This window comes from Cyclopterus lumpus, chromosome 9, assembly GCF_009769545.1.
Source record: "Cyclopterus lumpus isolate fCycLum1 chromosome 9, fCycLum1.pri, whole genome shotgun sequence".
NCBI classification, from domain to species: Eukaryota; Metazoa; Chordata; class Actinopteri; order Perciformes; family Cyclopteridae; genus Cyclopterus; species Cyclopterus lumpus.
The window spans coordinates 23,485,406-23,557,494 of NC_046974.1; the positions used below are offsets into that span (position 1 = coordinate 23,485,406).

A 72,089-nucleotide genomic window follows, 5' to 3' on the forward strand; every position below is an offset into this window, starting at 1 on the left:
TTCAATCGGAGGATTGACGGTTCAATCCCCGCCGCCTCCAGCCCATGTCGACCTGTCCTTGGACTAGACACTTAACCCTAAATTCCTCCAGAAGTCTGTGCGTACGCTGTGTGAATGTTTCGGGAATGTTTTAAGTGAGTCCTGATAGGCAGGTGGCACCTTGCATGGTAGCCCCTGTCATCACTTTATGAATGGGTGTAAATGGTTATGCTGGCAAGATTGAAACAAGACTAGCTCTCTATCCCGCCAAAATCTTTATTAGCTTAACACTAGCTAAGAGACTAATATATATAATGAATGGACACCCTGCAGCCTATCATAATAGATTATTCCCCACCAGTTCATGGTATAATGCAGGTGGAACAAAGAGTTCAGTAAAATGTGATATATGTGAGTCTTCTGTATAAGCTTTATTGGTTTTGGCAACGACACTTTTTGGATCTCGGCATTTGGCTTGAACTGCTGGTTAGAAACCCAGATGGGTCGCAGTTTTCTGGGCGTGTCCCCACATAACCAGAGCCAAAGATTATTTTTCAACAACCTCGATTTAGATTCGTCTTTTGGGTTATTTGACAAATTGTTTTTCATAAATACACCTTGCTGTGGTCAGATTTCCCCATAAAATGAACACTGGTCACAGAAACGATAAACCGCTAATCAACCGCAGCTTCAAATCCAACTCTGAATTCATGTTATGGAAATATTCCAATCATTTTAGAAAGGCAGCGAAAGACAGGAAGCCAGCAGGCCCGGGAAGAGGTGGAAACCGCGCTGACAACAGAGGGGATTTAAGTGAAAACAGAGGGCAGATCAGCACCGGCCTCCTCAAGCCTGATGCACCACAGAAATATTCTCGCCACAGGAAGTAGTCGTTAGGCCCTCAGTCTGACCGGCGCATGGCTCTATGTTCCAATCTCCGAGCCTTGCCACTGACGGAGACGGGAAACATCGAAATGATTGTTACACACTGCACACCGAACACACCAGACAAAAAGGATTTACACCCCCGCTGAAGGGAGAGACAGTTACATGCTCTCGCCAAGGCAAACCCACACTGTTTATGGACAGTATTTCTCTCGCAGACCGCAGGCGGCTTTGGATTAGTCCATGAGACTAAGGGTCTGTGTGTGTCTGTGTGTGTGTGAAGCAATTTGAAGCAATCCACAAACAAATGCAGTGCGATTGACAAATAAATACATACAAATCCACAAACAAATAGAAGAACCTACATAGAAATGCAGAAATGTATTTGTGATTTTTCTTTTACATTTATATAAATCGTAATTTATTTATGTGTACATTGGAAGGTATTTGTGAATCGTTCTGCGTGCATTTGTGAGTCTAATTTATTTGTAAATCCTTCTGTGTGCATTTGTAAATCGAACGTATTTGTAAATTGTTCTGTGCGCATTTGTGAATCTTTGTGTTTGCATTTGCGAGTCTCTCTGTGTGCATTTGCAATTATTGAGACTGATGGTCTGAAACGTATGGTTTTGATTTAAAATAAATATATAATTTGGTAATTCATTTCGTTTTCTTTTTTCCAAATTGTGTTGGCTATAAATAATTTCAATTTTATATTACAGGAAGCATTTGCTTATCTGTGTGTGTTTTGGAATTTTACAGTTGTAAACTGCAGTGACAGCAAGCAGGAAACACAACGTGTGGATGCACTGGGCTTCTGTTAAAATACACATTTCTTTCGAGAATGATATTAATAAGTATGTTTTCTTGTGTATAATCCCTTTAAAAAGATTTTTTTGTCTTTTGTTAGTTAAGAATTAACTGTTTATATCTACATATGGAGCCGATCCTCTTTACAGAGCCGGCCGCCATGTTTCTAGAGGCGCCCAGGATGGACAATATATATTATATTAATAAAATATAGATATTATTTTTTTACAATACCTACGTGCTCCCATTTGGCGTGCTCCCATTTGGCCCTTGGAGACAAGGGCCAAATGTAAAAAGTACCTTTTCTTGTCGCCTCTATAATGTTGCCTCTTTTAATGTTGCACTCAGCGCTCCCCCAGAGGCCTGGAGAATTCAGACTTTGCATGATTTCTGTAATTGCAGCCTGGTTGCTGTTATGTATTTGTTTTTGTCGTACCGAACCACTTTTTCTTTCTTCCATTTTCGGGCACGCTTCGGTTGCTGTATTTGTTTTTGGATGTGTTTCTTTCATTCGTCGTTCCTGAAGGCTGCAGCACGTTTCTCCTGAGCGTAAAAACTCACCCCCGGTTGGTCCATCGTAGCCTTTCTCCCCCCTGTAAAAATCGGTCGAAAAACTAAAACTGTGAGTGGTGCGGTCTTTTCAGTGGTAGGAAATCATTTTTCCAAATAAAGACAAAGAAGGGGTTGCGACTGAAAAAGCTGTAATTTCAGCTCAAACCCACAACAGCTCCGCGCTGTTCCATTCAGCCCAAAGCCGTAATATCAAAACAATGCAAAGGAAGTTAAAATTGGGAATCTGATCCCGATGATGGCCTCAGCTTGTAGTTTTATATTTTCGCTTTAAAACGGCCAGCTGCTAGTGGTTATGCAATCGCCTCATGTGACTTGGGAGTTTAATATCAGACTAATGACATGCGAACGAAGACTTGAACTTGACTGCTGAGAGACGAGCTGAAACATTGAAAGCAAAAAGTAATTCGAGGTCTTGACGCTCGAGAGCAGATTCTAAACAGATTCTAAAGCGCCTCGCAAAATAGCCAATTATTGGCACAATTCCAAGAACGTATTTGTCCAAAAGGTCTTCAGTCATTCCAAGAGCTGTTTCTGCCCGCTGTCATCTTTGCCTGGGCACGTTTCCAGTGTGCTTTACGTACACATGCTTTACGCAAGCTTGCAACTTTGTTAACTGTGCTTGACATTGAGATTCTGAAATGGCTGGAGGCAATATGTTTTTGGGGTTATCCGTCTCCTCCGTCCGTCCATCTCCACGTCTGTCCGGTCCAATGCTCGTGAATTTTCACTCTGGATAAAATGATTCGGTTATGGTGGTCGAAGGTCATTGTGACCTCACAAAGACATGTGAGCCAAGGCCATGAGTCAATAATTCATATGCGAATTATGCTAATCGCACACAAACGTTGAAATGGATGCCAACATGGATGCCAACTGCAACTCGACTGGTTGGCGGAGACGAACAACCGCTAGTTTTTACCAGTTTGTCAGCGAGCTGGCTACTTTAGATTGCAGCTAGCGATGTAAAACCAGTATAAGGTTACTCGAACATGATCAAGAATTCTTTTCATGTTCTCATAGGGTGTTTAAATTTCCTAGAAAATATGTGTTGATGCCCCCACCTTTAAAACAATGTTTCTGACTTGTCGTTTGTAAACTGCATGAACAACCTGAGACACGGGGGCCGGTTTGAAGTCGTCTCTGTTTCATGTCGGCTCATTTTTCTGCTTGTTTGCTCGCTCAATCAGCCGCCGCCTGCACACCCCGACACAGCAGCAGACATTCTTTTCCACAAGTGGAAGATAGCACCAGCAAGAGATGGGAAGATAAGGAAAGACTGTCATGACACGCATGTTGTCTTCTGAGGGAAAATCAGAGGCACAATATCACCGAAGGGATTCCTGCTCTCTGCATTCACAGAGCTGGGTTCAGAACAAAGACAGTTTGAATCGGAGACAGTGACCGTTTCTTTATGTATCTACACACTGTCCAAAAGACATCAGCAGCGACGTGGAAGTCGTGCAAACTGCAGAACTATTTGGCACACACACTGTATCGTGAAGAAAAACAGAGCGTGATGAGAAACAAGAATGTGGGTTAAAAAAAGAAAACGGTCACTGAGAGTGTCGTCGTGGTCCATTTCAAACATGTTTTGCCGCAGGGCCTGTTTGCCAGCTGCATTTCATACGCTTGACTCTATTATTTTAATTTCCGCCGCTTCGACTCGTGTGAGTAAGTTTTCAATTTCCTACTGTGAGCAATTCTGTGCACTCAGCAGACTGCATGTGACATGGCATGTTAAAGAGGTGGTCAATCCTGAACACATGCAATCAATCAATCAATCAATCAATCAATCAATCAATCTATCTATCTATCTATCTATCTATCTATCTATCTATCTATCTATCTATCTATCTATCTATCTATCTATCTATCTACCTCTTTCTAGTAGCATGAGCAGTGTTGTGTACAGATAATCAAAGGAGATCAGAAACTCTATACCATATTTGGTTCACAGAAGCAGCATCATTTCCAGGAAGTGTGATGCAAAAACGATGAGCACTTATTCCGGTCAGATCAAAGGTATAGCTGGCAGGAGTCTTATTTTTTAAGCATTCAAGTCATCAGCTCAACGTAGTCTCTTCAAAGTTGTCTTTACATACGACTCATTTAAATGAACTAATCTTGAAGGCCAGTGTTTGGGAGCACATCATCTCTGTATTTGGAAAGAAATAATAATTCCTATACCTCTTGGATGTTGTTGGAGGGAAGCCAATGCGAAAGAGTCTTAAACTTGCATCCTTTCTCATGGCCATCAGGGGGCGACTCCACTTGTGGAAAAAGAAAATTCAGGTTGTATAGAAGTCTATGAGAAAATGACTACTTCTCACATGATTTATTCCCTTGTAAACATGAGTTTATGGTCTCGATCTCTAGTTTCAAGTCTTCTTCAGTACAGCATGATGTTCATTTACTAAATGATGGTCCATTTAGAGTCAAATAAACCATAAAGAGGAGTATAGGCAGGGATACCCCCATATATGGCGTCTCTACGCAGCCCAATTATGGTCTGTTTTGTTCACTGGTTTCAAAAAGTCAAGATGGGGATCGCCATAATCCAAACTCAAGGCTAAGGATGGGCAGTCAACAAACCAAAGGGGGACGTCCCGGTGACTACGTCCAATTCATATATAAAGTCCATGACGTTGACATGAACATTACCAAGTCAGAAAGGGGCAATTATGATGACTCCTGTGAATGTAGCATTTTGCACCAGACGTGTTGTCAACAATGAAAGGAAATGGTAATCACATGGATTATCGCTATGATGCACAATCACTAGCCTGGAATCTCATCGCCCCAACTGTATATTATCTCTTCACGTTGCTGTCAACGCTGCACCTCTGGCACACTCAGTGATGTCATTTAAATTCCTCTCGCAGTGTATCATTCGGTGTCAGCTCTTATAATTCAATGGAGTTAACCTGCCAAGCCTGATATCACAAGTGACAACCTGTTTTTTGCTGCACAGCAAGGGAGTTGCTAGGCACTTTTTTTTTGGTCAGCAATTAATTTCAACGCTGGCCAAGGGGTGGGGTGTGACAGTCCAAATGGCTCTAAGGGTTTGACAGCCGGCCAAGAGAGAGAGAGAGAGAGAGAGAGAGAGAGAGAGAGAGAGGGGGGGGAGCAGAGAGATTCCTTCAGCTGACTTTATTTTTATGACCAGCAAACCACAGTAAACAAACAAAAGAGCATGTAAATTGTTCATGGACTAACCGCCAAAACCCAAAACCCGAGAAGCAGCTCTGCAGCAAGAAACAAGTCTCTTGCATGGCAAACACGCAATGTGTGTTTTGAGTTTAATCTTCTTTTTTATTAAACCACTGGAGATTTGTAGATTATGCAATGAGAGCATTTATAAACTCTGCTCCCTGAGCACATCTCTCACTCGGGTCTTGACTATATCCAGACTTTCTGCAGGAGTCATTACACAACTCAATGCCTCGATGTGAAACGTGTCTCTTCATTCCAAATGATGATGAAAATGTCGACTGCACGGGGCAGAATGAATGTGTCTGCAGCAGTGTTGCCTTCTAAATGTTAAAATATACAAACTTGAAGAAGTAATGTTTGTTTAGACAGGAACAAGACAAACTGTCCCGTGTTCCCATTTCTCTTTCTATTAAGCTGGAAAGAAGGTGTTTTGACAGAGTGAAACGTACTCCCACCAAGCTCTCGCACCCAACAACCCACCCTGCGCGTGGGGAAGATGTCACTGTTAAACATGGGTGGTACAGCGTGTTCTTTTTAAAGGTTGGATTCTTTGTTTTTTAAATCTGTTTTAATAAAATTAAAATGTCAGCTTTGGAAAGGTTCGCTAAAAACGACTAAAAATATATACCCAGTAGAGTGCAAGTGTGTCTGCAACAACCACAAATGAATACTACCCTACTGGTAACAGTAAGGCCATAAAACACAAAAACAAGCGGTGATGTATGCGGTTGTCGACATATCGCACACACCTGCCTAAGTTAAACTCACCGAGCTGTCTGCGTTCTAAGCAGCGGCTGAGTGGCGGCGATGTACTCAGCAGTGTGTGTGTGTGTGTACTGGTAGTTCCGTTAGCTGGTAGCTGGTTGCCAAACACACCGGCCAAAACAGAGTCAGCAGGCAGTATAAAACTGGCAATCAACGTTTTATTACCTGTTTTATTGCCTGTTTTACACTGCGATGTACTCAGAAGTGTGTGTACTGGCAGTTCCGTTAGCTGTTAGCTGGTCGCCAAACACCCCATCCAAAACAAAAAAAGCACAAAAACCCAACTGACAAAAACTCAGATTTAATAAAATCCTATGTATTACAAAGCCCCAAGAGCAACATTGCATTTTGTCAATATGTAGGAAACAAATGAAAACGCAGTAGATGAAACACATTGCGAGGTTCCAGCCAGACAGTGTTTTTCTTTGTGTTCACTGACCGACTCCAGTATGTTGTGGTCATTAACTCTGTGCTGTGAGTTTAACTAATGGAGGCTAACAGCATCTGGACTCACTAAACCACTATTAGCAGCTTGCTTATAATTGGGCCTGACCCCTTATTCTGAAGGGTCATCGGTCCGAAAAGGTTGGGTAGTTTAGGAACAGGAACATTACCTTCCTGTTATTCAATGATAATGGACGCATGAGGTGCAAAGTTAACTAAGGGTCATTAGAAGGACCGTCGCACACAACCAGCTGCTTAAAGACTTTTTTTTACTGAAATGGAAAACAGCTCTCAGTAAAGAGAAATGTTGATTTAAGGATCAGGAAGTAGAAAAAGCCACCTTCAAACTACAGTATATGTAGTTTTGTCAAGTAATGACAAGCTGCCACCAAATGAAACCTCAATATTAACTTCCATTCACGTTTCGTCGCACTTTAAACGCTTTGGTAGGTAAGAACACCTTCTTCGGGAGTCCTTTCATCATTATCGGATGGCGGCTTTTTTTTTTTTTGTTCTCCTGAAACATAAACTGACTGTAATCTTTGAAGCTTTATGCTGCCCGCAGCAATTGGAAAGCGTCTTGCAGAGGTCCACCGCTGACTGCTGGTCCCCGCGCGGAGCCAGAAGAGGGCCCGAGGCCCGCCGCTCTGCTCCTAAACAAGTCCATATGGTACGGGTCTGGACATCCAACTGACTTCTAAGATTCGCTGCAACGTTAACCTAGCATCTCATCTGAGCGGCGGGGGCCCCCGTGGGCGAACCCCCGCTCCCGTGCTCTAAGGAGAAGCATCTGGCCCCCATCGCACTTAAAATCCACCTCGCCCATTGCCGAAGGCTCTGGCAGTGATGTGGCTTACATTTAAAGAATCAGGTTCTCCGTTTATTTAACTAAATACGGATCAGATTATCACAGGAATGAGAGAGGTTGTACGTTTTTTAAATATGTAATAATTAAAACAAGCAGCACAGAAAGGCTCCCCCTCCCCTCTTTTAGTTTTTTTGTCAAAGTCCAAGACACTTGGATCCCTCTTTCTGTGAGAAGCCTTCTTTGAGAACTCCTCACTGGACGAGACGGTGAAAGGGAGTGCTGGCACCGAGATCGGCTGGTGAATGAGTCGGGTAAGAAAGAGTACAACAGGTAACAAGGACCCACTGCTGAGAGACAGATGGCTGAGCTGTACAATGAGACGGGAAGCTCTGCGTAATGTGTGCTCACAAAAACAGAAGAAAAAGACTGTTATTCGCCGCATATCAATTTGTCCAATGAGGAATCAAAGAATGCCTGAATGACTGTTTCACAGAGCAGACACTGACATTTCTTTTTTTTCCTTTTTTTTTTTACTCGCCTCCTGCTCTCCTAATGAGCAACGTGAATGGGGCTACTTGCAGAGAAGAAACACGGAGCTATATGGTTAAAGGATCGCCACAGTGAAGTAAACCGCAGATATTTTGTGACGTACGAACAATTAAAAAAGCAGAAATCTGATAGGAATTGGAGAATGCATGTTAATAGTCATGTTTATTGTAAGATGGTTGTCATTATTTCACTTAATTGTTGACTCCTATCTTGAGATGGTTGCATAGTAGTTGATGAAAGGTCTGTTGTTTAGATGAAAGACTGTAAATTGAGGCACACATTAACATGTGGATTTGTTTCTATTGATAAGGTATTTCAGGGTGTTTTAATGTGCAGCAATCTCAACAAAATGTCTCCCATCATATGTCGAGATTATGGTCCAGTTAGAGTAAAACAGACCATAAAGCAGGGTATGCTTTAGGGCGGGGCTAAAAGGTGATTGACAGGTTGCAGCCACGGCGTTGTCCAGTCAGTGTTTTTCTCTTTCAACTTTAACCCTTTAGGTCTATCATACACAGTTGATAGTCTAATGTGGAATTCATGACTTTTCGATGTCATACTTTTTTAGATAATATGCATTAATATACTTTTTTTGCATATCAAACAACTTCCTTAATACATTTCCCAGAATTAAGTCAACTTTACTTGCCTTAATTCATGGCCGCTTAGGTGCGAGGATTCACTTCGTTCACTTTAAGGATTCATAGTCACTGACGATGTAGTGGCGGTATGTCTCGTGGACACACTCCATCCGGACTAACTGGTTGCTGATGTTTGTGGAAAATTGGCATCTCTCCTTGTCTCACAACGGTTTTACAACTGTATGTTTGTTGAGCATCACTACAAATAGTGGGTCTGTACATAAACTCTTTCTACTTGTTTTCCGAAGGCTGAATCTGCCACTTAATGCAGATATTATTCAGTTGCTCTACCTTCAAACTCCACCGAACTGGGTTGGAAAAATGCGTCATCTTCTGCATGGGAAAAGCACAAAAGCAGACGGCTCAGAAATGCAAAGTCCATTGCAAACAGCTGCGTTTAAACAATCACAGAAGCAAACGTAACTTTTACTGTGTGCAAGGAATTGGTCCTTGCTTTTGTTAGAAATATATCTGCATCCCCGATGTTTGTCATTCCTAGAATGTTGCAGCTAATCACAGATGTTATTGACAATATGAAACAACTGGCAAAGAGGCAGTGAAATAGCACAAACAGACATGGGACAGAAGTTTTCTTTTTCATCTTTATGGTGATTATTGCAAGAGGACATGAATACCAGTCAAGCGTTCAGGCATAGAATGGATGAATCACAGAGGATCTCAGATTGCAGGGTTCCAACCACTGTAATTGATAGTCAAACCACCACCCCCCACCCCCCCGACAGAAGAGTCAAACCACATCCAACTTGGATCTCTGCCAGCGAATTATTCATTCCTTCAGCTATCTGGGCCAACGCAGAATCATAAGGATTACACAAACACACACACACACGCGCGCGCACACGCACACACACACACACATACACACACACACACACACACTGGTGCCGACTGAGCTACTTTCTGGAAGTGAACTTGTTGGCTGCGGTGGCTCTCCACACTAAATAGCGAGGCTAACCCATGTTTGCTTTGTGGGAATCCCTGTTGGCGTTTGCAGAGCGAGATGGGACGGGCGGCGAACACAAGCCGTGCGTTTCTTCAGTCAAATATGCAATGAGAGTGCTGGAGGGGCAAAAAACAAACACCGCGCCACAGAAGTGGGGAAACTCAGTTGCCCTGTTTATGGTGTAAAAGGGCTGAGCAACGCTGGAGAATAATCGTTTCTTGTAGTGCTAAGAGACAAAGATTTGAATCCAAGCTTGAGCCGCTAGTTTGACGGTGTTGAGCTTGGAAGGAAATATATTAATAAACTCTGTCTGGAGTGGCGAATCCCAGCCAGAGCTTGGACCCCCAGGGGTCAATTCTGCAGTTTCAAGGGGGCACTTTGGAAGATTGTGAAGCAAATCCACTAACCTTTTGCTATTGATAGGACACTAGCGAGCATAGAAGTCGAAATAGTCAAAAGTAAAATAGATATGGTTTAAACAATTGGATGAAATAGTTAAAAGTAGCTTACAGCAAGTAGATAAGTAGCTTACAGCAAGTAGTGCTGGGTGCTAATACAATATCATCATTTATCACCTTTCAAAGGAATCATTTGGTGGTGACATCATACATCAAGATCATGATACATGATTGTATCGTCTAAATTGAAAAAAGAAATCTAAACATTACCCAGTTTTTAATTAACTGAATTAAATGAGAGAATTCTAATTACTATTAATTTTTCAAGTATTTGATTCACACAAAAGTATACAAAACCACGTGGTTATCAACAATTCATCTATTGAATTATCAGAAAGTATATATATATATATATATATAGTGAGAGTGAATGGTTGTATGTCCCTACATGTGCCCTCGATGGTCTGGCGGCCTGTCCAGGGTGTCCCCTGCCTTCGCCCTATGTCAGCTGGGATAGGCTCCAGCGCCCCCGCGACCCTAATGAGGATAAGCGGTATTGAAAATGGATGGATGGATGGATATATATATATATATATATATATATATATATATATATATATATATTGCTATTTGGCCATATCACTGGTTAAAAGTAATGGCTGACCAGGTGATGCAAAGACAACAAAACCAGCCTAAACACAAAAAAAAATCATAAGGTTTTATGTAGTAATACATCCAATCTTCAAATTGATGAGTTGATGAAGGTTTCATTGAGCTCATGTGATCGGGATGCGTCAAACTGGTCTGGAGGTTGTTTTTCTCTCTGCCCCACGATCCAAGCGGGGGGGCTCCCCCCCATCAAGATTCGACCAGGCAACCTGCAGGCCTAAAGTGAAAGCCCAGCCAGGGTTGGGGCCCAGGCCTCGTGTCATCTGGTTTCCATTCTCCCAGCCCTGTCCACTGAAATCGGACCTGCCTTGGAGGAGAACTGAATTATGGGCCCATCAATAAATACCATATTCACCCCTTTGAAGTTGCATACGTGATGGAAAGTGGTAAGCTGTCATGTGTTAAAGTTATTACCCAATCCCCTCGCACTAATCTACTGTGCGCGTTGTTGCAGACTTTTGAAGAGCGTTGTGGCTTCATCTATTCTGACAGCAGCCAGACTGAATGCCTTATTTCACTTCGGCCCGAACGTCTCAACTGTTTTCAATCTCCCTTTCGACTTTATATGACCCCCGCGGAGGTGACCTATAGCGAGGGGGGGGGTGGGGCGTTGCAGGCAGAAGATTGGCTTTGAAATGTTTCGTGACAATGGTGGATAATTTTACCAGCTGCTGAATAGTCTGCTCTTGAGTCATTTTGAAGGTGCCTATAAAGCCTGTGTGTAATCGTCCTGCCTCCCACTCTTTAATTGTGCCTCTCACGGAACAAGTTGCCTTTGTTAAAAGAGGAGATAGCCTTAGGTTCATCTGATCCAACCAGCAAAAAAACTAAACAAGACATGAGTATAAGACGCGCAAGAATGTATCATTGTGCTTTTTTATTGCTTTTGTTTGTGAAGGAAAGATGGGAGAAGCCAGAATCTCCCTAAACCAGTTTCCGATTTTGTTATCACGATGTATTTCAATTCAATTCAGTTTATTTTGTATAGCCCAATATCACAAAATACAAATTTGCCTCAGAGGGCTTTACAATCTGTACACATACGACATCCCTGTCCCAGGACCTCACATCGGATCAGGAAAAACTCCCCAAAAATAACCTTTCACAAGGAAAAAAGGAAAGAAACCTTCAGCAAGGAACAGAGGAGGATCCCTCTCCCCAGATGGACAGATGCAATCGATGTCATGTGTACAGAATGAACAGCATTACAGAGTTACATAAACACATTACATGAATATGACAATGTATGAATGGACCTCCAATCCATGAAACAGAAGAAAGTAGAGAGGACGGGAGGCGGGACGATCAGCAGGGCCAACGCGGGAGGCCGGCTCACCAGGCATCAGACACCTCCAGGTCCAATGGACCCTATGAGACGTGAAGTCACAAAGACTCCGGGGAAGAAGCAGAGTTAGTTAGTATGTATGCGCCTAAAAGGCCAGGGTTGAACCTGTTCATACAACATGTGGTATTTGTAGTGTAGAGAGAGCAGCGAGTCCGATGCCGGCGCCCACTTGGCATCAAGAAGCAGGATGAGCTTCGAGAGCCTCCGTCAAGCACTTTGTTTTGAAGTATACAGAGCAGCCACCTGTCATACATTTTTAACAACTCAATCAACCGTCATTAAAATGTCTAAAAAATATTTTGAGAGGTTTCATTCTTAGGACAAAAAAACCCCGACATATCTAGAAGAACCAAAGGCAAAACAGACCATAAACAAGCCATGTTTGTTTTGTCAAGCAAATTTTGACCGAACTTTTGAAATGTTGCGAGACACAACAATGAAATACACCTAGCAAAAGTCTAAAAAAATAATGCAACATAATTCTGAGATATCCCACAAAAAAATGTGTTTTATGTTATGCACGTAATCATAAACAATGGAGTATAAAGACCGCAAAAGCCTACACAGAGTGGGCGGGAGGGGAAGTGGATGGAACACGACGATCCAATAGGAAACTTCACATGAGTGGAGAAGGAAGAAAGCGGGGAGCCCGATTGCCCGATTGCCCGATTGCTTGATAGCGAGAACAAAGTGAGGTGACTACAACCAACATCCGCAATTTCAAAGAGAATCCAGCAGCGAGGCGGACAGCATGAACATATGTATTCAATCTGAAGAAGAACTGTTTTTTATAGGTTCCAAGAAGAATTGCAGGGATGAAAAGTTATTCGGTTATCTTCTTGTTTTTGCAGAGACATATGCGGCCTCGTTTTTCTCGCCGTCTTAATTGTTTGTGTTTCGACACACTTCTCTCCAGGCTTTCCTTTGTGCGGCGGAGCGTCTGTCGACACAGTCATTGTGTCATTGCAGCGGTGCGTAGGAGGAAGTGTGAAGATGTTGTTGGGTGATATTCATCCCCAGCCGGGTGCATCAGCTCCTCTTTTGTGAAGGGGATCAGGCCAGAGGCAGGTGGCTTTCCGCAGAGAGCGCCCATGGTTCGCTCTTCCTCTTGGTTTCCCTTCTTCCGCGTTCTTGAGCATCTCGTCTGGACGGCTGCACAATCTGAGGCCAAAACGTCTGCCGAACTTAACTTTTCCAATTGCACACGCCCAAAGGATGTTCAGCCAAGTAAATAATCCGTCCGGTCCAGACTCCCTCTATATTACACGGAATTTCGATGCAATAATTGTTTTCAAGACATTCATACCTTTGTGTGAGGATGACTCAAAGTGCATCTCTCAATCATTTGTTTTGCTCAGTTTCACTCAATTCAAAATATACAAAACTCCAAATAAGGGAAATAACATTAGAAATAGCAAAAACTAGAAATAGCTATTTGCAGAATGCACTGAACCAATAAGTAGATTAATTCAAGAGTTAATCAACGGAGAAGGAATCAACAGAGAATTAAAAAAACTATTAAACAAATTGTCTATATAAACTTTGTGTTTTGGATTGTAAGTTTGAATATGCAGTTTGAATATGTCACCTTGGGCTCTGTCTAACTTATTGCATTGAAGAATTATACTCGTCAAAAGAATGTTTCAATAAAGATTTTGCATCAGTAAGTGATTCATCAGAAATGAATGTGCGGCGTTGAAATCCACATGAAAGAAATGAAAGGGCAAGTGGAGGAAGAGATCCCGAGACAGATAGCGTTCAGTCGGACGCGGGAGCCGCTGAGCGACTTAGAGCCCGCGGGGGTCTTTCCTGTCCAGCGCAGGTTGTGACCCCCGGAGGACGGAGCCGCTGCCGCCGCAGAATGATCCGTCTGTCGGGAGGAACCGCTGATCCATCAGAGCTGAGGACCACAAGAAGACCTTTGACGGGCTCAGATCACTCAGCCGTCAGCAGCGCTGCCTCGAGGCCCGCCGACCACTGAGATCATTCCACCTTGACCAGCAAAGGTCACCGCTTGAGTTGGAGCTCTCCTCGCTAAATTGAACGCCTTGTCTTTCACACAGAGAAGGAATTGGTCGTAAGTCGAATCCCACATGGCTGTTTGATGAATGACCTTTCACTCGCTTTGGTTAAAAAAATGGTCTGTGACCCCAGAGGGCTGTCCTCTTTGTGCTGGATTACTTCACTTTAACCTCAGCTGCCAAAAAACACTAGCGTTCAGTTCATTTTTTAAATGTACTTTTTTTGATGTCCTAACCTATCACAGCAAGCCTCAGCTAATGCTAAAATATACTGTAGTTTGTAACTACTGCACATTAAAAAGAAATCTTCTTTGTAATTCAGTCCTTTCTTACATATTACAAATGGAAGAAGAGGCCAAATCCAATCATTGTGGAGAAAAAAGATCCAATAAACATCTGCAAAGCTAAGTAGCTTAGCAGAATGTCAGTGACGGCCACCTCAGCTTTTGACTGAAATTCATACAATGATATAAGTATAGTGTAATAAATCCATCTTTAATTCACATTGTAATCGACATTCTATGATTTCAGCGTCCTCATTAATAGCAGGATAGATGGAGAAGCAGACACCTAGCTTACCAGAGATGCATTGGATGTAAATAATCAAAATGAAGTTAATTTTCTGAAACAAACACTAAAAAGGAGAAATACACATGTTGATACTGTGTCTTAACCTCAAAACCGAAGAGTTCAGTGTTTCGTGGTGGCTTGTTTTCTAGGTTTTGTGGATATATTTTTTTAGCCGTGTTTCCATTTAAATACTTCAAATATAAATGTTTCTGTCGGGCAATACACACTGTGTCAAAGGCAGCTGAGCCTAAGATTACATTGAAATCTGAATGGTTATGGTTTTTTTTTTTAATGTGTGATTCATTTGCATCTCAATATATTAATTTAAACTGTTGTTTTTATCATGAGTACTCTCACACTGAATGGGAATATTACACAACGGAAAAAATTTCATTTTTTTCATTTTTTTCCCTGAGCTTTCAAATTGTGCAACAACTGTAAAACAGCAGGGCGGATCCGGAGTCCAAACCAAAACGGCAAACTTTATTACTCCTTTCAACCTTTGACAAAGGCAGCGCAGACCAAATCCACTTCTTCTGTTATGCCTTTCACTGCGTAACAGTTTACTAGAGGAACACTTACTCGGAGCATTTAGCTCAAAGGAAACTCAATAAAATAGATTACAGTAGCTCAGGGTAGTTCAGAGTCTTCTCTAAATCAAAAGGATCCTGGTGGTTGGTCCCTCTTCCACATTTGCATCGCTGCCGGTATGAATAGTTTGGATGCGGAATATTCTCAGTATTTTGCATTCATGCCGTTTATTTGTCAAGCCCCCGGTGTGTTACAGCCTTAATGGTGCAGAAGAAGCAGGAAACACTGAATGAGTACACTTAAGACACACAGCCTGTACATTCTGGCAGGGGGACAGACAATGGAGATCAGCCTTGCGGTTGTAATTGGGTGCATTTACATTTTAACGAACAAATAAAAACTTGAAACTTGAAACTTGAAACCCTTTAACTCCTCTGGTTTCAGTTCCATAAATGTCCCCGGCAGATGAAAAGTGTGGATATTTAGCAGGAGTTTTGGAACAGGAACGTGACTCCCCCCACCCCCCACCCCTCCATTCCTTCCAGCTCAATTATCGGCCCCCTTTTCTCTCCTCGGGGGCCTCGGCACCGAGCAGCAGGCTTCGACTTGTGCAGGGGTCTCCAATCTCTGGTGGAACCAGAGGAAAGGGGAGTTCCTTTCAGACATGAAGTCTCAAACTCTCCAGCCCTCGCGGCATTCATTCAGCCTGTAGCCGCCAGTTGGTCTTGGTGAGTCATGTCAAGCCAAACATTTCTTTTTGGCAGCCATAAAACACTCCTCCTTGTACAGTAATATTCAGCACCACTGAGCAGTAAGATTGACTATAATATCATATACACTCTTTCCGAATAGTCCAGCCCCAAACTGTGCCTGGAAGCAAACGGAGAGACCAGAAAAGAGGGAATTAAAGAGAGAGACGAAAAAAGAGAAGTGTAGGTATTCATTTCCCTTCAGCATGTCCCCCCCCCCACCCCCCCCCCCCCCCCCCCTCTTGCTCTCTCTCTCCCCCTCTCTCCCTCCCTCTCTCTCTCCCTCCCCATCCATCCATCTCTATCTTTCTCCCTGTCCGCCCTTGCCACTTTCCTTCTGTACTTTGCAGGGAAAGTATTGAACGGCGTGGACAGATTTGTCTTTTACCGACACCTGTCTGGCGCTCATTTAAAACTTGTTTCACGGGCCCATTTCTCCGGGGGGCAAACGCTTGACAGGCAGGGACGTCCGGAGAGGGCTCTCGACTTAACCCCCCGGGATGGGAACAGCGGAGTGCGATCGCAACTGATCCTGTTCAGAAGACACAACCCTAAAACAACCGCTTAAACTAGATGTCCAGAAAACGTAAAGTCCTTCAGCTGCTGTATGGTGACGCTTTCCCCCACTGGAACTGTATTTCAATCAAATCCTTCTCATTTAATTGGACTGCTAAAAAGAGAAGGCGGGCTCATACGCACCTCCTCTTTTGAGCTAAAAGTTGCAGATTGATCGATGGTGATGGTGATGTCATGATATTATTGCTTGTAATCGGTTCATATCAGCTTACGTAAGCACATTTCCTGCTTTGTATGTAGTGGAATAAAAGATGATTGGAGTTTTGCTATACGATTACGATATTAAGAAATTCAATTCAATTCAGTTTATTTTGTATAGCCCAATATCACAAATTACAAATTTGCCTCAGAGGGCTTTACAATCTGTACACATACGACATCCCTGTCCCAGGACCTCACATCGAATCAGGAAAAACTCCCCAAAAATAACCTTTCACAGGGAAAAAAGGGAAGAAACCTTCAGGAGAGCAACAGAGGAGGATCCCTCTCCCCGGATGGACAGAAGCAATAGATGTCATGTGTACAGAATGAACAGCATTACAAAGTTACATAAACACATTACATGAATATGACAATGTATAAATGGAACTCCAATACATGAAAAAGAAGGAGGTAGAGAGGAGGGGGGGCGGGGCGATCAGCACGGCCAACGCGAGAGGCCGGCTCACCAGGCATCAGACACCGCCAGGTCCAATGGACCCTATGAGACGTGAAGTCACAAAGACTCCGGGGAGGAAGCAGAGTTAGTAAGGTGCAATGGAGAGATGTAAATTCATCCATAAGGAGAGAGAGAAGAGGAGATAGGTGCTCAGTGTATCCTAAAACATCCCCCAGCAGCCTATAAGCCTATAGCAGCATATCAAGGGGCTGGACCAGATTCAGCCCTAACTATAAGCTATATTAGAAATAGTTTCACAATATGAGGGGGCCTTTTGCATTTCATCTCAACTTTAGAGACCCTGTGCGTATCTCCCTTTCTCTGTTTTGTGAATTAGCACAGATTATTTTTAATGGAGCCCCACGACATTAACCTCCTGTTGGTCCAAAGGGAGATGAGGCACTGCAGGATTGACCAATCCGCTTTCCACAGAGACCATCTGACTCCTTGAGGACCCATCGCTGCCAAATTGTGCATTATTAGTCTTTAGCGAGACATTATTTTGCCTGAAAGAAAAGCAAATTACTACTAAAACCAAGTTCAGGTGCGTGTAACTCACGTGGACTTGTGTCACCTTTGTCAGAAAACATCCAAAATGACACACTTTTTGATATCTATTATGATTCACATACAGTTCAGATATTACTGTGAATAAATATAAGTAAGCAGGGACAATAAAGCGATGACACAGGGGCACATGCAGGCATCAAAAGCATGCATGCACTCAGGCACTTAAAGAGGATGAAATATAGTAAATCTGTAGAATCAAACCAATAAATACCACAACATGACTTGACAAGTGAGACATGAGGGCCGGGAGGCTGTTTTGCCAAAGGATAATCGGAAACACGCATTCCAGATTCCGTCTTCCTATCGATTGACGTTTGAACCCAAAAGTCAATCGATAGGAAGACGGAATCTGGAATGCGTGTTTCCGTGTTGACACGCTCAATATTTTTGTGGTTTGTCGGTAAAAAGGCAATGAAACATTTGCTGAAAGTTGTTTTTTATTTGGACAAATCAATTGACCGTGTGTGACTTCATGCAAGTGGTGTGTGCGTGTGTGTGCGTGTGTGTGTGTGTGTTTTTGCATTGAAGTGAAACTCCTTAAATAAAACTGAAGCATTTTGTGAGTATGGGGGACCCCTGTTGCACGTTATTACCCTCTTCAAACTTATTTTTTTTTGTAATCTAATCAAAGTTCCCAACTCACCGGGGTTCAGAGGGTGTGAGGGGGGCGAGAGTATGGGGGGGGGGGGGGGGGGGGCGGGGCCTTGTGTTGGACAGCTTACTGCAATTAAAATTTATTTAAGGCTTAAGGAATCCTTTCTCTCGCGAATAAATCAGAGTGAATTCCTGCGACCCTGACGAGGTTTCCCCCTCCCTGTAATTATCCTCCGCTCGACGAGCGCCGAGAGAGCAGTTCTCCTTTAACCCCCCCTGCATTACTTCAGAGCTTTACATTTGTAATTAAATCATAAAACAACGACAACTGCAAATTGAGAGTTTTCAAAACGAGCGCCGCGAGACTGTCATTTGAGGAAACGGGTGCGTGCCAGATGGTTCATTGATGTCATTTTTTTTCTTCATTTTGTGTGTGTGTGAAAACGAGCATTGTATATTAATTAGTTTTTTGTAAAAAAAAAAAGAATTGCGTCGGGCCCTCGACTCCGAGTCACAACTGACACCCTGAGGAGTGTCACTGTGTAATGTGACTCTCCTCAGAAGAGTACACGTTTCAACAGGTACGGACGGATTTAGTGCAGCTTATATCCCACACACTCTTTTTAAATAAAATGTGTGGCCGACCTTGTTGGTCTACGCTGTGGTTGTAATTACACAAACAGCAATCGTACAACACTTGAATAAATACATTTAAATCTGGCTTTTTTAATATTTTGCCCAGTGGGCAAGAGGAAGTGAGGGGAGTGATGTATAAATCCTAAATCCTGCCTCCCTCTCTGATGTGCTGAGAATAATTTAAAGCCTGAGATGCGTGACAAATGCAACTGGCCCTCTCCTCATAGCTGTGTCTTTAGCTTGGAGTTTAGACCAGATTATCAGTTTATCTTCCGTCCCTTTCCACTGTTGCATAATATCACCTTCTTCTTTCTTTTCTTTTTTATCAAGCAAATAGAGTTTCTGTGTTCTGTAGTATTCCGTGGGCTTTTATCTGACTCTTTGCCTCTCCTTGTCCTTCTAATATGTTTTTCCGATTCCCTTCTGATTACTTTGCCCTCGCGACCGAGTGTTGAATTAAATGCCTAATTTGATACGGGGCCTTTTGTCGGCCGCTGTCTTTTGTCGTGGGGCTCTTTCTCAACGTGCGGCGGGGGCCGCGGAGTACTCGACGCCCGGGGGATTGTTCGGCCCTTGGTCATTGTGCTTGAGGTGACATGTGTTGTCCTTGGGCAAGGCAGCGGAGCTGTCAGGTCCTGCTGTCACACATTATCTGCAGGCGGGATGTGGCCAGCCCACGGCACAGCTAGGGGTCCTAAAAGACCTGGGGCAGCGCTGCTAATCTCCAAGGATGCCTACCTCGGTTGTTTAGCAACCGACTCCACCTGACAGCGTTTGTGTATGGCCGACGCGGGGGTTTACGGCGAAACTATCCAAACAACACGATGGGCACTTTTGTTGGCTCACTAAAGAGGAGGAGCTACCAGGAGAGCCCACTGTGTGTCCTTTCAGGCCCCCGAGCCATGGGAAGAACAACTCGTACACCCACGAGCACAAAACGTGTCACCAAAAGGTTACTCGTATTTTCTCAAGTCAATAAATGTTTCATTTGTTGAAATGAACAAAAAAGTTTCTCTGTCCATTTTTTTATTATTGTTTATTACTTTAATAATTTAACAATGAGAATTTGTTGGGTCGACAAAATGTCATGAAAAAAGGGAAATATGCAGATTGCAATTTTCCCGAGATGGTATTTTCCAATTGCTTGTTGAGTTTGTGCAACCAAGTTCGCCTTGAAGTCCTTAAAGGCCATAAAGTTATTAACGCCAAATCATATTTGCCCGGCATCGGTTGGGACCACAGATTGGGAACCACTGTTAAAGACGACGAGGAAAACGAGCAAACATTCACATTTGACAACTCACCAGCGGGGAAATTAATAATGCTGCGTGATTCATAGATTTCCCACACAACTATTTTGTAATCCACGTAATCACAAACAAGGAAGTACAAAGACCTCGAAAGCCCCGACAAGGCGGGCTGGAGGGGAGGTGGATGGGTCCGACAAACATCAATGCATTTCCCAGGAGGCCGATGTTCGCGATTGATTTGTCGCGCAACAAGCGTGCTTCAGTAAGGGCACTATCGTAGATTTTTTAACCCTAAACGCCGATCTTTTCCTCAACCTAACTCAGTGGCTTTGTTACCTGAACCTAACCGAGTTGTTTCCTGACGGAAGCTTATTTTGAAAAGGCCGCATGCATGTCCGATGTGAGGTCCTGGGACAGGGATGTCGTGTGTGTACAGATTGTAAACCCTCTGACTTTAGTAGGAAAACACAGGAATAATGAATGAATGAACTGAATGTCGAAAGAAGAAGCTTTGACATTAACTTGACCTTAGTTGTTCCCACATGTTTATTATTGTAAACATCACGACGAAGCTCCCCTTACCTGAACAAATTATTTTAACCCAACCCGTTGACCTAACCTTAACTAAATGCTTGTTTTCACCTCAACTCTGAACACACTATCATCACATCGTGAAACCGATAAATTTTTCAACAGTGATTAGAAAGGATTGTAGCCATGTCAAAAGAAGGCTTCAGAAAGAGAACTAATCATGTGTTTTGTGTTTTAATTTAGAGGATCTTTCAATATTTAATTTAATAACTAACCATTTCAGATCTTTTCTTTAACTATTGTCATTTTAAATCCTGTAAAAACCAAACGCAACCCCTCCACTCTTCTCTACCACCAAAAAAAAGGCCCATTCATAACAAACTGACATAATGCAGTTCTGTGCTTCCACAACTCTTGAAAACAACACAAAAACTAACCTGTGACAAACTGCTGTATGCTTACTGATCTTGGTAAATACAAGATCAGTAAGCTAAACACTCCATTGGATACAGTTGTAGAAAGCTATAGTCTAATGGCATCTTTCATCTTCGGTGTCATCTGCTGTTTGTCATCAGCTCTCCGTCTTGTCAGGGCAGTTTGTTTAGGTCTTAGGCCCGACATGTCAGGCGGTGCTCCTCCGCCTCGACGCAACATCTGAAAAGATCATCAGCGATAGATTCGCAGGCAGAACCTCGGCCGCAATCCCAAGCTTTGTCTGGAGGATGTTTAAGGGCTGCTTCACCCACAACAGCAGCAAAGAAAACATCTGTGTGCCGTTGAGAGCCTGCCTCACTTTCCCTTTCTTTTCAACACAAAGCAAAGCGAGAGGAAGCTCGTCTGAAAGCTGCACCGCACTCTTTTTCTTTTTTTCCTTCTTTTTTTTTCAGTTCTCAAAATTCACATACACTTTATGGGGCAATATGCTAATTTCCTTTAAAGGTGAATACGCAGCTGGAGCCAGCAGCCGTTTTGCTTGTAGCATAGAGACTGAAAACGGGGAAATAGCCCCAATATAGCAGCCAATATACTGTATTTGTATTGCAGATATATCTGAAATGTGTATATGTTGTACTGTAACCATCCAGGCTGGTCTCATCCAGCAGCCGTAGTTGCACCTACGAAAAATATGAATTGTAGATATCCACGTAATCATGAACGAGGAAGTATGAAGACTGCAAAAAGCACAGGTGGAAGGGTCCATAAAAAACAGCAAACCTTTAGCCTGTTCGATCACGATGAGTAACTTGCGTAATGTAGTTACGGCACTTCTGCAGTCATTTTGTATTTTAACGACGATCTTTTCGTCAACCTAAATAAATCTTGTTGTCTAAACCTAACTAAGTACTGTTGTTGTCTAAACCTAAACCTAAGTAAGTAGTCTTGTTATCTAAACCTAAACCTAACTAAGTAGTCTTGTTGTCTAAACCTAACTAAGTTGTTGTCTAAATCTAAACCTAACTAAGTAGTCTTGTTGTCTAAACCTAACTAAGTTGTTGTCTAAATCTAAACCTAACTAAGTAGTCTTGTTGTCTAAACCTAACTAAGTTGCTGTCTAAATCTAAACCTAACTAAGTAGTCTTGTTGTCTAAACCTAAACCTAACTAAGTACTGTTGTTGTCTAAACCTAAACCTAAGTAAGTAGTCTTGTTGTCTAAACCTAAACCTAACTAAGTAATCTTCTTGTCTAAACCTAACTAAGTAGTCTTGTTGCTAAATATCATACGCTTCGTTAGGATGCGTTGAACCATCACATAGTTCGCCCACCAGAGACCACCGACAATTTATAACAGCGACTGTAAAATGTCCCATTGTGTATATTGGTCGGAGTCTTTGTGACTTCACGTCTCGTAGGGTTGATTGGACCTAGCTGTCTCTCTTTGTATTGGGCTATACAAAATAAACTGAATTGAATTGAATTGGTCAAAACTCTTTAAAATTAACGAATCCAAGGGATCTGTGTTAACAATTAAGAAGAAAGAAAATTTGAATCTAATACATAATATATGTTTTTCCAGTTATGTCCCGGACATCTCATTCTCAGAAACGTCACAAAATCCATTCCCCAAACTGTCTGACTGTCCCTTTCATTTGGCGTTCTGTTGACGTAGTTCGAACAGATGCGGGAACGCACCCCCCCTGAGTACATTTATGTTGGCCTGAGTGTGTGGTTATATCTAGCGAAAGAAGAGAATCGCACACATAGGAAAACATATCCGAGTACTCTGAACGGGCACCAGGAGGACCGCATGCTCAGGTGCCCACTGACCGGCCCTGCAGCTCAGCACGGAGAAAGAGACTGTTGTTCCCCCTCACGGCAGCCGCCAGTCAGTGACTCACGCTGGAAGGTGTTGCCAACAGACAGGGTTTGATAATTATGCCGTCAAATCCAAAAAAACAACCTTGGTAATTAGGAGAGGTGATTCCGGACAGATGTGGGCCGAGAGGGGGGGGGGGGGACAAAGGGCCCTTTTGTTTGGCCATCGTGAATGCAGTCACCTCTCCCATGATAACATTGAAAAAAGAAGAAAAAAAGGCCAGGCCCCCGAAGTCATCGGCGGGCCCCGCCGCGCCATGAGGTCACATGTCATCCGTGGCATGATGTCACCCTCGGGGGGCGGGACGCCGCGTTCAAGCGTCCCGTCAGCAATTAGCGCCGTGTCATCCGTTTTTCGAGGCTGCGGATTACTCAACACTAAACAGAGTTATTTAAGCGTAGCAACTCAATGTTTTGCCAAGCGTGGAAACGTAAACACGAGCAGGTGGGCGGCGGCCACAGAGACGGGTCTGTGAGCGCAGACGTACAGGTGCGATTCTGTCGACAGCAATATACCTGAGTGCAGACAGGACACTGGGCTACTGTGACTGCTGGGCTGCCAGTAAATTAGGTTTTTGGCTACTTTTATCAGTAAAAAAACCCCAACATACACATTACATAGGCCCCTGGATAAGATGTTGTGCTAATTTGCTTCCATAACATAGTGTGAAGAAAAAAATCATATTTATGTTTTTATTTCACTACTTTGTCTATTTGAGCTGTAGATTTCGCCGAAATTCACCAAAAGTCTGCTTTAGAGAATGCCTCCTTTGTATATTTATGCATATGATTTCAGAAGACTTGCAATACAAAAACATAATGATCGTAATCTAATTAAAAACTGGGGAAAGGTTTTTATAAAGGGGTTTCTTCATATATCTTTCATAGCCTGATTTATACAACATATAATTCTTAAAGACATTGTTTAGTTCTCTTGGCTGTTGACAGTATTTTCTCATTTATGGAGTGATACAGAGAGATATCCAACAATTCCCTCAGTAAAACAACTTTGTTTCTCATAAATCAAATGAAACCAGAACTTTGAACCTGGTTTCATCCAATGTTAGATTTATTTTCTTAAAATTCATTCAACCTGGGATATTTTATTGTGGAACTCAAGGCATATTCTCTAAACTTCATTGACCACATCCACACCACCACTGACTGTAAGGCTGACTTCAAAATGACCTTTTTCTCAGTATGACGGAATCAACTTCTTAGATGCAATGAGGTTGACCAATTCATTATGTGCTAATAAAAAGGCTGATTTTTGGAGTTCCCCCAGGAAGAGAGCGGCATCCTTAATCCCTGGAAGTAAACATTTCAAAATTGACTCTAATTCTGTCGCCTTTTCTGTCTGCTTTAGGTTTTCCTTATGAATTCCATACGCATCTCACCAAGTGCAAATTATATCTTCACCAAACTTAAGCCAATAAGTAAATAAGAACAACTTGGTCAGTAAGTGCTGAAATTTAGCAACTGGAGCCAATGGAAAAGACACTTTATGTGATAAAACATGACACTTTAAATGTAAAACCTTGTATAAATATGTAAAATAATAAACTGAATACCCAGATGCAGCCCAGCGGTGGATAGCGGGGCCACACTAACCGCTCTGTAAGCTGTGGTCATCAGAACGGTCTGACCGCCGACTGTAACTCTGTTCACACACCACAAGCTGCCGCTCGTCCACCGCTACGCGTCAGGTATGTGTCCATGTGGCTTATGATGAGTGCAATATGGAAATGACGAAGACAAATACCACTCCAAGGCTCTCCAAATACTGATATGATTTTATTCCATCTGCTTGTCCCTTAAACCATTAAAAACATGTTATTAGCAAACATCTGCACATTGAGTTATTGTGCTAGCTGAAGGCCAATATTTAAATTGTGAAAAAGAAAAAAGATTCTGCGAAACAAAGAACACACACATCGGAGATCAGTATTCATAAAATCCGCCCAAACTGCAAATCCGCCCATAAAAAATTTAAAAAACACTTATTATTCAAGAAAAGCTTTTTTTCTAGTTTACAGCAGCTGGTAGCTTGGCAAATCCATCAACTTCATAGCCAACATTAACCAACTGCATAAAAAGCACAGACGGGGCTTATCCTCCTACAACGTCACAAACACCCACATCATTTATTGACTTTCCCCCCACGCCAGCCTGCCTGGGCGGCGAGCTAGAGTGAAGTACAGGTAGCGGCCATAAACACTCTGCGTTTATCGTCAGGGGGTCGAACGCGACCAGGAGTCTTTCTTTGCCGTTTAATGAGAGATGACCTCGAGCCATTTAAAGGCAGTAAAGGACACCATGTGGCAGCTTAAGTGCATCAGAGCCAGAGGTTGAAGGGTCCGGTCAAGTGTACTGGGCCAAGTGGAGTCCAGGTGGGACTGGTTTGTCCTTCCCTCGGTTTCGTTTGGCAACCTCAAACTTTTCTCCGAATCAAACGAACTGAGGCTGGCTTTAATATTATTTTTTATTATCACCAATTCATTGTTGACTACGGTCTCTGCAGGGAATCTGTTCATGGCATGAAAAAAAAAGAATGTGATACTTTTAAAACATTGATTCTAGAGCTGCAACTCAATCATCATTATAGACTACAGTCTGCCACAGACTCCTCCCAGACATAATCAAGTGTCTTGTTTTGTATATGAATAGTATGAAGTAAGATAAAGACATATTCAGTTTGCGATGATATAAAACAGAAAAAGGGAACATGGAGCGGGAACATGCCCATTTTTGTATTTTTTGCTTGAAAAATTACTCAAACAATGAACTGATTTATGTTCTGTCTAATGGTTTCTAACTTATCTGAAACATTTAACATCTTTAAAGCGGATCAATTTCTCAAATGTGTGGTGGAGGTTTCACTCGTAGCGACGGACCCGCAGAGAATCTCTGACTCCACCGTCCTCCTCAGCTCTGCGGAGCATTTCAGCGTCTTTCAGCTCATTGTTTCTGTTTTATTTACCGCTTTGGTTTTATTCAGCAAAATAAAACCGAAAAAGCAGGCTACCAGCCCAGCACCAAAGCCTAGTAGAGCATTTAGCAGGAGATTTTATAATAAGAAAGATATTCTTGTTGTATGGATTTCGTTTATTATCACAATGTGATCGTCATGGGTCACATGCACGGCCAAGACCGATGGTGGAAGCCCTTCGTCCGAGGTAGAGTTGTGTTGTGCTACACGCCTTGTTATTGAGCAATATGCACAGCTTTGTGTGACGGGGTTCCGCCCCCCTCATGCTCTGCTCGTGTTTTATCTCCCCTCTCACAAAGGAAGAGGCCCCGGCAAACAGCCACCTTCACACCTCTCTCAGCAGCTCCACTGAATGAGCTCAAGCACCCCTCCATTCATACGTGGAAATATACTGCAAATGAAAGATGAGTGTGCAGCCTTTTCTCCACGCTGTGAAGAGGAAAGAAAAAAAAGCTGAAGATATATACCACAACGTACTGAGATCTTCACATGAAAGAGGAAAAATCACGAGCTCCTGTTTGTTTATTGCCATTGAAATGTTTATTAGGGTTTCTTTCCGAAAAAGGGCGATTGAGGAGTGAAACGTTCGACAATGAGGCCTGCTTGAAACACCCCACCCCCCAAAAAAAGCTGCAGCTTTGGAACCTTTATGAAAGTGCCAAATATGAATCACTGCGCTGCTGATGCCAGACGGGCCTTTCCTGTGTTGCTAAGAGAGCCCCTTGAACCGGAGCAGGCCGGTGCGGCCAGAGAAAGGAGGGGGGGGTGGTTGGATGGCTGTACAGTGCTGCGCGGTAGATATGACTTGATGCTCCTTTTTTCTGCCCTGCAGCATGGGTGGTCCTGCGCTTGATTTTATACTGCCACCTATTAGCAACGCAGGCCAGTGATTTATGCAGCTGTCGACTTCAACTTAATCAGCTCTGTCAACCCACCGGTGAATTGTTGGTATGCTGGCAAAGCCTTTTCTGCTCTGCGACGCACACTTTGGGGCGAAAGTAAACCCACCTCTTGAGAGCAGAAAGAAGGAGAAAGAAAAGAAAAAAATTAAATTTGGATAAATAACAACCATACCCGCCTCCTCCGTGGAGAACTTCCAGCCTAAACATCTGGCTGGCTGCATGTAAGGAAAAGATGTGTGTTTGAGTTTAAGCAAGGTGAGCAAAGCACGAACAGCCGAGCCAACCAACAGTTGGGATCAGTCAGAGGCTGCACAGACTTATTAAGGGAGAGTGTTCCTGGGAAACGTGCTGCATAGAGGAACGGGAAAAAATAGCTATATTTATGGCAGCAACATGTATGTAAGCATCTCGCTTAACGGCAGGATACTATGCGTGAGGACAGGATGTGGTGAAACAGGTGAAATGTCTGGTCATAGGGCATAAAGTGATGGAAACTGTGGGTAATAGCTCTCATTTGCCGGTTAATGATGACAAAAGGTGTTATTCCCCGTGGGCAGAGCCAAGTAATTGGCTTTGGCTTGGTTGTAATGAGGCTGCTAGATTCATGTCGGACTGGAGATGCAGGGCCATATTCAACAAACACAGTCATGAAAGGGAGGTGGACTGTGCATATAGGTGATTTACAGTATGTAGTTCTTTACCATAAGGAGCATATTAGGGGCAAAAAAAGAAGAATCACATGGGCTGCTACCGTGATGCCGAGGGCGCTGCACACAAGATTCAAATGTTGATTTGTGGTCGAGACATTGGGGTTTTAAAGTGTCAGGGGCTAATTGCTTTGACTGCAGTTTGCAACCCAATAATATCAAACTTTATTAAACATCTGGTGGAATCATACTTGTCCCTGTGAGTTTGTGGGAAACATCCTGTTGGATGGGACTGAAAAGTAAAAACGACGCAGTGGTCTTGATAAGTGATTCCCAAGTAGCTGAACAAAATGCTGATTTTATTTCAAGAATATACTGTATATGCGTCAGTTACAACATCTTAAAGATACGTGTTGCCATAAGGGATTGCAAGGAGTCAGCAAGCGAGCCTGGTAGGCCAGATTGTTAGCTAAAAATGTATGTAAACATATTTTAAATATTTAGCTAAAATGAATGAACGAGAATGGCTGAACAGTTGAAATAATTAGCGTTAGCTAAAAGTAATGAATACATAATTGAAATAAGCGAAAATGTTTGGATAAAGCTGTAATTAATTTATACATAAATGGAATAATGAGCTAAATACAACAGTTAACCGTGTATTAAATAATAGTAGGCCTACAAGAGTACAAAAAAGTACAAAAAGAAGAGCTAGCTAGGTAGCTTGTCCTTCTCCGGCGCGGTGGGGAATTAGCAAGCTAGCTGGTTTGCTAATTCCTTGCTAATTCCGTTTGCTCTGGCTCTCCACGCCTCACAACGCCACCACCCTCTACAGAGTCACTGCAGAACCTCTGCTCGGTTTGGCCTTCTGTGGAAGTCCAAGTAGTTGTCCTGTTTAATGGGAATGTCCATTCTACGCCTGTTCTTTTACTGGACAGTTTGAGGTTCCGACCACTCAGCGTAGTTATACGAATGCTAACCATACAAAACTGAGCCACGCCTTGACGGTTCAACTGTATGACTTTTGAATTTTTTTATTGTAACAACATCCACTTCCAAAATGTGAGTTGTTGTGAGTCGTCTCAGTGCAGGGTGCGACCGGTGCTGAAGGCCTCTCCTTGGTGTTAAGTGGTTTACTTCATTTATGAGGTCATACTTTAGAGATGAGAAGAAAGAGAAGGAAGAAAACTGTTACAGTCACATGCAAGCTCTCCAGATGCCGGCAGCGTGATCAAACGGTTCCCAATTAGAACCATGTAATTTGGTAACATTATGATATTAAAGATGGCAGCTTGGTTTTCCCAAGCAATACTAACTTCACAACCGGCTGACCATAATTTGGGGTTGTGTTGCATTAATGCAATGCGGTAATGGTGCAGGAGGAGGTTATGTGTGTGTGTGTGTGTGTGTGTGTGTGTGTGTGTGTGTGTGTGTGTTATGGGATTGTTGGGAGTTGCTGCACAGACGGGCGAAAAGAAGAAAATGGTTGGTAAGCATTGAAATATGCATCTCTTTATTCCAGAAGTAACATGACTTAAGGATGAAAGGGTGGAGGGAATAGGCAGCAACATGAGTGTGTCACATCGGAGGCTCTTTAGGAGAAAATATTTTTTTTTAACATACATCGTACAGCAGCGACTACTGTCTGTCGTCATGGTGACAGTGGGAAATAAACACAAAAACAAGAACGACATCCTATTTATTGCTGAGAAAGAAAAAAAGAAAAAAGCAGACGGGATGAGAACTCTCAGCCTGTACGCGATGCGCTTCAAAGAGAAAGTTTGACATTTGGGGAAGTAGATTTCCTTCTCTTTCTTGAGAGTCAGATGAGAAGTTTGACACCCCTCTCATAATTGTTTAAAAAACATAAAGTCCGAAACAGAAGCCGGTTAGCTTAGCAAAAGGACTGTAGGTGGGGGGACATCAAACATAAGGCCAGAGATGTACACCTTGCAGCTAAACCTCATTTATTTATTTGTTGTTCGCCATTTCAATAATCATTCATTTATTTTCAAGTCTTGTGGATAATATTACAATCAGCCGGATTTAAAATCATAATAATTGACTTGCATATATTTTATTTTGTGTCCCTTTATTGTCTTGTTCAGAACACAAATACAATATAAATCATGAATTTTAATAAATTATATCTTTATGTCATACATTTTGTATATATATATATATATATATATATATATATATATATATATATATATATATATATACTGAAGAAAAAGACAGTGAGGCAAAGGAGGTTTGCTCCCTGGTATAACCCTCAGACCCGCGACCTAAAGCAAACTTCACGAAAGCTTGAAAGCATATGGCGTTCCACCAATCTGGAAGAATCACGCTTAGTTTGGCGAGATAGTCTTAAAACATATAAAAAGGCTCTCCGTAATGCCAGAGCAGCCTATTACTCATCAGTAATAGAGAAAAATAAGAACAACCCCAGGGTTCTCTTTAGCACTGTAGCCAGGCTGACAGAGAGTCACAGCTCTGTGGAGCCGTGTATTCCTATAGACCTCAGTAGTAATGACTTCATGAACTTCTTCAATGAAAAGATTTTAACTATTAGAGGCAAGATTGATGCTCTCTTGCCCTTAACTACTACCGATCTGTCATCAAGAGGAGTGGCCTTGGAAACGGCTGTATGCCCTGGTGTATATTTGGATAGCTTTTCTCCCATTAACCTAGACCAATTGTCCTCAATGGTTTCTACTTCTAAACCGTCTACCTGTCTCTTAGACCCCATCCCAACGAGGCTGCTTAAAGACGTGTTGCCTTTAATTGGCACCTCTCTGCTGGATATTGTTAATGTGTCTTTGCTAACAGGCCATGTAACACATTCCTTCAAAGTAGCTGTAATTAAACCTCTCCTGAAAAAGCCCACTCTTAATCCAGAGGTGTTGGCTAACTACAGACCAATCTCTAACCTTCCCTTCCTCTCTAAAATCCTTGAGAAAGTAGTCGCAAATCAGTTGTGCGACTTCCTACATCAGAATAGTTTATTTGAGGAGTTTCAGTCAGGATTTAGAAAACACCACAGCACAGAGACAGCACTGGTGAAAATTACAAATGACCTCCTAATTGCATCAGATAAAGGACTCATCTCCGTACTGGTATTATTAGACCTTAGTGCTGCGTTCGACACCATTGATCATGACATCCTATTACAGAGACTGGATCAGTCGATTGGCATTTCAGGTACCGCACTAAGTTGGTTTAAATCCTATTTATCAGATCGATCTCAATTTGTATTTGTAAACGATGAAGCCTCAATGACCACCAACGTTAATCACGGAGTTCCACAAGGTTCTGTGCTTGGACCAATTTTATTTACCTTATATATGCTTCCTTTGGGCAATATTATCAGGAAACACTGCATAAACTTTCATTACTATGCAGACGATACTCAATTATATCTATCGATCAAACCAGAGGAGACCAACCAGCTCGCTAAAATTCAAGAATGTCTTAAAGACATAAAAACATGGATGACCTGCAACTTCCTGATGTTAAACACCTCAGAGATCAATTATCTGGTGATGTGGTTTCTGTAGATGGCATTTCCCTCGCATCCAACACCACTGTAAAGAATCTAGGCGTTATCTTTGACCGAGACTTGTCCTTTAACTCCCACGTTAAGCAAATCTCAAGGATTGCATTTTACGTAACATTTCAAAAATCAGGCACATCTTGTCTCAAAAAGATGCAGAAAAGCTGGTTCACGCGTTTGTTACTTCCAGACTAGATTACTGCAACTCCTTATTATCAGGCTGCCCTAATAAGTCTCTTAAATCCCTCCAGTTGATCCAGAATGCTGCAGCTCGTGTACTTACAAAAACTAAGAAAAGAGATCACATTACTCCTGTATTAGCTGCGCTGCACTGGCTCCCTGTAAAATCAAGAATCACATTTAAAATTATTCTCCTCACCTACAAAGCCTTGATTGGTGATGCACCATCATATCTTAAGGAGCTTGTAGTACCATATTGCCCCACTAGAGAGCTGCGCTCACTAAATGCGGGGCTACTTGTGGTTCCTAGAGTCCTAAAAAGTAGGATGGGAGCAAGAGCCTTCAGTTATCAAGCTCCTCTTTTATGGAACCAGCTTCCACTTTCAGTCCGGGAGGCAGACACAGTCACCTCATTTAAGAATAGACTTAAGACTTTCCTGTTTGATAGTGCTTATAGTTAGGGCTGAATCAGGTTTGCCCTGGTCGAGCCCCTTGATATGCTGCTATAGGCTTATAGGCTGCTGGGGGATGTTTTAGGATACACTGAGCACCTCTCTCCTCTTCTCTCTCTCCTTATGGATACATTTACATCTCTCCATTGCACCTTATTAACTCTGCTTCCTCCCCGGAGTCGTTGTGACTTCACGTCTCATAGGGTCCATTGGACCTGTCTGATGCCTGGTGAGCCGGCCTCCCACCTTGGCCCTGCTGATGCCCCGCCCCCTCCTCTCTACCTCCTTCTTTTTCATGGATTGGAGTTCCATTCATACATTGTCATATTCATGTAATGTGTTTATGTAACTTTGTAAATGCTGTTCATTCTGTACACATGACATCTATTGCTTCTGTCCATCCGGGGAGAGGGATCCTCCTCTGTTGCTCTCCTGAAGGTTTCTTCCCTTTTTTCCCTGTGAAAGGTTATTTTTGGGGAGTTTTTCCTGATTCGATGTGAGGTCCTGGGACAGGGATGTCGTATGTGTACAGATTGTAAAGCCCTCTGAGGCAAATTTGTAATTTGTGATATTGGGCTATACAAAATAAACTGAATTGAATTGAATTGAATATATATATATATATATATATATATATATATATATATATATATATATATATATATATATATATATATATATAATAAAGCTACAGTATACTATGTTGAACCTGCGTCTGATGCCGTATCGTCAACAAACAAAAAGCCTCACTATGCCCAGACATGTCGTGTAACCCGGTGGTGCGAGAACTAACTTATAGTTTTACCTCAACCAACCCCGAGTGACGGGTTATCTGGACATTCCACTGGTCTAGAAGCTCCTACACCCAAACCACAGGCTCACAATGGTCTCGCCACCAGGGCCCTGCTTGAGGCGACCGACACTGTCATAAGACCTTGAATAAGGAAGGTAGAGCCGTAGTAGCACTTTGGTAGCACTTAAATGGCTCTTACTGATAGCACTTTGTAGTTTAACTTTATTGAAGAAATTGTACTTTCTTGATTCTTGTTGTTCTGAGTTTGGACTCATGGTTTAATGCACTTATTGTAAGTCGCTTTGGATAAAAGTGTCAGCTAAATGACATGTAATGTAATGTAATGTAACTAGCCTTCTATGGAAGTCAAAGGAATAACAACAGACGGTCGAACTAAGAAAACACAAACGGGAAATGCAACCGACAAGAGTCCTACCCCAAGATCACAACTCTCATGCCTTTTTGTTAACACTTTGTTCATGAGCGGAACCAACCGAGGAGGTTTTATTGAACATAAAGAGCTCACAATAAGTGTGTTAAGAGAGTGGCGTGGCGCCTGATGTGGATCTCAAGTGTTCCTTTTCACGACTCTGTGCTTCGTCAGAGCTGTCACCGGATCAGCTGGGCTGGAGGATGTCAAGGCCGGGGAGGAGGGCCAGGCCCTGTTGTAGCCTGTCCAGGCGGACCAATCCTGAGGTGTGTGAGGAACGATAGTGCGTCAACAGAGTCGTGGTGTAATATGTTTAAGAAAGGTCATAGTCTGCTATGTCAAGTCATTGTATAGTATTTCAGAAAGTTATTGAATTGAATGTTGAAAAATACTTATAGTAGAATGTTGAAAAAGGCAGTGTAACATGTCGAAAAAAGACATCTCATAGTATGGCAAAGAAAAGTCATAATAGAACATGTTAAATTAAGTCATGAAAGTAGATATGATTTAGCAAAAAAGGAAAACCCTAACAAGACATCCATCTTCATCCGCTTAACAAGATATATTATATTATATGATATTATATATTATAAAATCTGAACAAAGTCAAAAATACCTCATATGGTAACTTCCCAAGTCTCTTAAGTTTTTCTTTGTTGAAGTTGTTCTTTAAGACCGTCCCCAAGCTCATATTTCTGCTCTGAGGAGTTAGGAAAGGAAAAGATCTCTGAGGAGCCATGAGTAACGTGTCATGAGAACCACCTTCCTCATTTAATGGCCAATTCTCCCCCTCGTCGTTCATCAGTAATTTGATTTGTACGCTGTGATATTATGTGATATTTCTGAACAACACTGAACTTTCACACCAGATGGAAGACAGAAAATAGAACTTAATCTGTGTTCTATTTGTTTCCTGATTGACCATCTTGTTGAAATATTTGTTAATTGTGTTTCTGAACAACAAAAAGACCACAAACGACTCTTTTAATTTTCTATAAAGATTTTTTTTTTTTTTCCCAATCTGCTATTTCACCCAATAACTTTGATTATGGACACAATTAAAATTCGGGAGAGTCTGACTGTTAGTTAGTAACAGCTGATCCAGCATCAGAGGAAAGGACATTCTTTCTCATTTCCTCTCTCCTCGCATGGTTTCCTTGCGTCTCTCCAAGCATCCATTGACTAAGACGAAAGAGCGATGTAAGTAAGAGACAGTATAGTATGTTGAAAAAGTAATTTAAAAAGTCATGGGAAATCATAAGTCAAATCGAAAAAAATTGTCTAAAGAAAAGAAAAGTAGGTTAGTTTAGTAGTTTGACAAGTCAAGAATTATTTGAAACTAATAGTATATACTTAAGACTTTTACAAAAAGTCATAGTATGGTATGTCGAAAATAAAACAAGAAAATTGTATATCAAAAAGTCAAAGTATTGTATTATCTAAAAAGTCATATGTGAAGAAAAGTAAGAATTTCGCAAAAAGTAAAATTAAAAAAAGTATAGCATGTCGAAAAAAAGGCGTAGTATAGTATGTTCAAAATAGGAAAAGATAAGTCAAAGTATATTATTACAAGTCATAGTATATAACATGTACAAAAATATATATATATAGATTAGACCAGATTCATACTCATCCCCCGGTTGTCACGACATGTTGACTCGTCAATCACGAGATAGCCACACCTTTTAACTACCAGAGGAGTCGCCCCCTGCTGGTCATTAGAAAGAACCACATGGACAGGCCCTCCAGCAGTGGCTTCACTTCTCAGACCCGGAGGTTTCCGCCTGGTCAAACATTTACGCCTCATGTTTACATTCAGACACAATTGCATCAATTTGGGGTCGGCTGTAGCTCATGGGTAGAGGTGGTCGTCCCGCAACCACAAGGCAGCCGGTTTGATCCCCGCTCTCCCATAGTTGCATGTTGAAGTGTCCTTGAGCAAGAACCCCCAGTCGCTCCCCGGCTGCCCACTGCTCCTTGATAACTAAGGATGGGTCAAATGCAGAGAAGAATTTCCCCACGGGAATCAATAAGTGTAAATTTCTTTGGAAGTCAGGGATGAAGTTTAATCTCTACGGTCACATTGATATTTTTGAGACAGCTTGCAGCTTTATTAATAATCAACTTTAGAAATGTTTTTTTTTAAAGTCTAAACAGCATAACAATCAAGAATATACTCTCCAAGACTATGTAATAAGCCTTTTCATCAAGAGTTATTCTGGAAAAGAGCCTCAGCAGTGGGACCTTTTTTCTTCTTTTTTTTTAAACATGTTAATCAATACCTAAAGAAAACCCATGTGTGGAGAGAGAGAGAGAAGTTTGCTCAGTTCGCTGAAGCGTTGTGACCCTTCATGCCCAGGTTGTCAGTGGAGTGTGCAGGAAGGATGGGGGGGGGGGGGGGGGGGGATTCACGGGAAGGGAGAGTCAACAGCCAAGCCGATCCCTCCCCCAGAGGGTTCTGGCTGTCTCGCTCTGTCTGTTGACACTCTCCTACTCCATTGACTTTTTCATTAACCTCCTACCAAAATGTTTTTCTCTCCCACACTCCACTGACATTAGCCCCCCTCCCCCCTCCTCCTACCACACAAGATCGTGGTTCAGCTGTTCCACCTTGTGGTCAGAATTGATATGGTGTCCTTCACGCCAACAAAGTTGTGTCATCCAATTTCTCCTAAATATGAAGCATATTTGATCAGAAACTTTACATCCAAGCAATTCCTAACTTTGAATAAGTCTCTTTTGAAGTAGGTCACAGCATTAAATATAGACCGATACGAGAAACCCAAACCTGTGGACGTACTTCACGTTTCAATTGGCCAAAATAACTGATGGCCTCAATCATTTAATTACTCGCTTCTAGCAGCTAAAGAAATTCTAATTATATGGTTTCATTGGCTCGCGTTCAGAACCGGGCACCCCATCTTCTGCGAGCACGAGTGCATGTTTCCCTCCAACTTTAAGTGCCAAAGCTCCTGTGCACAGAAAATCACCGGGGTCATGATAGGTCATATCAAAATAAGACCGGGGAGCCAGCAGTCCGTCTTACAGCCTGCGTCACATACTTAAGAGGGACTAAAAAAAAAAAAAAAAAAAAAGTCAACCGTTTTGTACCTGTTAAAACTGCAGAAACACACTGCTCACTTGTCTGCTTCAGATGTGCAGCTTAAGCACACACACACACACACACACAGGGGGAGAAAGTCAAGAGAATGCAGTGTGTGCATTAATCAGCACTCCGTTTATTGTAAACACTTGCTTTACTTGAAAAGTTTTAAATGTGTGAACCACAGCAGAGTATTAGTATGTAAAATAAATAACTGGTACCCTGGTGTAATGGTGCAGACGGTCTCAGTGTTCAGTAAGCATGTTATTAATGAGAACTGTTGAAGTGTTCTCTCCCATGATGCACTAGTGGAGGAAGGCGATAAGGACACCTCTGACTCCCATCCCTCCAAAGCTCTGCTCTGACTACCAAATGAGGCAAAGTTGGTCTCGTTATGCAAAATCTTAAATTGAACTGTGACTTTAAAAATCACATTTCACTGTTGATGTTGCTTTTTTGCTGTAATGATCTTCTCCATACATCTTTTTTTTCCCTCCTTATTCCGACAGTTGACAGACAGACTTGTTGGCGGCTGCTTAATTAAGAAGACGCTCTCTCGGCGAACGAGAGACGAAAAAAAAAAGGTTGAATCTGAAATAAAAAGCATTACACACAAATTAAGAATAGATTGGTTTAATTATTAAAATCTCATACAATTCCCTGAAGAAAGAATGAATGTCATGATACAAACTGTTCAGACGGCTGTAACAAAACCACTGTTTGAATCCGCCGTTTAAGAGTTCTGCGCCAGCAGGAGGGAGAATTACACAAACAACGAGACTCGAGAACCAGAAACAGAGATGCAGTAAAGAGGCAACCAGGAAGTCACCAGGAAAATATGAAAGATTATCGAATGTGAAAAATGCGATTCCCGGGTGGAGAGACGAGGCCGCGATGTGAAAGTAGTTTGACCCCCTTCACCAAGAAGTCCCCACACCGGAGGTCCCGTTGAGAGGAGGACGGGCTCAGAAGTCCTCCTCGGCGTTGCGACTCCTGCAGCTCTTGAGTTGTTTCAGGCGCTCGACGCACTCCTCCACAGTGCGCTCGCCGTGCACTTTGTTATCCCGGGTGCGCACGTTCACGGTTTCGCTCGTCTTCTCCTTCTCTCCCACCACTGAAACACACGAGGTGAACAGAAGAGTCAATATGGGGATGGACAGTGAGAGCGATGAGGAGTAAAGCAAGGGGGCGAGGCCACTCACCCAGGATGAAGTTGTACTGCGCCAGCTGTGCGTTCCTGATCTTCTTGTTCAGAGTGCAGCCGGGGTCCAGGTCCACGTCAGTCATGAAGCCGCTGCTGTGGAACTCCTGCTGGACCTGCCACGTTAACCGGAGAGACGGTTAGGGTCATGGCAGCACGTTTCAAAAATTCATTTGTTTCCTTTTATTCAAATCTAAATCTCTTTTTGTAAAATTATAAAGCGCCCAGTTGCATCTACTTTACAAAGTCGAGGTCTCCCCTATATTTTTTCACAGCAAAGAGTAAATTATACTAGTATTAACATACTATCAACATTACTGCCGTTTGCATGTCCATCTGTGGAATATGAAAAAAAAAAAGGTTTGTGTTTTAAAATGAAAGCTCTCTGGCCTCTTGCTGTGGAAAGGAATCCTGTCAACACAAGGCTTTTATTCTCAGAGTTCTTTGCTGAGCACAAAGCTATCAAACAACAAAGTAATGTCCTGAGCGGTGAAAACTAAAGTCTTCCTTTTTTATGAAACGTTAACTTCAGATTAAGCAGGTTTTGATCCATCACCAGCGTGTTCAGATCTCTTACTTTACAGATGTGTAATGGTCCTACATCTCTGGATCAGACGTAATCCTCTAATCTGATATTTGAAACGAGGAGATGAACAGGCCGGTGTTTACCTTCCGAGCGTATTCCTCACAGGTCGGCCCCAAGGGAATGACCATCACCTGGCGAGGAGAGAGCCACAGCGGCCTGAAACGGAACGCGACACATCGAGCACGTTAGCAGACCAGGTCGCTGTGCATATGAGGTTTTTTTTCTTTTTCTTCTTAATATCTCTGCTCAGTCGATCATAATCGGTGCTCAAGAGGAGCAATGAAACAGAACGCTCTACTTGACAAATCAAGCATTCACAAACCATTTGCCTCCGTAGTTCTCGGTCAGGATGGCGATCATCCTCTCCACTGATCCCAGGATGGCTCTGTGGATGATCACTGGTCTCTTCTTGTCGTCGCCATCTTGGCTACAACATCATCAGAAGAAAGGGGGAGGAAAGAACAACAGAGATCATCTGGAAGAATTAGTAAACGTTTAATTTTTGGGGGGATTTATTGTAGATTTTTTTCAGTAAAAAAACAACATTTTTTAAACAGATCAACAGCTGGATTAAAACCAAATCTGCAGCCTCTGGGGCAGCTTCAGCTACTTCACATCATATAGTTCCATTCAGTCCTATTTTCTGCTTTCACATCAGCACTTAACAGTAATTTAAACATTGACCGATTTCTCCAGTATTTCCGGAAACTTCTATCTTCTGATAACGTTAACTTTGATTACAATATGTTGATACAAAACATATTCTACTTCTCTTCCGGTTTTCCTTCAACAATGAATGAACACACACGGAGCTACCTGACGAAGGAGAGGTTGAAGCGGATCGGGAGTTGGAAGTCCAGTTGGATGGTGGCACACTGATGGTAGCGGCCGATGGCGTCCTTGATCTCGATGTCGATCTGCGGAGGAAGGACAAAGATGGTCAAACGTTCCCGCCGTCACAGTTCTAAAAAGTACACCGTTGCCGCCGGCTCACCTTCGGCCCGTAGAACGCTCCGTCGCCGGGGTTGAGGACCCACTTCTCCCCGAAGTCATTCAAGCTGCTCTCCAGTTGCTGAAAAAAAAAAGAAAGAAAGAAAGGGAAATAAACAATTAGTGCTTTGTTACTATAAATACACGCCAGTAGACAGCGGCGTGTGCTGAACTAATCGCTTGACTGCGAAACGTTAACGTCTCGATAATATTTAATGGTTGCTTGAGGGAGTTAATGAGGTGAATCACATAGCAACGTCTGTTTTCGTCACGTTCATACAGGGTTTTGTGTGTGTATGTATGTATGTATGTATGTATGTATGTATGTATGTATGTATATATATATATATATATATATATATATAGCATGCAAACATTCATTATAGTTTAATGCACTTACTGTAAGTCGCTTTGGATAAAAGCATCAGCTAAATGACATGTAATGTAATAAGAAATCAGTGATACATTTAGGAAATGTTTTTCCCTCAGAGAAAAGTGCCCAGATTGGTTTGACCTATCAGCTGCACAACTTTTTCTTCCTCAGCTGCAGATAAACACCTGCAGCAGCACGATCTCCCTCTGCTGCAGACGCTGAGTTCTCTGGTCTACTTAATATTTAAACAGTTATTGTGGCCACTGGATTGATTGTTAATAAAAAATGACCCGTCATCAGTAATGTTCCTGCAGAAGACACACTTGAAATAGAGTCACTTAAAAAAGAAAAAAGAAAGGGCTTAACAGCACTGACTGTTTAACATTAAGCGGGAAGGTGACACGTGGTTGGTGACAGTTGGGCATAAAAAGAATCATCTGTTCTGTAAACTTTACAACAGTGTAAAAATAATCAGGGCGTTAGAATCTGTACAGCATCAGACGGCCTCTGGACCTTCACATCTCTTCCCATTTCCTCTTCATATTACTGCTCTGGTGTCAGTCATTACATATTTAATACGTGCTTGTTGTAGTATTTCTATATGCACTTGTGTGTATTTTGCAATTCATCCACTTTGAAGTCAACAGTTTGTTCATTAATTGGCATTCTATCTATTTTATATTCATAAATATTTATTTGCTATATTAGTTGTTAACATGTGATTCTTTCCATCTTACTTTCTTATATTAACCCATTTATTCTATTACCATCTGTTTACCTACAGGGGTGAAATGAGTTTGACTTTAATAATTTAAATCTTTCAATCTGGACAAAAAGATAAAAAAGTTCCATATAAACAAAATGATTATAGTATAGAACAAACTTCTAAACAATCCAGCCAAAAGCTAAACGTGTGGCTCCATGAACACCTACAGTATTCATTCGGTCTGAAGCTCGTCAGACGAATAAAACTGTTGGATGCGCCTCAGACAGACAGACATTCTAACCAATATAGAAAACACACGGCAATAAAGACTCATTATCTCTCTGTTTAACTCGCTCGCTCTTGTTATTACTTTGCTCGAGGTAGTTTTAAACGCTTCCTGCTCTCCAGAGAGAGGAGCTTGGCGCTGAACCCGAGATGGGAAGCGCAGAGCTGGTCCAAAGAGGCGATTTGATTTGGAGCACCATCCATCCATCCAATACATTTTATTTATTTTTTAAAGTACACAAAATAAATGTTCTCAGTCCACAATTCAAATGTTCATTCGCTACGCCCTACAAATCGCTGTAATGTTACAGATCAGCGTCTGTCTCGATTCTCCGGGAGAGACACCACCTTTCTCTCTCACCAGCCACGCGAGAGACAACGAGAGGCCTCGTGGTTACCTTCTCTGCCTGCTCCCAGATGCCCGGGTCCCCTAGAAACTTCTCCGGCCGGGTGGAGAGGTTGAGTTTGAAAGTGAAGCCGAACACCTCGTACACGGCCCGCAGGAAGTCCAGGCAGCCCTTGATCTCCTCCTCGATCTAGGGGGGGGGGGGTTAAAAACAAAAAGAAAGATAATTAGCGGCGGAACTTTCCAGCAGCTGTGTGTGCATGTGCGCTGGATTTTCATCTCAATATTGTTTGAATTGCTTTGAAGTCTTTTGTTTTCTTCTTGGAAACAATTCTGAGGTGGTTTGATTTACTGGATAATAATATGTTGTATATTCGTGCTTATTATAGGTTCGAAAGAATCTGCAAGCCGAAAACTAGAGCTGGGTCAGAAAATATGATTTACAGAGGTTTACAGTAGTATTCCAAGATGTGTAACGATGGTGGTCACCCTTTCAGCAGGGGTGCTACTGTAGACAAAATACACGGTTCAGTACAGATCGAGGTTTTGATCACAGTTCGGTACATTTTTGGCACAATGAGGGAAAATACCCTTAGATTTGGCTGCAAAATATTTACTCAAATCAAGATTTAAAAACCTCGATGGACTGGCGGCCTGTCCAGGGTGTCCCCTGCCTTCGCCCTATGTCAGCTGGGATAGGCTCCAGCGCCCCTGCGACCCTAATGAGGATAAGCGGTATTGAAAATGGATGGATGGAAGATTTAAAATAGTTCTCGGTTATTTAACCGTTGCGTCCTTATAAAGTACGTAATACGTGACCTTTCTTTACAGGGCTTTTACAAAAAAGAAAAAATTAGAATCCCTCTTCGTTATTGTGGAGGTTGGTTTATGGCTTTATTCCGATTACAACTACATGGCATGATGAAATGTATAAATTAATGAATAAATAAAAAAATAAACGGAAATGTCTGATAATATGTTAACATAATAATAATAATAATAATAATAATAATAATAATAATAATAATAATAATATAAAATTCTGCAATGCCTCATAAGACTTTGACCCGTTGACATGTCCTGCACTGAGCTGCAGAGCTTTATATAAAGGCAGCACATCGGACAGCCATAAACCGCTTCGCTTGACACAAGTCCTGGTCCAGTGGGCTCGATGGGCATCGCCGACCCGGCTGCCTTTTAATTCACTGGTGCCATCAGACTAGTGCGACATCAAAATGTGTGAATGAGCCGAATGACGTTGCTCACCTGGTCCATGGTGCAGAAGATGTGAGCGTCGTCCTGCTGGAAGCGGCGGACCCGGGTGAGGCCCGTCAGGGCTCCCGACAGCTCGTTCCTGTGAAGGACGCCGAAATCGGCCATGCGAATAGGCAACTCTCTCCAGGAGCGCGGCCGGTGATCGAACATCAGACTGCAGCCAAACACAAACCAGCATTGTGAAGGAAATGAAAACACTGCCACAATACTACCCACGATACGATAATATCCCGATACTGAAGTCACAATACCTTCTTATAGCACATTTTAAGCATTCTGCAATCCGCCGAGTATTGCGATCATACATATTGCAATAAATTGTGATTTATTTTTTGTATTAAACAGCATATGTTTTGATGCAATACGTTTTCACTCATGTTCATTTGTATTGCTGCACCATGGTTGTCATGAAAGCTCGTCATTAATGTTGTGCACCCAACAACCTGAACAGTTTCAGTCTGCATAGTCTAACCAAAAATGTGTCATGCAGTTAGTGATGTCACGATATGACATGTTGATATTATTGTCAGAGGAAATATTATAGTCTCAGGGTCTTCACGATTATTAGCCAGAATACTTGTAGTAGGCCAAAAGCTAGTGATTTAAGATATTTATGATAATCAACCATTTCCCTTTTAAATTCAAACTGTAGTAGGGGATTTACAAATTGCTGAGAAAACTTCTCCTTTTGAACCACTATTCATGTTTCTCATCTAAACTAAATTTAAGGAAGCAGTAAGTAAAATATCGTTGGATCACATGACCCTCTGGTCTTTTTCCTAAAAAAGATGCTCCCACACTGCCGATTTAAGGCACTTTGTTTTAGCGAATATATGTTGGTTCCCCCATTTTCCCGGCTCTTCTCAGCGATTCAGCGCAACACTTTCCTGCAAATATTCAGAATAAAAGCCTTGTGTTGTGCAAATTAAAAAAAGGTAGAACATCGATAGAAAAAAAGTTCAGAAAGTGTGGCGGAAAATAAATAAAAACTCACCAGTGTCCTGGGCAGTTCATGGGTTTGAGGGCAAAGGTCTCCTTCTCGACCTCGAAGGAGAACATGTTCTCGCTGTAGTGCTGCCAGTGGCCGGAGGTCTGCCACAGCTTGCTGTTGTAGATGTTGGGTGTCACCACCTCCTGGAATCCCCTCTTCCTGTACTCACTCTGCCAGAGGACCAAGAGGATTTCACCAATGAGCATCTCGAGCCACTCGACCTCATAACGCTCACAACGTACAAACAACTGGTTAGAGCCGTGAACCAGACGGAGTGGGTTCACTTCTACCTCTGAGACAGTTTTTAAAAAAATCGCGATATGAAAAAAGGGGATTTTGGGGTAAACTGAAAGGAAAATCTGGTCATGATTAGACGGCTTTGAGTTGGGACCGTTTGTCTGATTTTAAATCCCTACAGTCAGACGCAGGCTTCAAACGTGTTTTGCTGCATGTTCAGGCCGATTTGTTTAATAAACACATCGCATCACAGAAATCCATTTCATCACATCAAAGTGAAATTGATTCCATTGTGACCAAGAGAGCCAGATCGATCTTGTGGCCCAGGTGCGAGGGGGATTTTATTCAACGGTGTCACAATGACGTTTTGATTTACTCCAAATAGCACGATATCTTGAAGTGTTTCTTTTACTTGGCAAAAAGAAGAACCGCTGTACCAAGCAAACATAAATTCCACGCAGCAATATCGGTTGACAGCATTAATGTCGGCGGAAGCGAGGTAGCGATATGAAATTACATTTTATTGCATGCGCATGCACATGTTTTAAAATGTATGTGCAGAGCCCCTGGTTTCTACGATGTGATCATTAGCACACAAAGCTGCATCATCGACATATAACCAATCCATTCCTACTCCTCTGTATCAATCAAAACGGCACTTAAAAGCAGGTTCAAATTGCAGCAATTCATCTTGCGAATATAGAAAAGCCGCTATTATTGAACGAGCCAGGACTAAAAAGGTCCAGGTAAGTTCTCCCCTTCTCCCTAGGTCAATTTAAAACCTCCTTATTTTCCTCTTTTCTCGCCTTTTCCAAGTTCAGCGTGAGATCGCAGCAATTATCCCCCGCGGGTCACTCGGGTCTGGCTTACTCTGATGAACTCAATCAGGGTGTTGTAGATGTAGGCCCCATTAGGCAGGAAGAAGCAGCTCCCTGGACTCAGGTCGTGGAAGAAGAACAGGTCCTGATCCTGAATACAAAAAAGTGTTTGTTAGCATGATGGGTAATGAAAAAGGTCCAACTTTCAGGTCCAACTGGTTTTTACTATTTATGGACAGCACTGTGCCCTCCTGTGAGGAACTCTTTGCCACACCCGTTATTGTTACACAGAATTATTGGCATCAACAACACACACACACACCCTCAACTGCCAATTACCGGTGAACTTTGGAGATAGAATATTTAACTAAAATGCCATGGGTTCATTTTCTATTCTGAAATCTCAAGGGGTAGTATTCTATAATGCCACATTTTGTATTTGACTGAACACCTTTTTAACAATTCAACAATTAGTGATACTTTCTGAAGCATGTATCTAAGAAAATAAATACAAATAAAGCTTTTCTTGTTGGAGGATAACGGTTCTTGTTACTACGCTGCTGCTCATGCTCCAGGAGGGCTGTATTTCCCACACCGTTTAGACAATGGCTTTGACCATCTTGTCTGTTGAGATGGTGCGGCGACTTGGTTACATCAGACACCCATCAAACCCCCCTCTCCTGAATTTAGTAACAAACTAAATAATCTGTAAGCTTCCTTTACAGTTTCAGGATCACTATGGAGACAAACTCTTTTTATGTCTTCTTCTAAAGCCAAAGCTTCTGCACTTCTCCGCTCGTACCCGGCCCAGTTTGCGGTGATCTCGGTTCTTGGCCTCCTCCTGAAACTTCTCCCACTCTTTCAGCATCTTGGGGTCCGGGAAGGAGATTCCGTAGATCCTCTGGAGGGTTTCCATGTCCGCCTTACCCTCCCAGTATGTAGACGAATTCTGAGGAGGAACCAGACACCACAAAAAGGAATGTGTGAGCTTTCGGCAGCCTTTTCGGATTCATCAAATCCCTGGAGAATAAAATGTAGCAGTGCCTGTATTTGCTGCCGCAGAATTATGAGAGCAGCTGTTGAAATTCCACACCATCATTAATCAGTGTTTCTAGCTGTGTTGGTCCGAATAATATTCGGTTAAAAACAAATGGCTGATGCCGTTTTTGGCCCTCGCTGTTCTCCGTGAGGTTCACTGGATGCGATGTAGCCCACCAGACTGTTTAAAATAGGCTGATAGTCTTTTGTGTGCTGCATGGTTCATATGTTAACTCCTGGTGTTCTTCACCACTGTTTAATAAGTACGGTGGATCTATTTTATGCTGATTGTGGATCGGGTGGATTTCAGAAAGTAGCCCAACTGATAAATATTTAGAAAAATGACCTAACTAAATATTCAAATAAACTTTAAAGGGGTAATCTCTAATGGGAAAGAGGATTCCGCCGTGTTGGGAGCTTCGTCCGGCACTTTCTCTAAAATGATTCGCAGGTCTCATCAAGTTAGTGAAGATGTTTTTTTTTTTTTATAAAGCAGCGCAATAGTTGTGAGATTTGTGAATACGTTTTTGTTGTGTTGTACTCTCGGGGCCACCTTTGGGGCAGAGACCCCAGGCCTTGAAATGCTACCTGGTTTAATTAACAATAAATCCTCATACACACCAACAACTGTTTGGACTTTGATGGCATTAGGGTGAAAAACAAAACAGCAAAAACACCTGCTCACCTTGTGGATCTTAAGTGCCTTGATTTTTCCTGTATGTCTCACATGGGGCCCGCGACACAAGTCGATTAAGGGACCACACCTGGAATGCAGAATGTTTAGAAGTGTTGAGCATTATTATTATTTATTTTTTTCAAAAGCTGACAGTGCTTGGGGTTAGGCTAACAATATTTCCGTTTTTAAAATGTTGCTCAGTATTTTCCAACTTCCCGAACCCGTTGTTGACACTACTGAAGATGTAAATCTCTAAAAACAAAGTCACAAATGCACGACTTGGTGCTTTAACGAGGTTCCGTCCTTTTTGACTTACAGCTGGGCTCTAGTTTTTTGCCCAAATAGAAGTAAAATCTGGACTTGCTGTGGGCCATTTTCAGTGTGCTAGTGTGCTTTTATTACATCATGACAGGATTGAATCATAACACATGTTCACCGTAACGGAGGCCTGTCTCATAGTGGAATACGCTGCATCAGGCTTTGGCCGCACAGATAATACTCGTCAGTAGAATCAAAGCATTTGTGGTTTTGGTGATTCAATGGGATTTGTTGTTTGCTGCAAAAGATATTGAATATTATCCCAGAATTGTGACATGAAGATTAAAACTTTTTACATGCACGGAGCCGGGACTCACCTGTAAACAGTGGTGGTGGGAGTGGTAACCTTCTCATTCAGAATGCGGCATTTGAACTTGTTGTACTGTCGAGGAGAAGATGCGTTTTTACAGTTCGGTTTCTCGTTGAACATTTGCTCACTTTAGTTTGTTTTTCAAAAATACCTTGAACATTTCCAACAGAGTTTCCTTCTTGATCTCCAGCCTCTCGAATGGCTGCTTCTCCTTGATGATTTTCTTGCACAAGGTCTCCAGACCCGGAAAGTCATTGCTTGACACGCCCCTGTCCAAAACATCAGAGAGAAAACACATCAGGTCCATTACATCCAATGACAGTCTTAACTAATCCTACATTAATATGCAAAGTGCATTTAACGCTAAATTTAGGCTGCCAGTGGCCAAACAATAAGCCGTGAGGCCGAACCCTTTTGTTCACATATGTAATTCTTTGACTTGCAGAAACTGATAACCTCAGCAGAGCATGGGCTAATGGCTAACAATCCTTGGCTTCTGGGCTTGCGCAAAGTCAAAATATCCTTCGTCTACAGGAATGTCATTAGCATAAAATGACTTCATTAGGGAGACTGTAGAATTAATTAGACAGCACTCCTCGCGCTCTCCTGCAGCCTGAAGCAGGGAGAAACGCATCCGTTTCAGGGAAAGGTCAAGTGGGAAAGTTGTTTACGGAGAGGAAGTGGAAAAGTTTTCTAAAGAGGAGTCTCAACGCGCGCTCAAAGCGTCCTAGCAATAATCTCAGGCTCTGCGTTTAGATTTTAGTTTTCCAATCCCGTGGGCGAATATGGGAAGATATATCTGGAATTATTATTTTTATTGATTTTAAAAATCGGGCTCCAACGGCATTGTTGCAATCGACCCGTTTTGCAACTGGTTTCAGGTGGAGAATCAGAGTGCCAGTTGTTGAGCCTTGGAGCAGACGCCAAAACACAGAGCTAACTGAGTAAACAGACAGATGGAAACCAAAAGGGAACTCACTCGCTGTTCTCCAGGAACATGTCGTAGTAAAAGCCGCTCTCGATGGGGGGCCCGTAGCAGAGGCAGCCTCCGTACACCCTCTCCATGGCTTCACCCAAGATGTGGGCGCTGGAGTGCCAGTAAACCTAAAAACATTAAATAAGTTAAATAGGAATGTTAAATACAGCCACACCGAATAAGAATGCAAAGGATGACTCTGCCGGGGAAATTAGGATGGTTGACCATCAGGTCTGTGCAGACTTTTGATGAAGCATTACAAAATAAATAAACTATGTGACAGAACTTGCTGACAATGGTTATAATGATAGGATTTACTCACTTTTTCTGACCTCTTCTTCTACAGATAATGCAACTGAAATTGGGCTTTTGAATTTAGGAACAAGTCTCGTTATTCTCTCAGACGGGTCGCTGCCACTTTTATGACGGGAAGTGATTTACATTCTCACGTCTCCTCTCCATGTAAATCACAGAGCTTTCAGGTTTATTATTGATTGTAAACGTCTCATTCATCACTTTGACCGTGCCTGCTCCAACGACATACGGATAAGGTTGAATGAACTCTGCAGGGTGCGGTGCACTGTTGAGTGACCACCACGTTTGGTTAAAGTGTATTCAATAGACAATTGCCTCTAAAATAGTACCATCAGAGAGCATTTCAAAGATATTAAATGACATTGCTAGCGCGGCAGAAATATTCTAAAAACAGTGGCAGAGCTATAGCTCTCATATATATATATATATATATATATATATATATATATATATATATATATATATATATATAAAACGTTTATTATACATACCCAAGATGGGTGGATTACTGTCCCATAGCTCTGACATAACCAAATGTAACAGACATTGCTCACATAAGAAAAATCAAAGATCTGACTCTTCAAATCTGTACATGACCTTTTTTTACCTTTCGGCTTTTATAGATGTTTTGCCAAAGAATTTTAATTAAATTCTAAAATTAAGACATGACATTATTTACTGAATACACAAATAAAGCCTGTGACTGCTGAGTATGCAGAGGTCTTTACATGGATTCTTATCCCCAATGTCCCAAAACAAGAAATCCTTCAATAACATTTTTTTTTTTTTTAAAGTAAAACATCCTGGTATTTGTAATACTAATTATATATTAAAATCAGCCAAGAGCTATTGTAAATTAAACGGGTCATAATTCCCTCTATAATATCGGTTTTATTATTGCTGTGGAAACAATTCCCTCAAATCACTGCATTTATTCCAACTCCGTTTCACAAGATTAACTTCACCAATACTCATTTTTAGTGAGTAGCATCATAAGAAGCCGATCGTTGGCCGCACCTCTGGATTTTTCTATGAAACCGAGTGTAGTTGATTGCGTTACTGACGACAAGGACAAAATCAATTTCGCCTGATTTATCAGCTCTATTTATTGGCTTAATTATCCTTATCAAAATAATAGTATGAATACCCCGTTATGTTATCAGACTGATATACATCGTGCATCCCTAACAAGCTCCATTTCAGACAGAAATGAGGTTGACTTACAGCTTGAGCCTCCTCATCATCAAACTTGAGCAACTGAAGGCTGCAGTCTTCCTCCAGTGGTCTGTCCAGGTCCCACACAATGCTGTTCACCTTAGCAATCACCGTGCCGTCGGCGAGGCCTTGACTGTACAGGGAAAAATATTCCACATCAAATGATTGTGCAGATGTACAAAGACATCAGCGATAGTTTGGCATTATACTGGTGAGACCCATTTGAACAGATGCATTGCTCAAAAATGTCTGCCGGGACTTCCCCTGCAGCTGAAATATTAAAACGTGACTTTAAATTGGGTCTGACATAAATAAATATCACAAGAACCATAAGACCTTCTGATGGTCTTTATCCAATCCATTCTCAGACTATCCAAAAGTTTCCATAGCATGTTTTTCCGTCTTAAATGTCTTCGATGGATGGACTAAGGTTGGCGTGTGTTATTTAAAAATCACAGCGTTCATAACTGTGGGTATTGTGAATCCTTTAGGAGGCAGTGGCAATGATTACAGGCTGCGCAAATAAACTTGACAGCTAATCTTTGGGAATTAAATTCATGCAATGCCCTTGAGGTTTTCATAACACTTGCCCTGTGGCACATAAAAGCAAGGTGTCAATTTTGTATTTGTTTTTGTAACGACTACAGCGAACCCATAATTGCACCGACCTGATTCCACAGGCCACCTGGTACGGCGTGGTCTTCCAGGAATCGGCGTCCACCACTTTTCCGTCGGGCAGAGTCACCTTGATGGCTCGGCTGTTCTTCGCAGCCTTCTCTGCCTGCAGCGCGTCGTGCTCCGCTTTCAGCTTAGTGTACAGAGTAAGACGCTCATCTATGTACTGGGGTGCTGGCGTCAGCTAGACGGATACAACAACACCAAAAAGGTGTGAGTAAATGGAGAACAGTGGAACATGCTGTCGTTGTATCCAACTTTCGTTTGGCTTAATCTGCAGAACTCTTAAAGCTAGGGTTTGTAATCTTGAGAAACTAGCAAGAGTAAAATAGATTTATTTTAATTATCCATATCGAAAAACCCTGCCCAGTGTTGCAAACCCTTTTCCAATGAAAGTAGCTAAATATATAAATTAAGTGTTCTCTTTGTCTACCCACTTTCTTCGTAGCTGCTCAGCTTGACTCATCTCCTCGTTCTTTCAGTTTAACCCTTAATGTGTTGCACTTGCAAATCTGTGCAGTGATTTAACGCATTAAATGTTTGACAATACTGGTATTGAATCGAAAACCAACAACCAAAGAAAACATTAGCTTCTACATACTTATAGCAACTCACTTCAGATCTGCTTCCAGACTCCCCAGCAGCACTTTTGGCCTTCTTCTTTCCTCCATCTTTAGGACTTTCGGTTCCCCCCTGTCCAAAAATGGTTTAGTCAACTTTGTTTTGTATCAGGAAGAAAGTTGATGAAAGACACAACTTCATAGTTAAAAAGGTGGGAAAGATGCACACCCTACACGATGCTTGACATAATAGCAGCATAAACTGCTGACAAGAAATGTGTTATTTTAAAGAGCCCTTCCTTTTTGGTAGTTGCATAGCCTACAATACAGAGCAGTTAGATAATGTGCAAGACCTCACACAAAAAGTGCTGGAGGAAAATCCAGCATACAAGTGACCTAAAAATGTACGTTTGAATTGATTCTCGCCACCCTACAGCGCTTTTCCAAATTTTAACGCACAGATTTATTAGTAGAAATGTGTGGGAGTCACTCAACCAGTGTTTAAGAGAAGAGAGCTTTCCACAAAAATAAATACATTACACCATTTGGGTAAGTCCTGATTAAAGGGAACACAGGCGATTTATGCAAGAAACGTGTTGGTGTGTGTGTGCGTGTGCGTGCGTGTGTGCAAACCTAGCGAAAAGCAGGGAAACACTAAATTGCCAGAAAGTTGAATGGGGTTTGGCGTGAGGAGTCTATAAGTTAGCTACATTAGCCAACACCAAAACTCGCCGACTGGGCTCGGTCATTCCAAATGTGGCATATTAAACAGTTTAAAACTAAAATTAAATTAAGCCGTCTGTTATCTTGAGAGTTTCCCTTTTTGGGTAGCGTTAAACACATCGTTATCTAGCTAGCTAACAGGTTAGCACCGCATTGCTAGTGGCTGACGTTAAATGAAAGCATGACACTTGACTAAAGGCTAGCTGCTAGCCGGCTAGCATGACTTAAATGTAGCCAGTTACAAAACGGAAGCGTTACCTTTTTCTTCTCGTCCACCCGCAATTTGCTCATTTTCTCCTCGACAGCCTGGTCCGCCATAACGAGTGAACAAGTTACTTCACTTTGAGAGACAGCGTTAACTTCTGCGAATTCTCGTCAGCGAGCAGGGTCGCCGGGTATGGGCTGATGACGCGACCCGGATGTTGAGATTCTGATGCAACATTGGAGGAGGCGGAGCTTTCTCTGACAGAGGACAACGTTCAGCCTGTTTAAATGACCTCCTAAACTAGTTCTTACGAAGTCAATTAATTAAACCGGCCTTCATTAGGATTTGGACATCAACAAATGTGCCATGAAAACTGTAAAGGCTACTCAGTGTTTATCATCAGGGGCCGCGGGCAAGAATTTAGAAATACTGGGATCACTCCGAAGAATCAGCAAACACCATCTGCTAATAACAAATTTAAATAATTAATAATCTGTAAAATGTAACTGTTCATTCTTATGTCAACTTTATTTGAAGGTCAGTAATATATATATATATATATATATATACTGTAATATATATATATATATATATATATATATATATATACATACTGTAATATACATATATATGTATACATATATACACATGGAATATATATACTGTAATATATATGTGTGTATATATACAGTATATATATGTGTATATATGTATATGTGTATATGTGTATATATATATGTGTATATATGTATGTATGTATATACATATATATGTATACACACATATACACACACATATATATATATATATATATATATATATATATATATATATATATATATATATATATATATATATATATATAACCAGGAGACCGTATTGCAAGCACACACACTTTCTTCAGAAACACACACTTTCTTCAGAAAGTGCACTTTTCCCAAGTTGTCTCTGCGAACTTGTTATATTTTCTGTGTGAAGGGAAACAAGCCGGGGATCTTTTTTCTGTCAATATCTGGATGCCTACCATATGTCTTGGTTTCTCGTGCTCTTGCATGGTCACAGACAGCACAGTTACACTCTGAGTTGGAGAAGTGGAGCCCGTTTTTTTAATTTTTATTAGCCCACAAGAAAACACTTCTCATTTCACTGAAATATGAAGCAGGTTTTACGCTTGTATTATTCTGAGAAATTATTGAATCCAAACTGCTGTGGTTCAAGTCAAACCGAAAACTTTCTATTCAAGAGTGCACTCAAAATCACAATGTCACTCCATGTTTCTGAATTCTTTCTTTCTAAATAAGTATTTTAGATGTGTCGCCCAGCAGGGACATGACAGAGGTGTAGTGACACCATTGGATCAGCGCTGAGTAAAATCCTCTCTTCCATATGTTTTGAAGTATGGCATCCTTCTGTTCGGCTTTAGGTGGTTTTAGTGCATGCATTAGCCAACTGCCTTTGAGGCTCACAGCTACCGTTTTGTCAGCAGGTTTTAGAGTTACAGTCTGAAAGAACTTCTTTTAAATAGCCTATATGATCATTTGTGGAGTGGAAGGAGAAGAAAGGGAATATTTGCAGAATAAAATGGAGCGCTCGACGCCCACCGTACTGCCACAGGCGGATGTTGGGTTGCTAGTGGCAACCACTGCTGGCACTGTTCCATAGCAGTTGCATGTGTGACCATCAAGGCCCCCCCCCACACACACACACACACACACACACACACACACACACGCACACAGGAAGTTTAAATCGTTTAAACCACGTTATGCCATGGGGCCCAAAAATACTACTTACTATACATCGAGAAAGAGACATCTAAACTTTTTTTAGGTAAATCAACGACCACTTGAAAAGCCTTAAAGCCTACGAGTTGTAAAATGCTCTAATAGCCAAATCCAGAGTTACTTTTCATGTAAATGAGCCCGAGAACGAGGCTGGACCGAGGGCTAGGAGGCAGGGCTGAAGGAAAGGAAGTGCAAGTGCACTTGTTCTATGGGCGGATGGATGTGGAAGATTCCCGAAAGATGTACTAGGCTACACTCTTTTGTAATATATATGCAGTCGTGGAATATAATCAGTTGGCAACTGAACAATGTTGCTTATTCATTAATGAGTGTCATACAAACACAGGACTTTCAATCAGGAGACCAGTGTTCAACACCGGTGTTCGTGTCCTAAAGGTACGTTAGTGTTGTTTTCCGCACTACTGCCACATTGTTTGTGTTTTACTTATATCTTTATATCGTGTATATATATATATATATATATATATATATATATATATATTGTTATTTTAAGCCCAACCATGATGTTTTTCCTAAAACCAACTCAGTGTTTTTTCTTGCCTAAAGCAAAGCAAGTGTTTTTGTTTCAATTCACGTTAATCCATGTGTGTTGCTGCGGCCCATTGCTACAGAAAGTGGTGCCAAAAGCATCTGGCCGAGCCTCAGTGGAACGCAACGAGTTGGGATGAGAACGTGTTGAGTTTGTTGGCGTCCAGCACAGACCTGCAGGTTTTTTAATCCGCGCTTGCTGCCTTTCCAAAACTGCTCAGTTCGGCTACTGCTGGCAGACGTCGACTTCTGCTGCGGCTGACAGTCTGATATCGAGTGCTGTGGGTTTCTGGCAGCCGGTCGTTTCTTTCAAAACCTTTTTCATGGTGTTCAGTTCTATTCCAAGGGAGAGCACGTCAAACCACTTTTTTCTCACTCGGGTTGCTGGTTTGCTCTACAGCTGCTGTTGATTTGGTTGTCATTTTTCTTCTCACGCAAAACAAAAGCATATGTTATCATTTTGAAAGTTTGGTCGATGTTCCCAAATTTTCTGTGGCAGCTTTTGAACAAAACGGCCATTTGCTTTCCCATGAAGTCAAGTGTTTTCTGTTTCTTTCTAGACAAAACAGGGGTTAAAAACAACAAACCTGAACACGTGTGTTGGGGGGCTAGATTGTGATGCGGGAAGATGGGAGTGGGAGGAGGAAGATGAAGATCGAAGAGCTTCAATCTAGCTTACTTCCATCCCTGCTTGTAAAAGAGTATTTCTACACTGTAATATTGCAACTTGTTCCTCCGTGTTCCACCCCTGTATGTTACTGTGATCACTGTTGTTCCTGTGTTGTATCTACCTAGTGTTATCCCTTTACTGGTGACTCTTTTTTACACTTCCTTTTGATCTAATAATATTTATTGTACTACCTTATTGTTTCTGATTTGTCGTCATAATTGTTGAATTTGTTGTCCAATACTTTTTTTTTGCTGTTTCTAGTAAAACTACAAATGCCTCCTGATGAGGACGAGAAAGGGCCACATTTTAAAATCTGCTTCACTCGCTGAACTGATGGTGGTTGATGCATTGAAGGGTATGAGGTATATACAGCTAATATGAAGGAAAATAAAATAGTTATTGGTTTGGTTGATTTTGGATTTGGAATTAAAGAGGCGGTCTATTGTTGCCACTGTGAGCATGTGAGCAGGCCTGTTTTGATGCTGCAGTCTGGGCTACAGTTTTGTTTCTCCTCTTGTCAAAATCATTTATCTGCACGTCTCGACTGCTAGGGGTGAGAAGAGATCGGGTTATGGGAGATTGTTACGAATGCGGAATAAAAGATGCTCGAGACATCCGGTGGAGTTTTGCCTGTTTCACATTTGCCCCGATTTCTGTTTTTATTCCAATCCATCTTTTCCGTTTCTTTTTTTAATACAAATAACATATGGATCTTAATCGCTTTTAATTATTTATGTTTCTTTTGAAACTGTTACCATGAATTCTAATTGCTGTGTTGTTGTGCACATGTCCAACACGTTCATTATAGAGTCCGGGATATGTTTTCTAATCTCGAATCAGACGAAGCAACTAATAATCAATAATAATTCACACGCACAGTGCATGCATAATCAAAAGGAGGAAGGGCAGATTAGCGCCGTCGCTGATTAGAACCACGTGGCCGACGCTCTCCGAGAGAGAGAGGTCATGTCTGTGCCGCGTGCTTTTGCTGTCTTCCTGTTTTGCTTGAAGGCGCCAGACTTCAAGACAACGTGTGCATTTCAATTACGGTTTAAACTTCTGACACCCACCGAGGGAATAAAGGAGACGCTGCAGCGCACTGCGCCATCCTTCTTGAGAGAGAAGAGGGGAATTGAATAATTAACCTTCGAGGACTTGAAAAGTCAGGCGCCATGTCCTATTTGTTTTTTTTGGGGGGGGGGGGGGGGGCTCAGACTCACAGTGTTGTTGGTGTGCGAGGTGACAGGACATGCATTAGAACTGCAGCAGTATATTTAAGAATGTATTTTGCGTGCTTAAATGTGGGATTAGACATTTAATATATCAAATGTCTTTATTTTTAATTTCACGTTCTATAAGTATCACGATTAAAGGCGCAAAGCAAATCCATTTTGACAAGTTACTGATTAAATAATGAGCACGAGCAACTGTTAAAATAAAACCACTCTGTCCCCCCCCCCCCCCCCCGATAAATAAAGCAGTGCGCGAAAGGTGTGAGAAAATAAAAAGCGAAAAGGGAGCTTCTTGTTATTTATAGCGAGGAGGTGAAAAAAGAAATGTGGCAGAGGCGAAGGCGAAGGCCCTGTAAAAGTGGATTCATCGGGCCGCACTTGATGTTGTGAGGATTGAGACGTACAGTATGTGCCATGTCTAGATATGTTTGAATACCTCACATCGTTACAACCTCTAGGTGTCAGTAGAGAAACCGGTCTCTCCAACACAGATTGCACGTCCCCACCGCTCATGCTGTCACCTCCCTCTCTGAAGTTTTGACGGGATTCGTTCTTAACGCATCATGAATATTTTATTCCTCTGTGGTGAATTCTTTTTTTTTTGTTTCTCTCTTCCTCTCACTGCGGGGCGTGTGGAACATCCGTCTGCGCCGTACTGCCCGTGTCCCGTGAATAATGCTGCTCTGAAACGATATCTGAGAATACCTTGTGATTAAAGAATGTTATAGGGTCGGGCCTGATTGAAAAATAGCCTCACTAAGGCCAACATCCGCGAAAACAAAGCCTTGAATCTGGTATGCGGCGAAATGATGCAAAATCTGGAGAATGAATTAGGACAAGACCGACTGTGCGAGCAGGGAGCGCGCTTCTCGAGCTCAGAGCTCATAATAGATGTTGAGAGCACTGAATGGAATCTGAAGGCTGCGAGGACGAGCTCCAGAGTGAAAAAACTCACTGGCCTTCAGCGGCCCACCATACAAGGAGGAGGGGTGACACCAGGTCAGGGACGAGGGCAGGGAGAACCACCACCCCCCGCCCCTCACCCCCTCCACCGTGCAGATAACCAGCTGCAAAATCCTTTGTGAGGTGGTCCCATCATCCCAAGGCTCTTCCTGAGAGCCATCACATTACACCCATCGGCAGTCCTAACACCGTGCGCACACACACACATACACACACACACACACGCACACACACACACACGTATGAAATCTCCCTTGAATCTTTATAATTATGATTTTTTCAGGCTGCACATTTTGTCAAAGGTTTTTCATTATTATTCATTTCCTTTGTCTCGATCAACTTTGTACTGATTGAAAGGTGCAGTTTTGTCCTTTTCGGCACTTTAGAGGTAGCATTGAGTCAGATGCTCTATGTGGTTCTTATTTGTCTGGAACTTCTCAAAAGAAAAATGAGTCCTTAACATTTTTTAGTCAAATGGGAATTGCACTCAGCCGTAGGGCCTTGTTAAGTGACATGTATGAAACAGGAAATGAAAAGTGTTTTGACAAAGCATGACTCACCGCAACCACGAGAGGTCTTTAAACGCGCAGCCATAACCAGGCACCCAAAAATATTATGCAGTTTGCTGCGGCAGAACGCCAGATTAGCCGTGGACAGACACATAGAAGCACACTCACAAATAAACGCACACACGATCGATCGTCCTCCCGGCGGAGATAATAATAATGCATACAAAAAGTTATCTTTTACATAATCTTGATAATACAGTTGATAGTGTGTAGTTAAGTAATCTGAGATATGAGAGTAGGAAGCAAAGCATCATGGCATCCATACGTTAAAATATACCTAATTAGTAAAGAAGGACATTGTGAAAAGTGTCATGATAATTTAGTGACTTCATGTTTCCAAAGTAGGGATGGGGATTAATGTAGCAGCCAACTGTTTAACACATTGTTGGAGTTCTACATTATTTCGATTCATTATCATTACATTTACATTCTCTAATATGCTGCTATGGAACATTTACTTAATCTACATTCAAAACATCCAAACAATGGTGCATTGTTCTCAACAAACACATTGTAACGTCTGGGACTCTCCCACTTTCCTCAAGAATAATTCACCTCACTCAACGTACTGTATGAATACAAATAACGCACACGTAAATGTCTCTTCTGATCGACATCAACCCATTGTCTCCCACTCCATCTCCACAGCACACACATAAGCACACACACATGCGCGCACACGCGCTCGAGCAAGCAATGTCTGTTTCTGGGTCGTTTGCCTTCCTCTGCCAAGCTTCCTGCAGAGTTTCTGGTTCAGACAGAGGTGCTCCCTTTGAGTCAAAAATTCAAAACGCTGATGCGCACATGAAACAGCCTTGACAGCAGTCAAATGAATTGCAATAAACAGGGGAAAAAAACAAAAAAATATGTTGTTTAGCACTGAGCTGCACTTGTTTTCATTCAAGGTGAATCACTCACATAAAAATAAGTGGCACAGAGTTCTGTAGCAGACTGCTGCATTAAAGTAAAGCGCACCCAATCTGTTGCATGTGTTTATGCACCAACACAATAAGGGGAAATAAGGTGTGCCAGTCTGCATATGACAACACAAAAAATACAACAACAAAAAGAAACGTATAAATAAATCATACGCTCTGGCATTGGAATTGCAGTAACATTTCTGTGTGCTATATTTCCTCAAACCGTATAAGCATGGGTCACATCCCAGATGGTAGGGGGTCCAGATTATGCTCCTTAGACTTCCATCTCTGCATTGCCACATAATGTCCAATGCACCAAGGGAAGGCTTTAGTAAGGCTGCCTATTTTCTGTTTTTTTTTTAAAACCCTGTGTGCTGCCTGGGGAAAAGGTAAAGCAGAAACAGAATGGGGAAGAGAAAAAAAAAGGGTTGGCTATTTTCATTTTTTCCACTCCTGCTTGCATCTTAGTAAGAAATGAGAATCTGCCGATGTATGAAATTTAAATCACATCACACCCGGAGAAATAAAACTATTGGCTGGATCCGGATTATGGAATGTTGTCGTCTCTGCTGTTCTGTGTGCTAACTGTGTCTAGATTATGTTTACTGTTTACCGTGCGGTGCCACAAATTGCCCCGTCGAAAGTCTGGAAGGTCTTCCCTCAGCCAGGCGTGATGGCAGATCAGCTGGTCGAGGTTAGTTAGTTTGAGAAACAGTGACATGGAGGGGTTTGGGGTGCGGTGAAGGGGGGAGGGGGAGATGGAAGGATTAGGCTGGATTCCGGTTCCTTATCATTCTGCTCAGTCTGCTGTGCTCAGCAGCAGTAAGAAAATAGAAAATTGAAACTAACAGGATCTGCTGTAGCTACAAACCTTTCACAGTAAGATGGGAGCCAAGCCGGGGCCTGGCTGTCATTAGAGGATTACACTTTGTGTCCTCTGCCACGTGCCAAAAGAATCCTGATGTGCTTAAAAGAGATCACATTACTCCTGTATTAGCTGCTCTGCACTGGCTCCCTGTAAAATCAAGAATCACATTTAAAATTCTTCTCCTCACCTACAAAGCCTTGATTGGTGATGCACCATCATATCTTAAGGAGCTTGTAGTACCATATTGCCCCACTAGAGAGCTGCGCTCACTAAATGCGGGGCTACTTGTGGTTCCTAGAGTCCTAAAAAGTAGGATGGGAGCCAGCGCCTTCAGTTATCAAGCTCCTCTTTTATGGAACCAGCTTCCACTTTCAGTCCGGGAGGCAGACACAGTCACCTCATTCAAGAATAGACTTAAGACTTTCCTGTTTGATAGTGCTTATAGTTAAGGCTGAATCAGGTTTTAGGATACACTGAGCACCTATCTCCTCTTCTCTCTCTCCTTATGGATGAATTTACATCTCTCCATTGCACCTTATTAACTCTGCTTCCTCCCCGGAGTCTTTGTGACTTCACGTCTCATAGGGTCCATTGGATCTGGAGGTGTCTGATGCCTGGTGAACCGGCCTCCCCCGTTGACCCTGCTGATGCGCCCCGCCCCCCCTCCTCTCTACCTCCTTCTGTTTCATGGATTGGAGTTCCATTCATACATTGTCATATTCATGTAATGTGTTTATGTAACTCTGTAATGCTGTTCATTCTGTACACATGACATCTATTGCATCTGTCCATCCGGGGAGAGGGATCCTCCTCTGTTGCTCTCCTGAAGGTTTCTTCCCTTTTTTCCCTGTCAAAGGTTATTTTTGGGGAGTTTTTCCTGATCCGATGTGAGGTCCTGGGACAGGGATGTCGTATGTGTACAGATTGTAAAGCCCTCTGAGGCAAATTTGTAATTTGTGATATTGGGCTCTACAAAATAAACTGAATTGAATTGAATTAAAAGGAACCCCCCAACCTGAAAACAAATAAATCCCATTAAACATTTGTTAATGTGAGAGGAAGCCTCGCCCTGAAAGAAGCCAAGAATCTTGTGATATTTTCTTACAGGAAAACGTTTTTGAATGTGTTAGTTTAGAGTTAGTAATTATTAGTTTGGGACTTGCACCAATTACTAGCTGTGCTCAAATATCCAAAGCAATACCAATACTGATACCTGATACACCTGTATATGGAATGTCGGGTTGATACTCAAATAGCTTGCTGGGGTATCGAGGGGAAAATGATGCTGATTCATTCAATTTAGTACTATTTATATATACAAAGAACCTCATGGATGGAATTTATAATTTGGGCACCTAAAATGTGTGCATTTAAAAAGTTTACATACAATTAAAAAACGTTTTTAATTTAATTTGATATGTTATTTTATTATTATAATCCATTTGAATGATTCAGTACATTTAAATGTATAGAATTATATTTAGTTTTCCAAAGTTAGAAAAGCAATGTTTAAGTCAGGCTCTTCCACACAGCGTATCAATACGTGGCCTCGGTATCACTGAAGAAGTCGGATCTCCACCCATTACACGGCAAAGGTAATGGGTAGAGTAGTAGTACGAGGGTTGGTAGTGTAATAGTGTGTTTAAAGTTCATCTTGACATTCATAGCTGCACGCGCACACGCTCAGACTCCCGACCCGTCCATTCATACCGCCATCACAGGCCAGAGGCTGCTTTGTGTGCGGTGCCTTTCAATATAAGAGCTGACAGGATCAGGGACACTTCCCTCTTAGGCTACGGAATATTTTGTCACCTTGGCTGCACAATTCAGATCAAAATCGATCCTCGAACAAAAGGTACTACATTTCACAGCCAGGAAAGGAAATTAAACTCATTTTGAATTCTAAACATACATTACGCAAGCTTTATTCACTTCAGTAGCAGGATAAGCCCCTTGAGATGAAACAGCTCATTAGAAGCAGAAAAAAAAGAAGAGAAAAAAACGAGAGAAAAAGAAAAAGGTAATCGACCTCGACTTCAGCACGACTTTCTCTGAGTCCCTCCCACGTGTTTGGCGAGTGCTGAATAAGAAAGCCTCACTGATCCACACAGGTAAGCTGTATTAATCTGGCAAGTTTCTCGTTTTAAATTATACAAATTGAAAAGCATCCAACAAGATCCACAAAGCGTCTTACGGGGGAGCACAACACGGAATATTAGAAGAGCGGCAAAACCAAGCAGAAAGGTTCATTATTTGATTACGCTGATGTCACAGGACGGTTGGCTTATGAAATCAGCACGCTCCCAATGCCCACATCCAATCAGCGAATTTATTTGAGGGCATTTACATTTATTGTGTGCCAAAAAGGTTAATCGCTCTGCCTGACCTGCCTGCATCAAGGAATTGGGCTTTTTTTTCTTCTGCTTTTTGTTGTTGTTGAGATCATCGCTTTAATGTCTAATAGAATCCTCAATTTGTACGGTGTCAATCAGCTGCCCCCCTGAAATTCCACGCCTCATATTTTACAATGGATAACCCCCCACACCCCTTCTTTTTTTTTTACAGTACAATAGCTCCTTCGAAAATAAACCTGGATACAGATCAAGTCTTCTGTGAAATATTGGTTTAAAGCCAATATTCCATCTAGATTTCAAAGAAAGACACACACACACACACAGAAACAGTTGTGTTTGTACCAGTTACAGCCGACAATGTTATTTTGGGCAGCAGATTGGGGTTGAAAGTTCGATTTTAATCCTATTAAATCTTAATGCGCCATTTGACGACACATACTTTTAATGGGAAGCTTCAGATCTGCGGGCCGACATCAAAGGGAAACACTCAACCGCCTCAGATCAAACCACCACAACCTCCCCACGAGCTGTTGGAAACCGCTTTTTCAGCGTGCATTACCTGGCGGAGTTCCTCAGGGTTCGGTGTGAGACCCCAGTCCGGTTCCTTTGCTCGCGCCCACCTGGCCTTACAAAATGAAATGCAAAAAGGTTATCCTCCTAGTTTTAATTGTTGAGACTGTGCCAGAGATACTTTTTGAGCGACGTGTAGATGTTCTCCACTTCTTTGTTCCCTCTGTTTCATGGATTGGAGGTCCATTCATACATTGTCATATTCATGTAATGTGTTTATGTAACTCTGTAAAGCTGTTCATTCTGTACACATGACATCTATTGCATCTGTCCATCCGGGGAGAGGGATCCTCCTCTGTTGCTCTCCTGAAGGTTTTTTCCCTTTTTTCCCTGTGAAAGGTTATTTTTGGGGAGTTTTTCCTGATCCGATGTGAGGTCCTGGGACAGGGATGTCGTATGTGTACAGATTGTAAAGCCCTCTGAGGCAAATTTGTAATTTGTGATATTGGGCTATACAAAATAAACTGAATTGAATTGAATTGACTGTGGACGATTTTTAATCGCTTGAATCACTTGACCATCATGTACACATCGCGTGCACGTGACGGTGTAAACAGGAAGCAGATTTTCTATACACTGGAGTTGGTGTAGTTGAAAGGAAGAACGGCAATGGCGAAAAGAGGGTCACGTGATCGGGGCGTGACGAATCAGGGAAGGACACGCCATGACTGCTAAGACCCAATAGAGTAGCAAACGCATCTCGTCTACGCCATCGTTTCCAAACTCCTCCGTTTTCGGGGCTTTAAAACTCTGGCGTAGTGCGGATGCTCATTGTGAACGTAGCAAAAGACATGCGTTTGAAAATGGAAACGTGGACGTGGCCGAAGCGTAGCGGCCACCCTGTAGTTCCCCCGTCAGGTGAACACTGTTGCTGTTGTTTGTGCTGTTAGAAGCTCAGGCATTATTCTAAATACCACAGCTTTTTTGTTGTTGGCAAGACCGGCCGTGCGGAGCTGGCTGAGGCAGAGACGATCGGTTCAGGTCCGGCATTGTTCTCGAGTAGTTAGGTTTAGGGATATGGACCCCGAAGAAATCCGGTTACCGGTACCTCATCGAGCGTGGACGCTTGGCCAATCCTAGCGCTCGAATGCTGCGCAGGGCAGGTCTTGCCAAGACGAGCAGTGGGAGTCATAGTCGCCGTTGCCACTGTGTAGATGCAATCCCTCAATCATAGATATGCTGTAATGTAGCACCTTTACATGTCACAATGATGAACAATTAATTATTAAACTGTTCCGGTTATTAAAGAGATTGTCCTTTCAACATGCTTTTTCCAATTGCAGATTTCCTAAATAAAGTCTGCTTGCTTCACTGCTGTCGCTCTCTATTTTACAACAGTCACACACCTTGCTCCAACTGCAGCGCCTCAGATCCTAATTGGTAAACGCAGACAGAAATCACACCATTTCAAAACAGATTAACCGTTCATAATTGATTTTAAAATGTTCACCGATTACTTAAAGCGCCGCTAAATCTAGTCCTGGAGCATACGGTAAACATTTTAAATCTGTAAGCCTCCAGTTGAACCCTTCATTTGTCCTCAGCAACTGCAGCACAGGATGGCTTTAAGACAGTGAAGCTTATTGAGTTTTTCCATTTGGTAAAAAATCTGCAGAAACATGGGTTTTTCTTTAAGACTTTTGTGTATTACTACTACTACTACTACTACTACTACTACTTTTAACTAGATGACCTCCTCGGGCCACACGCACGTAAAATGAAACATTTCAACAGTACACTTTAGTAAATTAAACAGTAACAGTAAAACCAGCAATCAGTCGCACATTTATTCATGCATCATTTTGAGGTACTTGTACATTACTACTCCACTACAACTCAAGAGACAAATGCCGTAGTTTTTTAAAAACTCCACTAATTGGATAGCATAAGCTAGTTATTGTGCAGATTCATACCAAGAACACAACATATTATTGAAAAATAAAGTATGTATTTAAGATGAGATAAAAAATGTATTGATCCACAAGCTACCCATCAGTATATAGCATAATCAACATTAAAGGGATGTAAAAATGTATGCAACAATAGTTACACAATGAATATACTTTTACCTTTGGCTCTTAAAGTATATTGTGATCCTTATACTTTCGTAATTTTTAACTAAAAATAACAGTGGATCTGCACACTGTGAACTTAAGTAAAAGTTCTGAATGTTTCTTCCACAACTGATTAGAGTAAACAAATGAATAAATAAACAACAACAAAATGAGCTAAAGAAAGATTGAAACAAACAGTAATTCCTAGAGTTAAGCATAGTAGAGGTAACATAAAAACAAAAGATATCGCAAGCCTCGGATCCACAGGGATGTTTAATATTTAATATTGTTATATAATAATTCTCTGGTATCCTCTTACTTATTATGACATATTATTTGAAAGGGAGATTTTGTGAGATGGCTGGCTGGTAATCTTTCCATGCACAATCATCCACACACACACACACACACACAAAAAGCAGGTCGGGGGACGGCACCGTGGAACATTTAATAACACATGCACAATTCACCAGCACCTGCTGTAGAATTCAGGTAATGGAGTGGCAACACGAAGCAGAAGCCAGTGAACCAGATAGCGCATGAATAAAGCAGCGGGGAGATGGATGGAGCATTTTTTTCCCTCTCATTTTCCTTTCCGAGTGGGTTGGGAGGCATCCTCGGCTTTAATCAGGGCATACCTCAGCGCATGCCGTGTCCCGATGATGGACGGCCTGGAGAAATACCTGTGATGGCGAGCTCTCTGCCATGCCGCGTGTTTGGCAAGGCATGGGGGGGGGGGGGGGGGGGGCGGCGAACCCGAGCGACGACGGAGGCGGTTGCACGTTTCCCTTTTAATTACCGCGTTACCCCGCCGTGCCTTTTTATTTGAAAATATGATCGACTGATGTTCCAACTGAGGAGCGCAGGCTCCCGGGGGCACTTCTGACATTTTGTGCAACGCACACCACGCAGCAGTAACCTCTGTGTGTGTGTGTGTGTGTGTGTTTCGCCTCTGGTCTGACATTGTATCGGGCTGATAGAAAGATGTCTTCTTGTTTGGTCCTGGTACATTTTTTTGTTCTTCGAGAAGCGCTGAAGGCTCATTTAATCTATTCACGCGATCTTTTTCATGCCGTCGCATTCGAGGGCCGAGGCTACACTGCTGCACACAAGAGCTGCTCTTGTAATTGTAATAAATAATGTATGATTAATATGGCTGATTAAACAGCCCGGGAATCCTCTCCCTGTGGGCAACATTACTTCTAGCAGAATAACAAAGATTACCTCAGAGCTCTTTCCGCTCTTGTCACACCATTGTCTGATAAGGAGTTCGACAGCCGCTCCAGATCAGAGACCGTCTTTGTGAAACGCAGCTCTGCAAGTACAGCTTGACTCGGTTTGAAAGTCTCGGTGCTGTGGGATTACAGAGATGTGCAGTTTGGTGATTCTGAACAAGAAAGTTTTCGGGTTAACTTTGGGTTGGGAAGGTGTTGTACATTGCATTTATTCTGCAGCCGCTTCTGTCCAAATTGGCTTAAAGCAATATTTTCTTTACGGGGCACCCCGGTAGTCTACTGGTTAAAACCATTGATGTGTTGGTTTGTGGACTGCCGTTTTGAAGACTCGATTTTGGTGTTTTGGCCACGGAGGTAGCCCCACCCTAAAGCATACCCTGCTTGATGGTCTGTTTGACTCTAAATGGAGCATTATTAACTAAATGAACTTGATGCTGTATTGAAGAAAACTTCACTCGCTGAACTGATGGCGATGAGCACTCAAATGGTGGTTGATGCATTGAAGGGTATGAGGTATATACAGCTAATATGAAGGAAAAGAAAATAGTTATTGGTTTGGTTGATTTTGGATTGGGAATTAAAGAGGCGGTCTATTGTTGCCACTGTGAGCAGGCCTGTTGGATGCTGCAGTCTGGGCTACAGTTTTGTTTCTCCTCTTGTCAAAATCATTTATCTGCACGTCTCGACTGCTAGGCCGTACTGCCCGTGTCCCGTAAATAACGCTGCTCTGAAACGATATCTGAGAATACCTCGTGATTAGAGAGAAACTAGAGATTGAGACCATAAACGGATGTTCACAATGTTTAAGGAATAAATCAAGAAAGAACAAAAGTCATTTTCTCACAGACTTCTATACAACCAGACTCTTTGCAACCGGAGGAGTCGCCCCCTGATGGCCAGTAGAGAAAATGCAGAGTTTGTCGCCCGACTCAAAAGCAGACCTGGAATAAGAATAAAATAAAGATGATATCTCTGGTTCAACTGCATACATTTTTTTGTCTCTCTTTATTTCTCAAATTATCCACAGAGAGTTTGACAATGTTACAGGCGAGTGATGGTCAATAGGTGACTTTGTGGACCAAATTTTGAAAGAATTTGGATTGGATTTAGGCTTCAAAAATGTTACCAAGAATGGAGAGTGCTCAATGTATGACTCCTTTTATCCACTTTGCAAGGACTCACCTCTATTGGTAGTGCAGAAACGGTGCTAGAAATCCTTTCTATTCTCTCAATGTTAAAGCCACCGGTTGGGAAATTGCATTTAGCCACTCTCCAACCCCCCTCCCTCCGAACCAACCCTTGAGTCTCACCTTCTCCTCTACCCTCTATGTCGGCCTTCTCCTGGAGGCGGTGACACATCATCATTACTTGCCTAAATAGAAAATGTGGGCCTCCATTTCTCATTTCTTTTTTTCCCCATTTTTCTTTTTTAGGACCTGTGGAGTGCACTGCTCTAAGGACCGCGACATTCTCCCCGCAATATCAGACACTAAGCATGAAAAATTACATTTCCTTCTGGTTCTACCTGATGGAGACGACACTAAAAACTTTCAACCTATACATTCTCTTTAACCTTACGAGTTTCCGCCGACTTGAGACAAGGTCACAGTCTTTGTCCCTAATGTATGAAGAGAAAATGCTATTACAAACTCAAAGGCTCTTTTTGAGGAACAAGCCCCGTCCCTGTGTTAATACACCTGATGGGACCACCCGCCACCACAAGCGGTCCAGCGAGAGTAAGACTGGCGTATTTCTAATTTAACTGCCAATGTCTTTGACAGATACTGACCTTTGGCGACAGAGGTCCTTAAACACTATTACAGAGTTTGGAGGGGGGAATAGAAGTCATTTAGCTTAATGCCTGGCACAGGCACTCACAGAATCCAATGAAAGGTAAGGTTACAGGCTGTCCGTTCAAGTCTACAGCTGAGCATTGGAGGAGCACTTGTTAAGTGCTGTGCGATACCTTGTTGGGACTCCAGAAAACTCAAACTGATGTGGCAGCTTGAAATGGAGGAAGGGCTGTTTGATTTACTGTAATAGGGCCTTGAATTCCCAATACGCTCTAAAAAGAAGCTCATTCGTTTGAAACATCTATACGTTACGCCAAATGTATTACGCTTGTGTGGCCCGCGGAAACGAGGCTGTGCATGTCTGAGGCAGTCAGCTAGTTTAAAGTCACGATGAGGAACTTTGAACTGGTTATGAAACTGTTTTTTGCCATGGCTGCAAATAGAGCCTATCCTGACCTCCTTGGGACACTCTCAGGAAGGTTCTGCTGAGGGGCTCCGCTACCTGGTAATTAGTCCAGACCTCACACTGTTATTTAATAAGCTTAAAGCTTAGGCTATAAGGATATTTAGGATGGACATGATTATTGCTGGCCTCCATTGGCCCTCCTTAGCGGATGCACTCCACCCCCACCCATGTCTGTATGAGCTACATAAGTAAACAAGACCAGATCAGCTAGAAGATTGGCAATTTCTATGTAGTTATTATTAATGCTTGTCATTTTGATTTAGATTTTGGACAAAATCTGACAAAATCATGTAGGGTCACCAAAAGCTCCTTCCGCTCAGACTCAGAGACACTGTTGCTTTTGTCCCCGGGGACCACCGAAATCAACACGAAATGAAAATTCCTCATAGTAGCTTGAAAGGTAAAGCACAATGACGTCATGATGTCGCGTCCTGGCTAGCCTCTGTTCCGCTAGCTACTTTGTAATAAGTTATCGTTATAAGTTTAAGACCTGTGTAGAAAAAAACCCTGGAATTGTCCTTTAACACTCAACATAAAGTGCTTAAAACCAAACGACTGTTCCTATTGTCTGTACAATGCTGAGATGTACATCTGTGTATACCCACAGACTAGTTGACCAGGAGTCTCAAAACAAAACAAAAAATCACTGAAGTGTATGCATGTGCAGGCTGTTTACCAATAAAAAAGGGCTTAGGAGGCGTAATGGAATTCATAATCATTTTAAGACTGAGGGAGGTGCGAGTAAATTAATGCAAAAAATCCTGCAGACATTTTGGCATTTCACAACAATACAAAATGACAAGTGAAACAGACAGAGGGAAATGAAGAATGGCTGTGATGGCATTTAGCTAATACGAGTGGCATGACTGTGGTAAACCTTTCCATACTGTAAATTATTCATTGTCTCGTTTGTTTGCAGAGGCTTGTTTCCCAACATGCACCGCGCAGGAGTTAATAACAGCGCTGACACAGATTGACGGCCACTCCCACTCACATTAATGGGCAAAATAATGTTTCCAAATCCGGAACGGCCCACGTGTGTTTGGACAACATCCAAAAGATAACCGCACAAAATGTGTTGAAATATGCAAATGCTGCAACAACTGAGCCACGATGTCACCTTTTCCCACATGCAGCCACTCCAAACGGGGAGATGTGCCCGTGATTTATTTTCTTTTTTTCAACCACAAATCCAGCAGTCAAGTCAAAGTGATGTTTAAAGGACGGCTACGCGGTCCACGGCCCGGGTTGCTTTATGAAAATTACTTTTCGTGGTAATTTGCTGTTTATATGAATAGAAAAGCCTATAAATAGTGCCGCCTTGCAGAGTGACAGTGTGATTATGGCTTTGGCAACTCAAGATAAGCAAATCGTGTTGCTCTAAGTAAAAGCTCTCCTGGGATTCGCTTTCCTTGACCTAGAAAGTCCCATCACTCCCACTCACACGCACTTCTTTCCCCTCGAGATGGTTTAAAAAGTCAGTTATGCTCCGAGGAAGCAGGTCCTATGCTGTCCACAAGTAATCTAACTTTCTTATACTATATAAGCCTATTGTATCCCCACAAGAGCTATAAATAAGGGCTATAAATATCAAAAATGTTGTGTACTGCTGGGACTGCTCGGTTCAGGATGTGAGGTGATTATTGTGTTTTGTACTGAATGTGTAAATGCTCTCCTGTGATTGTTAGAGAGGATTAACTGTCCATTTAGTTTTGATGGACAGGTATGTATTAAAGCAATAAAACAAGATTGAGGCTTGATATTGGTTGCCCCTGCATACAGATATGATTGGGAGTGATGCTGGCCGCACGACTCCAGGGATAGCAGTGTTTGTGTGGCCAACCAGCAGGTCCACTTTGGTGCCCCGTCTAGACGCCAATGGGCTGTAAGGTTTAGTAAAACCTGCCTCGTTCAAACTCCAAAACTCACTGCGATGTATGCGGGCAATCGGCTCTAAGTCGTCGTATAAAAGGCTTCACAAAATGTTGCCGTCATTTTATTTTTATATTTCTTCACCAAGCTGTCTGCCCACGCAGCAGCGGCTTAGTGGCGGCGGTGTACTCAGCAGTGTGCGTGTACCGGGGGTTTCAGTTTGCCGAACAAATGAACGCACTCAGCGGCGGCTGATGAAGAGTATTGAGTGAGGAGTAAGCAGGCAGTCAACGGCAGCATACAACAGCCAATAAAAGGAGTTTTGAGAAAGTGTGAACCACGAGTGCTCCTTCAGCATGCGGCCATAACCGGCCATAAGTGTTATGCAGTTTGCTGCTGCAGAATGCCAGATTGGCCGTGGACAGACAAAGAGGTGCACGGTCAAGGACGCGTGCACGTGCAAACATACGTGACCGATCGCACGATCCTCCTGGTGGAGATTATATAAAGACGGGACAAAAGCATGAAGCAATGCCGAACTCATGCATGACTCCCGATGATTTAGTGCATGAATTTAAGCAGGATGTGTCTGAGTTCCTGTTGCTCACCAATAACAAATGATCCAATCACCATGACTTTAATGTGATTAGTTCACGCTTGACATCATGAATTAAGCGTTATTTCACAGTTGCGTCACGCATTAATGGGTATGCAACCAAATTAGCTGGATTCCAGTTACATAAAAGTTATTTTCTCAGCCTCTCTGAAAGCACATGTCTCCGAGAAATCTTTTTTTTTTTTATTTCTTTTTTTCTCTATCAAACTGGATGCAAACATGTACATGATACTGCACAGAGATAACCCAAAGGTATAGTTATGCCACCAAGAGGGGGCGGAACACGAGTTATTATTATCTTTTTTTCTTCTTTTTTTATGTATTGTTCTATCTGTTTGTAGTTGTTGAAAGAAATCATCTGACACATGCCAGTTGACAGATTAAAGGAGCGTAGAGTGGAATTGAACAATGGAAATAAACAAGTACCGTTCTGCTTACTGAGAGGCGTTAGTTCATTAGTTATGCATTACATACATGAATGATTCATTATGAGTCCAGTATTAGCTCATCGTAAATATGAATGCTCTGTGCAGCTGATATCTCACCCCAGTCCCACAAAGCAGATTTACCATTACACTTCAAAATGGAGTGCGGACTCTCCTGATTGGCTGATCTGCCATATTAGGTGTGAAATGTATGTCATTGCGCTGCCATCATGAACACTCTGTGTTCTTTTCCTGTCTGCCTTTTAACTTGTTGGTTCAGTCGCTGGCTTTTGGTACAGCAATTTTCCCGAGCGCTTCCCGAAGAAGATGATTGGCTTCGACCGATTTGTTTATGAAAGGCTGCACAGCCACAATGGCTTGATTTGACTCAATCACCATTACGTAATGGCGTCCCCAGTGAAGCATGCCATGTCTCTCTCACTTCACAACAGCGATACATGCTCGCTTCTAAAAGGGAAAATCCACTGTGGCTCAGAGAGTGATTTGTGTCCGATGAGGTTATCTAGAAACCACAAGATCAAAATGCTGCATTAATAACCCCGCGGGAGCTGCCGCTTTATTTTATCTTCTTTGGACCGGCCGCATCGATGTAATGCTTCTCGGCACAAGCACAGGCTTTGACATTATTGATCAAGCTTCTGCAGTGTCTATTTGCACTGGTTCACAATTTGAGATTTGTCCATTTTCTAGAGTTGCTTGTTCTGAGCTCGACATGGAGCGCTACCGAGCGATGCCGACCGGGTTTTTATGATCAACGCGTCACCGAAGGCGAGGAACACGGAACAAATCTGCTCTAACCGCATTGAGGAGATTTGCACTCAGCAAAAGTCATCCCTCATGAGCTGACTCATGTATCGTTGAATGTTTCTCTTCCATTATATTTTGACTTTCCAAAGCAATCACAAGATAATTAAGAACAAAATCAAAATATACTCACACTATATACTCGAAATATATAGTAATATGTATATCTCTTTGTGGGTCCATATTATGGATAATGATGAGTTAATATATCAATAGCAAGGACATACAATTACACATACAGACAATAGATACAATATAGAAATAAACCATTGAGTTGATGTATAAATCATTTAAACTTGGTTAATGGCGATTAACATAAAAAACCTCTTACTTTCATTACCCATTAGTCTGTTGATTATTGTTTTTATTGCTTGATCAATCTTTTAGTCCATGAAATGTGAAAATATTTAACATATCTTCATAGTTCGGCCCCATTCTCCGTGCTTTTTCCAACAAATGCCAGTGACACATGTCCATTTCTGCTCGTTACATACAGATTCTTCGAAATAAACTTTCATCCTCACAGGAATTTACTCAGTTTTAGGCAACACCACTACTACTAGGTTTCGGAAAATATTGTGAAATACTTAGTTAGGTTTAGGCAACAAAACTACTGCAGAAGTGCCGTAACTACATTACACACATAAATAAACTATATCTATGGAATATAATACATTTTTCGTGAGTATAGCTACCAATGCTGGATGAGAATAGACTGGAGAAAAAAGATAAAAATACCAAACACAAGCTCTGAGAGATGAAGATGATGTCCTAACAATCCATCACCCAAATTCATTTGATTTAAGGCAATAAATAAACATAGCGAAAGCAGCACATTTTTACCATGAGCACAACATATTTGTGGTGCAACAAATTTGATAAACTTGCTGGTACTTTGTATTTATATCTCAGAGGCACTTCTAGTGATGGCATCTACCTGACTAGAGTAGACGTTGATTTTGCATCTGTGACTATCTCCCCATCACGTCCCCTCCGTCAATGAACACCCACAGATGGCAACTGTGTTCCAGATCTGTTTAATGTGCTGTTTTTACGGCCCCGTCTATAAGCCTCCCCCTCATCGGCGCAGACTTTTCTCACTCGACAGGAACATGGAGATCTTGCCTGTTACATCGTGTGTCTTTTTTCTTAAAACGCCAAGCTTGTTTGCCAAAGCCTGTTGACATTTGAACTCCTCATAATACGACTTTCTTTACACCGTCACCGTTGACTGGATTGATTGGAGCGTGCTTTCGGGCTGTTTGCCTTTGAGTCAGAAAGGTTTCCTTCATCTTAGCGGCATTGAAATCAACTTTATGTTCACATCATCGCCCTGTGAGTCACACAAGCTCCTATCCGTGAAAATTGACTCATTATTCTGAATTCCCCCTCGATCTGTTTTTTTAGTTG

General features: G+C 42.1%; 1 protein-coding gene across 1 annotated transcript; it reads right to left on the minus strand.

Annotated features, from left to right (window-relative positions):
• Positions 1 to 36,712: 36,712 nt before the first annotated feature.
• On the minus strand, positions 36,713 to 51,141 carry tars1 (threonyl-tRNA synthetase 1). Its single transcript, XM_034541427.1, has 19 exons — positions 50,968 to 51,141; positions 50,042 to 50,119; positions 49,420 to 49,610; positions 48,761 to 48,884; positions 47,225 to 47,349; positions 46,397 to 46,514; positions 46,253 to 46,317; positions 45,627 to 45,705; positions 44,706 to 44,852; positions 43,956 to 44,054; positions 42,852 to 43,018; positions 41,849 to 42,011; positions 40,635 to 40,772; positions 38,877 to 38,954; positions 38,699 to 38,799; positions 38,205 to 38,309; positions 37,966 to 38,038; positions 37,298 to 37,412; positions 36,713 to 37,209 (listed from the first exon to the last, which is right to left on the minus strand). Exons 1-19 carry the CDS (start codon positions 51,025 to 51,027, stop codon positions 37,061 to 37,063), a joined length of 2,175 nt encoding a protein of 724 aa, XP_034397318.1. The 5' UTR covers positions 51,028 to 51,141; the 3' UTR covers positions 36,713 to 37,060.
• Positions 51,142 to 72,089: the final 20,948 nt, after the last annotated feature.

Bases quoted from the DNA above. Each gene is read 5' to 3' on its own strand.
- tars1 (XM_034541427.1), bottom strand. From the start codon at position 51,027: ATGGCGGACCAGGCTGTCGAGGAGAAAATGAGCAAATTGCGGGTGGAC. The intron at 48,885-49,419 runs GTCGGTGCAATT...TTCCCTGTACAG, and splicing joins CAGGTGGCCTGTGGAATCAG to TCAAGGCCTCGCCGACGGCA. The intron at 45,706-46,252 runs GTGAGTCCCGGC...TCTGCATTCCAG, and splicing joins CCCACCACCACTGTTTACAG to GTGTGGTCCCTTAATCGACT.